The 71255-nt window shown below is 33.2% G+C and overlaps 7 protein-coding genes, 1 long non-coding RNA gene and 1 other non-coding gene across 13 annotated transcripts; 6 read left to right on the top strand and 3 right to left on the bottom strand.

The window, feature by feature from the left end:
• Positions 1-6145: 6145 nt before the first annotated feature.
• On the top strand, positions 6146-7242 carry LOC146941459 (uncharacterized). Its single transcript, XR_015032394.1, has 2 exons — positions 6146-6681; positions 6823-7242. It is a non-coding gene; the product is annotated as an uncharacterized LOC146941459 (long non-coding RNA).
• A 10971-nt stretch (positions 7243-18213) lies between these two features.
• On the bottom strand, positions 18214-19950 carry LOC146941460 (uncharacterized). Its single transcript, XM_085755240.1, has 2 exons — positions 19306-19950; positions 18214-18884 (listed from the first exon to the last, which is right to left on the bottom strand). Exons 1-2 carry the CDS (start codon positions 19526-19528, stop codon positions 18514-18516), a joined length of 594 nt encoding a protein of 197 aa, XP_085611366.1. The 5' UTR covers positions 19529-19950; the 3' UTR covers positions 18214-18513.
• A 6836-nt stretch (positions 19951-26786) lies between these two features.
• On the bottom strand, positions 26787-28055 carry LOC146941461 (uncharacterized). The gene has a single exon (XM_085749959.1). The coding sequence runs from the start codon at positions 28053-28055 to the stop codon at positions 26787-26789; it is 1269 nt and encodes a 422-aa protein (XP_085606085.1).
• A 2893-nt stretch (positions 28056-30948) lies between these two features.
• PTAC15 (plastid transcriptionally active 15) lies at positions 30949-32727 on the top strand. The gene is made up of 2 exons (XM_085755241.1): positions 30949-31265; positions 31344-32727. The coding sequence occupies exons 1-2, from the start codon at positions 31028-31030 to the stop codon at positions 32621-32623; spliced, it is 1518 nt and encodes a 505-aa protein (XP_085611367.1). The 5' UTR covers positions 30949-31027; the 3' UTR covers positions 32624-32727.
• Positions 32728-34194: 1467 nt separating this feature from the next.
• Positions 34195-36119, bottom strand: LOC146941463 (30S ribosomal protein). The gene is made up of 5 exons (XM_085755242.1): positions 35796-36119; positions 35481-35627; positions 35116-35379; positions 34751-34859; positions 34195-34630 (listed from the first exon to the last, which is right to left on the bottom strand). Exons 1-5 carry the CDS (start codon positions 36108-36110, stop codon positions 34500-34502), a joined length of 966 nt encoding a protein of 321 aa, XP_085611368.1. The 5' UTR covers positions 36111-36119; the 3' UTR covers positions 34195-34499.
• A 10042-nt stretch (positions 36120-46161) lies between these two features.
• TRNAL-UAA (transfer RNA leucine (anticodon UAA)) lies at positions 46162-46244 on the top strand. The gene has a single exon. It is a non-coding gene; the product is annotated as a tRNA-Leu (tRNA).
• Positions 46245-46263: 19 nt separating this feature from the next.
• LOC146941465 (transcription elongation factor SPT4 homolog 2-like) lies at positions 46264-50668 on the top strand. 2 transcript variants are annotated; one of them, XM_085755243.1, is made up of 6 exons: positions 46264-46453; positions 46678-46783; positions 47145-47236; positions 47330-47385; positions 49736-49797; positions 50424-50668. In XM_085755243.1, exons 2-6 carry the CDS (start codon positions 46694-46696, stop codon positions 50472-50474), a joined length of 351 nt encoding a protein of 116 aa, XP_085611369.1. In that variant the 5' UTR covers positions 46264-46453; positions 46678-46693; the 3' UTR covers positions 50475-50668. The 2 variants fall into 2 exon arrangements, with proteins under 2 accessions (XP_085611369.1, XP_085611370.1); XM_085755244.1 differs by having other exon boundaries at positions 46311-46453; positions 46669-46783.
• A 6947-nt stretch (positions 50669-57615) lies between these two features.
• Positions 57616-60342, top strand: LOC146941466 (uncharacterized). Its single transcript, XM_085755245.1, has 2 exons — positions 57616-58092; positions 59302-60342. The coding sequence occupies exons 1-2, from the start codon at positions 57626-57628 to the stop codon at positions 60041-60043; spliced, it is 1209 nt and encodes a 402-aa protein (XP_085611371.1). The 5' UTR covers positions 57616-57625; the 3' UTR covers positions 60044-60342.
• Positions 60343-62703: 2361 nt separating this feature from the next.
• On the top strand, positions 62704-66648 carry PRR5 (two-component response regulator-like protein). Of its 4 annotated transcripts, none has more exons than XM_085755249.1 (8): positions 62704-63070; positions 63865-64026; positions 64123-64253; positions 64367-64628; positions 64715-64840; positions 64964-65087; positions 65295-66003; positions 66107-66648. In XM_085755249.1, the coding sequence occupies exons 1-8, from the start codon at positions 62833-62835 to the stop codon at positions 66212-66214; spliced, it is 1860 nt and encodes a 619-aa protein (XP_085611375.1). In that variant the 5' UTR covers positions 62704-62832; the 3' UTR covers positions 66215-66648. The 4 variants fall into 4 exon arrangements, with proteins under 4 accessions (XP_085611375.1, XP_085611376.1, XP_085611372.1 ...); XM_085755250.1 differs by having other exon boundaries at positions 64370-64628; XM_085755246.1 differs by having other exon boundaries at positions 64715-65087.
• The last annotated feature ends 4607 nt before the right edge of the window (positions 66649-71255 follow it).

Raw genomic sequence — 71255 nt, forward strand, 5'->3', positions numbered from 1 at the left:
ACAAAGGTAGGTTTTTATCCTTTCTAATTTTTAGATCTAAGGTTTAAAACATTTTTTTATTGTGTAAAAAAAAAAAAAAAAGAAGAAACAGAAAAAGAAGGAGAAGGAAACGAGAAGAAAAGAAAAAAAAATAAAAAAAAAGGGGTTTCCAGCGGCGGCGCCGCCACCTAGGGTGGCCGGCCACCGCGCCGGAAACCCCCACCACCACCTACCTCGCCGGAAAACTCAAGTGTTCTTGAGTTGGTGAAGAACAAGAAAAGAAAAAGAAAGAGAGGAAGCCGAGAGAAAGAAAGAGAGGAAAGAGAAAGGAATGAAAAAATGAATAAAAAAACCAGCCCATGCCCTTTATACATTAGCTGAACCGGTTCGGTTCTCTTGAACCGAACCGGTCTAACTCAAGCCCATCTGCGCCCCAGCTTCTTTTTAGCCCAACTTCTTTCATTTTAATTCCTGCACCCCCAATATCACTTCTTACACTCCCCCAGCATCTAATTTATTTCTTTTCCATGCATTTTAATTTCTTTTGCATTTTTACTTTCATTCTCATGCATTTTTTTATTTATTTCATGCTCGCATCTCATTTTATTATTTATGAATTATCTCATGCATTTTTCTTTTATTTTTTTGCATTACATTCTATTGTCTACTATTATCATATGCATATTTAAATTTTGTCATTAAATACGCACTTCAATCCAGAGTACTCTGGTCCTAAATTAACTATTAATATTATGTTATTCTCCAGAACGATCTGGTCCTTGTTATTTAAATTAATCCAGAGTGGTCTGGTCCTAATTAACTGTTAATATTATATTTTTGTTTAATTTAATTATTCTCCAGAACGATCTGGTCCTTGTTTAATTAAATTAATCCAGAGTGCTCTGGTCCTAAATCAACTGTTAATATTATATTTCTGTTTATTTAATCATTCTCCAGGGTATTCTGGTCCGTGTTAAAATAACCTCATATTTCAGCGTAACATTATTTTTTCTCATTCTGCTTATATAATTTTCATATCAATATTCAAAACAACAAAAACATGCAAACATATCAAATCACAAAAATATTTTCATAAACAAACCTTGATCTTAAATCAAGTGATCGTTCATTTTATTTTCTTTCTTAATCAAATCATCAATCAATTTAATTCTACTTTAAGTCTATTTTCTTTCAAATATAAAAAATACAAACGAATTCCAATTTGCCATTTGGCTTTGCATTTTAAAACCGTTTCAAAAACTATTAAAAAACACAAAACAAATCAAACGTCAATTTCTACCCCGAACTACGAGGTTTTGATCCCTCACGGGTACGTAGGCAAGGGACACGCGTCCTTCCAAATCAATAAAACGTAGATAATTAGGTCTCTCTTTTCTTTTATCATTGATAATTCCATATTTTTTAAAGCAAGCAAGTTTATAGCACAAAGGTTAAATAAAATCAAGAGGTTCTCGTAGAGTACTACGAATATTTAGGGTGCTTAACACCTTCCCTAAATATAACCAACCCCCGAACCCTTAATCCCTAAAAAATGTGGTATTTGAACCTTTTTCCACTTTCTTTTGAAAAGAATTAAATGTTCAGTCATGAAATCAAAAGTGGTTCGAAAGCCAATCAAAAGGCCTTTGACCAGTCCGAAAAATGACGCGACACATGCCAATTTGAATATTGAATTTTTTATGTTTGGAAGCATATGTTATTAATAAATAATACTCCCTCCGGTCCTTAATATAAGAAAATTTTCAAAAAAAAAAATTTGGTCCGATTTATAAGAAAATGTTACAACTTTTAAGGGTAGTTATTGCTTAAAAGACTTTTGTATCCCTCATTTAACGTTTGTCTTTTTAATATTAGTGGATGTATTTAATGTTTCACAACATTCTATAAGGGTATATTAGTAAAAATGTTTAAAAAGTTACAACAATTAATGCTAGCATTGGTTTTGATGTTTTTTGGTTTTTCTTCTTATAATAAGGACCGGAGGGAGTATTATTTATAATAAGGACCGGAGGGAGTAATTCGGTGGAAGTCTTTGTGGTTAACAGTGATAAATTAGTATTTTTGTATTTCTAATAACCTTTTTTAATTTCCAATAATGCAAGCTTGGAAAACTAACTTCAGTTAATGCCTATTGGGATATCCCATTGAAAACCACACATCTCTCCACTCAGCACACAATCGTGTGTTTCCCATGCAGATGTTATTGTTACACAACCCTTTCTCTTTGCTATATATACATGCAAGATAATAAGGAGTCATATTATCCTGCTTGTTTTTCACTCCATTTTCACTCCCTATACCATGGCTGCTGGACGTAAAGCAGAGACTTTGTTGTCATACCACTGCCTCACCGGTAAATTGTTTCATATATAACCTCTTCACTGAAGTTGGGTTGAGATGTCGCAAGTGTGTTCTATTTTTTTTTTTTTTGTCAGACTATTTTGTATTAGAGCTTTTGTCTCTTTATGTTGAATCAACGTTTCTGGTATTAATCAAATTGCCCTCTATTGTTATGCATCCATATTTGGCCTTGACTATTTAGTTGTTATTATTTTTGTATTGACTCCGTCATTCTAGACAAATACAACAATGTTATTGTAATTAAGAGTTAATGTAAAAACAATCTTTAACCGGTAACGAGGATGATGCATATGAGTCAAATGGCACCGCTGTTTCGGAAACACCGTAATTAAGAGTTAATGTAGCAACTACGAATTTGATACACAACAGTCTATAATGCTTGTGAATAGCTACCAATAGGATGAATAAATAATTTTTCTATAAACTCCACTCTTGGCATCTGCGTGAGATGCATGTGTTATGTTGTCATTGTCTTCTAAAAAAAAGATTATATTCCAGTGTGATTATATTTACATTCTGCTTGAAACTCCCAATACAGATTATGTTCCGCTATTAGGCTCCCAATATGTTTTACATTTTGATTATATTCCATTGCTTATAAAACATCTAGATGTATTAGGGAGCTGCGAACCACATAAGATATACGAATGTGATAGTCATGTTTTATATTGTAATTGACATATTTCATAAAAGGTATAAATCTAATGGTTATATTGTTGATGTCTGTTTTAAAAAAAGAAAGAATTTTAATCAGTATGGTTGATGTCATGTTGTTTGATAAAAAATGAAGTTGAAAGCATTATTGATGTCATGTTCTTTGAAAAAAAAAGGGGGGAATTTGAAAGCCTGCAAAACATTCAGACTTATTAGGGGTTTCGTTTTATGTTTGAAAATGAAGATATATAATAACATGTTTCCCTCTGTTAACCGTGCGTCTATACATATTATAGCCCATAATAATTAAATTGGCTATGTCCCATAAATAAATAAAATCAGGTACATATAATGAAATACGTAACTTTACCATTGCCTTCATTTTGCATTGATAACATAAGCATTTTAAATGTTGTTTGTAAGCTTATGACATTCCCATGCAGTGTTTTTTGTCTAACTATATTTGCTTTAAATGTTGTTTGTTAGATGGCATGTATTAGATGACGATGTTCACACACCCGAATTCCTCAACACAATTATTGCTTCGGGTCTTTGTAATCACAAATTAAGGTTAAAAGTTGGAGTGTCGGTAATGTTGTTAAGGAATTTAGATCTATAGTATGGGTTATGCAATGGAACCAGGTTGGTTATCACTAGAATGGGAAAATATGTTCTTGAGGGGAAGGTATTATCCGAAAGTAATGTTTGTGAGAAAGTATTTATACCCAGATTGTCTCTAACACCTTCAAACATTAGAATTCCTTTCAAGTTTCAAAGTAGACAGTTCTCCTTGGTTGTATCATTTACAATGACTATTAACAATTATTTTCGCATGGCCAATTGTATGTTGTTTTTTTTTAGAGTTACTTCCATAGAAGGGTTGAAGATATTAATCACATGTGAAGACGGTAAATACAGTAAAATGACATCTAACGTCATCTATGAGGAAGTATTTTGAAATGTGTAGTATAAAAAACCCACATTTAGGAGATTGTCAAACTTCATTATTCGCTGGTGTTGCATTTTAATTAACGATACATTACTATCAATTGACGATACATTGATATTAAATTTCCTTTGTATTTTGCTTTGAGTATTCATTTCATATTAAGATTAGCAACTATATTTAGGCTAATAAGACTCGTGCGACGCACGGGTCACCAACCTAGTGTACTTAGATCAAAAGCATGGATAAAGAGCCAAGAAAGAGAAGAAATATCAAGAAAAAGCCATTTTTAAATCACCACGGTCGTGCTCATCATTGCACTAGGTCGTGTTGCCCCCTGCTGAGGTTGTGCCCAGCAATGTCGAACTAAACCGCACGACCGTGCGCCACCTTTTTCCAGTAGAATGTGAAGAGTTTTCAAGGGAGCACGGTTGTGTTCCTCACAAACACGACCGTGCACGTTATGCAGACAGAAAAAAGAGGTTACTAACTCTTCGAATTTGTCCTTTATTGTCTTGTAATCCGAGTTTAATGCCTCATCTAAGGTTCTAGGCTATAAATAGGTCCTTTATCATACTTGTAATACAAAAGCAAATTGATTCAAGGATGACGTCTAATGGTTTAAGTATATGTTTGGTTCAGCTTCTACATCCTTCAAAAGCAATTCTGGCAACTTCAAAAGTGAAAACTAGCAATTCCAACATGTTTGGTTCAGCTTCTCAAAATCAATTCTAAGAAAATGCTTTTTTTAATTGTTAATTTATGATTGATTCACCATCTCAGGTTAACATTGACTTGATAGCATTTTGGTGAACAATAGATTTGAAACTGTTAGTGCAATGTGGGACAATCTTTAGTTTCCTTGCAGTTTATTATGATCACTTTCATCAGAGTGGAATCTCACTATTTTTCTTACGAGGCCTAAGTCTATAACTTTACTTTTTATTGCTGTAAAATGACAATTATTTTCATTACAGATTCATATCTGGTTACTTTAGCTTGTTCATATTCATAACATAATAAATAATTGCTTTCAAGCACTTTGTGTGCTCAGTGTAGATTTTGTATGTTATTAAAGTCTAATAAATCATATTGGTTATGATAACTTTTCTTGTTTTCCACTAAAAGAAATGTCAAGTTTAATTTTATGTAATGCTTAGAAGCATACCTTGTTGTATGTTTCAATAGCTTTTAGTATATTGAGGCATGTGGTGTTGAATAAAATGCTTATAAGGACGGTGTTACCAAATTAAGTTAGTGATTCTTTTAAGGAAGCCATGTTCAGCATTTTATACGAGCTTACATCCTCCTTCGGCTACTTAATTAGTAGCACAAGAAAATACAATAAAGAATACATATCTTACTATAAATGGACTGTGGGTCGAAGTTATTGTGTTGTGGTGCTTTTGGTCTCCAATTCCCTTTTATGTGATAATCCTAATTCTCTTTTGTTGGAGTTAACTTGGAGATATGTTACTATCACTTGCACTGTCCTCTTTCTAGAATATAAGCATGATGTTAAATTCCATTAGTGATATACTACAGCTGTTGGTTAAACACCGTCTGACGGCCAAAAATAACACGAAGGAATGGAAGAATGTGATATCATGATGATTGATTTTACTGCTAGAAGACTGTGTTATAGTGTTATGTACATGTTTCTCACTGCATTTTGAAAATAAACCCCTATGCTTCTCAAAGTAATGATACTCTGAGACACATCTTACTCCTTCTCTACTAGCCATTGTAAATCTGAATGGTACAAGTTATCCACACACGACCATTATGAGGCAATTGATCACTTTTCATAACTTTATCATTATTTGTTCCTTATTGTATTTAGTTCCAGGGAATATTATTCTCTTCATATACTTTTTACATGAGTTTTAACACACACTTAGTTGCGGTTCAGCATGAAATTCCCTTGTGCTTCAAGAGTTATTTCAATTCAATGTGCTACTCTAACGCCAGTATACTGTATACATATGTGAATCTGTTATTGGTGGTCAGCTTGTTTTAATATTACCATTTTACAGCTCCTTCTCATCAAAGACTTTTAGGAAATTTTCATTTGATTCCATATGTTGTTTTGATGTAAATTTGAAAGCAAGCTAGTTTTCTGCCAACTGGTATTGAGTTGTGCACTTGTGCCTAGTGCCTAGTTTTCTCTGCCAGTATGCCAACTGGTATTGAGTTGTGCACTTGTGCCTAGTGCCTAGTTTTCTCTGCCAGTATGTCCTTGATATTCTTTAATTTTTTTTCTGCGGGAGTGACAATTAGAAAGCAGTTATGTTTTTTTTATCCTTTCTCTATCATACAGATGATATGATGGTAGATATATATTATTCTGAACCATGTTTTTTTAAAGCTGTGAAGCAAGTATGCAATACATCAATTTTTAATACTCTAACCTTTGAAATAAGCTGCAATGAACCAACTGATAAGCTTCTTTTATTTCACGGCCACTGCATGAAACTGACATACACATTTCCTGGATGTGCAATTCTTCAAGCACGCATGATTGATTATGGAGTACACATAATTTTTATATTTCTTGTGCTTATGTTCAGGGATAATGCAGTCAACATAGGAGGAGAGAAGCCTGTAAAGAAACTGAAGGTGATCTAATGCCTCATCCCAAAAAGAGGCAAGTGCATTTACTTCGAGCTTCTTGTGGTAACTAACTCTTCATTTGGTGCTTTAATCAGGATGTATATATGGTAAGTATTTGACGAGTAAAGAACATAAGGAGATTGATTTAAGACTACATGGTAGTCTAGATGGATTGGTCTTCTTCCTTTCATTTCTCCTCTGCAAATACTTTTCTGTTTTTGATTTCCTTGCTGCTTCCCTTTGTCCAGGGGTTACACATCATGAAAGGAAAACAAATCTGTCATTTTAATAAAAGCAGTTGTTTAGTAAAAGAGCATAGGAACAAGAACATAGTCTAACAAAAGCCAAGAGAACCAGACAATAGTTCAAGTCTTTACAGGTCATTTTGCCCGAGATTTTAAGTTGGTTGCAGCGAGCAATGATACAGCTTCGCGTTGGTACTACTTGAAAAGAGCTTGGTTTAAGTTTTGTTTAGAGTTCTACGATTGCAATTACAGTGTCAATAAACTTACCTCTGTAAATGTCTCTTCCATTCTCCATAACTTGTAACATTCTTTCCCAATATATTTGCAGCTGTTGCTTTTATGTTGTCATTTGTTACTAGGATCTATTTTCGTGTCATGTGAGGTGGATGGTCATATTTTGGGATAATTCCCATTGACAGTGAATTGGCTCAAGTTCAGCTTTAGCTATTAAGAATGGGTTAGTGGCCAACCTTTCCAAGACCAAATCTCAGGCAAACTCAGTATCTATCCCCGTTACAAATTGATAAACTCTTCACAACTGACCTTGTTTATCAAAATTACCAACCATGATAGACAGAAAAGTGTGTATTATTTTAATAATTTAGCATAATTAGGCCAACACAACTCATTAGCCAACATTTTTCCCCCTATTTCTTCCTTTGCCCATAGACAATTTAAATAAAGTATTTAATTTGTCAATCTTTAATGTTTGATGAATATTGTGTATGTACATGGCTACCAGTTCAAATCTCAGTATCTTTGATTTTTTATATACAGTGTCATTGATAGACTAGAACAAAACATTGAAAAACTACTGATTACTGAACCATTCAAACCTTTTGCTATAAGCAGATGCCTCAGGAGGAATTAATGACATGAACATTTTTTTTTAGGAGAATAACATGAACATAATAATTAGAGATTTCATAGGTAAGAGAGAGATTTAGGACATGTTTTTACTTACACATTGAATTTTTTATTCGTTTCTCTTCTACCCAATATGTTATAACTCTTCTCATTTTATAGCTAAAGTGGTACATTAAAAGACAAAAACACAACTATTCATACATACGTCATTAAGTATTATTCACATGTTCTTGACCTACAAAAAAAAGTATTATATGCATGCTTTACAATTATGCACGACATACTTTCATAATACCCTAAAAGATGAAACACAACTATTCATGCTTATATCATTATTTCAGAACATACTTTTATAATAATTTACTTATTTTACATATACTACACTCATCAATCTAGAACTAGCCTTTTGACTAAACCATAGTGATTGTCATCCACGTTAATGCATGACTGCATGAAGTTAACTTGTTTTCATCCCGTGCGATGCACGCTTAACCATATCTCTAATTGATTGTTTTTGGTGTGATATTAAAAACTCTAAAGTTTGGCAAGGTGTGAAACAAACTCATATCATCGTGATATTCAGGATGCACTACATGACCTTCATTGTGTTGGGGAACCAAGCAGGACATAACTAAGTATTCATCTCCATACACTGCATACCTTTTTAGGTTAAAGTGAGTTGATCACATTGACTTTTGATGACTTTAGTGTGTTTAATTAATAAATGAATGATTAAAATAAAGATTCACGTTAACATGTGCCCGAACAACACATGATAGAGAATTTATAAAGAGTTCTTGTCAAAAAAAAATGATAAAGAGCAAGGTTTTTTAGAGATAAATTGGCACATTTTCAAATACATAATCTCTATTTGTGGATCCTTAACATGCGCTCTGAGAGCACGTGTTAGCATCTCCTTAAAATAAATTATATTGATCAAAGATAATGATTAGGTAGAAAAGAGATAAATACAAAGTGATCAGAGTCACCAAAATCAAAGTCATCAAAGTGTAACCCAACACAAGCTCTTCTAAGAAAAGTGAAAGGTTCTCAATTTTTTATTTTCATATATCATAAACAAACTCTTAATATTTCAATAACACATATTTATCTCGTGTTATATATATGACAAAAGTTTGTCCCATTTCTTTTATATTTACAATTGACAAATTGTTTCCCACATTTTTTTATATATATTTTATCAGTGATAAAATTTCTCCCATGTTTTTTATATTAATCCGTGATAAATATTGCTCTCGTGTTTAGTAGCGATAAATATTTATCCTGTCTTTTTTATATTTATCTGCGACAAAATCTTGTCCTGTGTATTTTTATATATTTTTTAGTGACAAATATTTTGTATTCTATTTATTAGTGAAAAATATGTGTCATATATGTTTTTCTCCTATTTATTAGCGATAAATATTTGTGCCGTGTTTTATTATTATATTTATCATTGACAAATATTTTTCCCATATTTCTTTTATATTTATCGGTGACAAATATTTCCCCATATTTCTTTTACATTTAATAGTAAAAAAAATACTCGTGTTGTGTTTTTTATTTATCAATGACAAATAATTGTCTCATTTTTATATTATATTTGTTAGTCATGAATATTTGTCTTATGTATTTTTATATTTATTGATGACAAATATTAATTCCTCTAATTATATTATATATTTATCATTGATGAATATTCGTCATATTTTGATTTTATATCTATGAGGGACAAATAGTTATATTTTATTTTTTTATATTTATTTGTTACAAAAGTCTAGAACATTTTTTTATTATTTCTCAAGGACAAATATCTGTCACTTCTCTCCAAAAATAAATATCTGTCACTTAGCAATACCAAAATGATATAATCAAAGATTAATACAAACCAAAAGTCACAAGAAATTGTATGAATATGAGGATTGTTTGTAAATATTTTTCACATTGTATCCAACTAAATCAAGTGACGTAAATATATTTTAAAAAAATGCTAATGTGATGCAATTTGATTGGTTGCATATGAAAAACTAGTTTGCACTGAATGTTGATACAAACTAAATGAGTGAATAGGTAAATTGTAACTTTTGTCAACCTCCCCCCTACCCCCAACATTTAAGAAACTTCAAAAACCTCCATGAAATTGTCAAATGTTAGTTAATTACCACCTTCCATTTGGTTTGGCTGTTAAACTCTATGACGTGGCAATTAGTTATACATGTGGCACCTCCACGTAGACTGAAACATTATGCCACGTCACATGGAGGTAATTGACTTTTTTTTGTTGCTTTTTTTTTGGGGTCTAAATATGTGTGATTATAAAAATAGATAAATACTCCTCCTAATATTTAACACTTATATGCAAATATCCCCCTCAAATTTAAAATTTATGTGCAAGTGCAAATATCCCCTCAAATTTAAAACTACTTGACATGAATGGATATGAGATACAAATATGTAAAACTACTTGATAAGAATTTTTAAAACAACTTGTCAAAAAAAAATAATAAGGAATTTTAAAAACAAATTCCCAGGAGGCAGCAAGTTTATAAACTTTGGCAGTTTTCTCATTAACTCCTTCCTGTCAGTTTCAGCTATAGCTAGGGGTGGGAACGGGCCAGGCCGCTCGACAAGGGCCTACGGCCTAGCCTATTTAAAGCCCAGCTCGGCCCAGCTCGTTTAATAAAAAGGTCAGGCTCAAGCTTTATATAAAGTCTATTTACTTAAATAGGCCAGGCTAAGGCTTAGAAAAAAGCCTATTAAGCCTGTCAGGCCGGCCTATTAAGCTTTTTATATATAATATATATTTCATTATTGATATTGTTGAAGATTTTTTCATAAACTCAACCCTTCATATGATTTGGTTATTTAGTACCACATATAGTTGTGTGATTAGACATTCGTAAGATTTCGTTATTTAGTAGCAGACATATTCGTGTGTTTTAGGCCTTCATATGTTTTGGCCTATTTAGTAGTAGCCTTATAGATGTTGCTAGACTTTAGTGTAAAATAGACTTTTAAATAGGCTTTCAGGCTTCATCAGGCCTTTAAAAAGGTCAGGCCAGACCTTAAAAATGAGCCTATGACGGGTAATAGGCCAGGCTCAGGCCTATAATTTTTGAAGCAGGCCAGGCTTAGGCCTTACAAAGCCCGGCCCGGCCTAGCCCATTTCCATCCCTAGCTATAGCATTGCTGATCTATTAAAGAGTGAAAGAGAAAATAATATTCAAGTTTGAGGGTGATTTTAGTTTGGACCACCTAAAGTATTGGTCCAACTTGGACCACTTTTTTTTACCACTAGATTAAATTAGTCTACCAGATTTTATCATGTTCTACCTGCAGAAAATCCCTCTCTTGTTCTTTCTTACTTTCATCTCTTCGTTTCTCTCTCTCTCTCTATAGAAGAACTCAGAAGGCCATGAAAATGTCAGCAACGAGACAAGGGCAATGTTTCTTCCTCCCATAGAGATTATCCATCCAATGACATATAACGAAATAAACCATCTTCAATTTTAATCAAACACTTTTAAAATAAACAATCAAAAACTCCCTACATTGTTCCTCAAATCTTAATTGGTCCCGTCAATTTCAAATTCAATTTCCTCAAATACAACCACCGGTTCATCACCACCAATTAATTTATTTCCTTTTTATAATTTATTATCATCATCATTTTTTTTTATCCATTCAAATATTCTTTATAGTGTACACACCCATCTTTCTCAATCTTAATTAATTATCACCATCCACAAAAAATTTATACACATATTTATTAATTAATCATGTGTATGCATGAATTTAAAAAAAAAAAATTAAGTTAATTTTGTTCTTGGAAAGAATAACTCAATCCTGCAGCTCATTCTTCTGTTTTTTTTTTTTTTGTGGTAACAAATCAATAAGATTAGGAGAGAGATAGTGATTTGCTGTAGTCAGACCATGATAATGCTTGCGAGCTGATTTAATCTAAAGGTAAAAAAAAGTTGGTCCAACTTGCACCCATCTATAAGGTGGTGCAAACTAAATGCACCCCAAGTTTGAACCATGAAAAATTTGTGTGCTGCAGGATTAAATCATTTTAAGCAGTGGGGTTAGAAAAGTATACTTTATAGGGTTAAATATGTTTTTGGTCCCTATAAAATTGGGACCTTTTAAGTTTAGTCCTTACTTAATTTTAATTGTTTTTTTAGTCCCTATGAAAAATTTCTACACTCAGTTTTAGTCCCTTCTAAATCCAAAATTGTTTATATATGCTTAAACTCTTGAATTTTTTAAGAAATTTTTGTAGACGTGTTAAAAACATTATTGAAAATTGCTCCGCAAAAAATTAGTTCAAAGTTTGATTTCTACATCCAAATTTTTGTTACTTTTATCTTGAACTTTTCTCGTTTAAAAAAATTCATATTTAATTCATCTCATGTTAAAAAATTCTAAATTTTAGTTAATGAACCTTTTATAATGTTCTAAAAGTGTGTCCGAAAATTCGTTAAAAAATTTAATAGTTTAAGGATAATTAAACAAATTTAGTTTTAACGGGGACTACAATTACATGTAATTTCTTTTTATAGAGACTAAAAAAACTATTAAAATTAAGTAAGGACTAAACTTAGAAACTACTTTATAAGAATAAGAATATATATTGTTTGAAGATTTGAATGTTGATTTATAGCAAGATATGCATAACTTGAAACGAATGAGTTGGACCATTTTCATCACTCATGCATCAAGCTCGTGTAGGTTTCTCTTGTGGGACATCCCCTATAAAAATTTGGGTTAAATATGTTTTGGGTTCCTATAAAATTGAAACATTTTAAGTTTAGTCCTTACTTAATTTTAATAGTTTTTTTAAAAATTTCCTCTGCAAACAATTGTCACAAAATTTGATTTTTACTTGATTTTGTTAATTTTATATTTAACTTTCGCCGTTTTAAAAAATTCAAATTTAATTCGTTTCATGTTAAAAAAATTCTAAATTTTAGTAAATGAACCTATCATAGTGTTTTAAACTTGTCTCAAAAAAAATCGTTCAAAAATTTAAGAGTTTAAGGATAATTAAACAAACTTTGTTGTAACAAGGACTAAAATTAGAAGTAAGTTTTTTTGTAGGGACTAAAAAAGCTATTAAAATTAAGTAAAGGACTAAACTTAAGAGTTTCCAATTTTATAGGGACCAGAAACATATTTAACTTTAAAAAAGGGGTCATGTTAACTTGTGCCCTTGAGCACAAGTTAAGAAACTAAAAAAAGAATTAAATGATAACTTTTGCATTGAAAAGATAAAACTTTAAAATTTAAATGCATTGAATGCACACTTTTCAAAAAAAAAAGTTTTTATGTATAGTTTCTAAACTTGTGCCCCAATGGCACAAGTTAACATTTCCCTTAAAAAAAATTGTAGAATATTATTATACTCAATTTTAATTGTGGAAGGGAAAATTTGTAGACTTGTATTTCAACTTTTCACCGAGTAGAAAAATTTTGTAGACCGCAAATACAGACCTGCATTGAAAATGACAAAAGAGCTAGCATGGAAATGACATCAATTAATGCAAAAGGACGGATGAGTCTCTCAAGTAAATGTTTCTCTAATACTTACATTAACCAGTGCTCCGGAGCACCGGTTAACATTACCCTTAAACAAAATATAAATAAGCAATGAACAGTAGTTGTGGGTGGAATCTGTCACATCTGCATTAAATGCAACCAAATCTTTATACTAACATTTTAGAGTTTTTAGAAATGCACCATTCCAAGATTTCTCTCCTCTAAAGATGTTCACCTCATCATAATCCTATTTGGCATTTGTTCCAAAAATCTCTCCTAATTTTTAATGCAATCTAAATAATAATAACTATTATTAAAAACCGTTTTTTAATATAATTATTAAATAATTATTGTTTCGATTAAGATTTATATGTTACATTAAAAATTTGGTACGTTACAAACAAATAATTATTAATATAATTAGTGTTTCGATTAAGATTCATACGTTACCTTATTACTTTAAAAATTTGATACGTTACAATCAAATAATTATTAATATAATTAGTATTTTGATTAACATTTATACGTTACATTAAAAAAAATTCTGGTTACAAAATTATAATTAATATAATAACTAATAATTTGTAAGTTACTATTAGATTTTAATTGTTTTTTTTAGGGATATTAAATTTCAATTGTTATATAATTATCGTTTTGTCGGTTACATGAATAAATTATATTTTAAATTTTGGTCCGTTGCACAATTACAATAACATACTAATTAAATTTTTTTGTTGGCAGTGATACTAATTAAAAATTTAATTATAGTATCCTTCAAAAAAAAATTAATTATAGTAATTAGTTTTTGAGGTTGTATAATTAATTTTTATTCGTTACAAAATATATTACTTAAAAATTTGCAAGATATTATTAAATTTCAAATGTTATGAAGTTAATTTTTTGTATGTTACATGAAATATAATACAATCATTTAATGCATATTTTATAAAATTAAAGACGTTGTTAATATTAATTTTAAAACGGTTAAATTAATAACTAATTGATATTAACTGTTATGGTACTATTTTTCTATATAAATAGTAGCGCCTTGGGATACGAGTAAACAACAATCACAAATTATAGCTATTCTTCATTTGTTATCTGCTTCTTTAATATCTATATTCTGGTTGTTTCTGTAATTTTTTCTATTGGAAAGAAAGATGTCTATGAAACACGACTTCATCTTTGATGTTTCGCCAAGAAAACAGTCGTGGACATTGGTTGTGAGGGTTGTTCGTGCTTGGTTTGTTCAAGACTACAAAAATAAAAAAAACTATCATTTTCCTTGGATGTCTATGAAACACGACTTCATCTCTGATGTTTCGCCAAGAAAACAATCGTGGACATTGGTTGTGAGGGTTGTTCGTGCTTGGTTTGTTCAAGACTACAAAAATAAAAAAACTACCATTTTCCTTGGATGTCTATGAAACACGACTTTCATCTCTGATGTTTCGCCAAGAAAACAATCGTGGACATTGGTTGTGAGGGTTGTTCGTGCTTGGTTTGTTCCAGACTACAAAAATAAAAAAACTACCATTTTCCTTGGAATTGGTTCTAATGGATCGAAAGGTTCTTTTTCGTATCGTTTTAGTTTTTTTTTTGTATTTTTTTTTGGTTAAAGTATAGTAGCTCCAAGAGGGAATGGTGTTCACGATTCTCTCATTTGACGTTGCTTGCAACAGTCGTTCGTATAGACCATCATGCGTCGAATACAAACTGAATTTCATAATCAATACAAAAATCAAATTCTCTGCAATATAACATTTTTATATAACATTTGGAAAAGGTATGTTTTTTTTAATATAACATTTTTGCACGATTCATTTATTGAATACATTTTTTTTATTAAATTATAATATTATTGACAAATATTTTTTTTATTACAGCTTTCTTAGTGCAAATACAAATTTTCTTGCATCGAGATTGATCCAGTTACCAGATTCATCTCGCATACCTGTATATGAGGAGTTTCTCAAACTTACTCCTAGGACCAGTATTGAGGAGTTGAAGAATGTTAATAAGGTTTTTTGTTTCATTAGCGATCTATCTTGATAAAGTTTGTACGTCTTTTAGTATAATGTATTTTGTATGGTGATGCAGGGCACCTCTTTTATTGTGTTGGGAAAAATTATTGAGATTATCGACGAGGATGGATGGTGGACACCGCTTGCTCATGCAACAAAAAGGTATATGTTGATTCTAACATGTACTTTTGTGAAAAGTGTGATCGTCATATTGTGCGCGTCACGCCTAGGTATATGCTAACTTAAATTTGTTGATATTTTTAATTAGCGTAAAGCACTATCCTTAAGTTTGTTATTAACACATCAAACCGTTCGATGCAGGTTCAAAATCAAGATTCGAGTAGTTGATGACAGTGTAAGTGCACTTTTTGGTTTATTTGATCGAGATGTTTCTGGATTGCTTAATAAATAATGTTCTGACATTATTGAGTCCAACATCATTGTTGTATGTATTTGTTCAACCTTTTTACAATACAAAGCTCTAATATTATATTTATTTTGGAAATGTATAATTGTACACAAACAATAATAACTAATGTATGATACTTTTATTCTTATGATATTTTGGCAGGGTGATCCATCTCATGATTTACCCAATGAGATTGCACAATTGGTTGGTACCGAGTCATTGACAATGGAATTACTATTTTCAATTGAATAAATTAATATTGTTATATGTATTGACCCTAAAATGAAAAAATATTTTAATTTTCAGATTATCAATTTACAATTTACTTGTGTTTTAAAATTACATAAATTCTAAAATACATATAAAAATTAAAAGGCCGTTTTTTATTTCAAATAATTTTCTTCTATGAAAATGAATTATATAACCTTAAAAACTAATTACTACATTTAAAATTATAATTAGTAGGTGATTGTAATTGTGTAACGAATCAAAATTCAAACTATAATTTATTCAAGTTATTTATTATAATTTTGTAACCTACCAAATTTTTAATGTACCGTATAAATGTTAATCGAAACACCTATTACATTAATAATTATCTGAATGTAACCGACTTAGTATTTTATGAAAAAAATTATTTGAAATTAAAAACGGCTTTTGTATAATAATTACAATTTAGCATGACTTAAAAATTAGGAGAATTTTTTGGAATACATGTGAATCCATCTTATTATTTTAATTATTTGTTAATTAATTTTGAAGAGATATCTATTTGAATGTACTCTTTTTCTATCTTTTGGTGAATTTAAAAGGCTGTCTCTCACAATTTTGTTGGCATAAGTTAAGTCGTTCCTTTCCTAAAAAAAAAAAAAAAGTTAAGTTGTTCTGAGGTAAGTATTTATAACTATCAACTTGATTATTTTTTTACAATTGCATATGAGGAAATTTGAAGTTAGATATTTTTTTATAATTGAAATCCGAGAGAGTATTGTGATTAAATAAAAAAACGTAATAATTTTATTCATAGTGGTAGATTAAAACATAGGTAATCATACCTGTTTAATATATTGACTGACTGAGAAATCAAAGTTAATTTGAACTCTTATTAATTAGATATATTTTTAAGAATATATTAATTATTCATAGTGTTTTTATATTTTAAGCATAGTTTTACTTTTACTCACTATTTTATCGCTCTCACAAAAATAGTTATATCTTTATAAAGTGTAACTTTTTTGTTCTCAATAAACAGTGATTTATTATTTTAATTTTAAATATGAAGATAAAGTACCAAATAATATCAAAAAACAGTGATTTATTATTTTAATTTTAAATATGAAGATAAAGTACCAAATAATATCAAAAATTAGAAAAACTTATTTATTTGTAAACCCCGTTAAAGAATTTTAAATAAAATGTATCCCGTGCTTGGCACGGGTTGTTATACTAGTATAAACAATTCTAACAATTGTGAACAGTACTCAAAAATTTACTCAATATTGAAGATATTGATTTCTTAGACCATGTACAATGGTTAAAACCATTCAACACCCTTCAACACCCACTTTTTCAATTTCCAACACTCCACATCATTTTCTCTCTCTTAATTCAACACTCATTCAATTTTTACTTCTCCAATGGTTTTTCATTCAACACCCTACCCCACCACTTTTTATTTATTTCTTATTCTTATTTAATTTTTGTTTTTATAATTACATAAAATTATAATATAAAATTATAATTATCGATTATAATTAAATTTAAATAACACAATTAACAATTTATTTTTAAGTTTTTTTGAAAAAACAAAATTTTGTAAAATAATTTATTTTTATTTTCTTAACTTAAAATGCAATACAACAAACTAAGCCCGCGACACACAAGAAAAACTAATAATAAGATTAAGAGAGTGAAAAACTTGGTTTTTTTTCTGTGTCCAAATTAAATGATCCAAGTCTCTATTTGTAGAGGAAAAAAAATCACGAATTTTAGTAAAAAAAAAAAATTTAAAAAAATTATTTGCAATGAAATAATTGAATCCAAATTATTAAGAAAATAAAAATCTAAGCAGCCAATCGTGTTGCACCACGTGTCACAGCTTTATTCAAAAGTCATTCTCTCTCCGCGTCCTACTGGTACTCACGCGCCCTGTCGGCGCGTGTATCACACGCGCTCGCCTTAACCAACAGAAACACGCCGCGTGGCATGCCCGGTACAGGATTCAACTTATTGAATGCATTCATCACCTCTTTCCTCCACCTCATCTTCAATACCCTTCCTCCAATGGTTCAATATGTTTAATCTCCCTTTCAATAAGACCATTGCCCTTGTGGCCATGATGATAACAGAACGTATTGTACTAAGAAAAGATTCATGAGCCTGAAAATAAATTTGACAAAGATGGGATTAGTGGTCTAGCTGTTGTCTATGGTTTGAGTAAAAAGTTACATGTTTCATTGACATCTTGGTTCTAATTCAGTGTCAATCCACAGCTTACTATTCTTCAAAGTTTTGTTTGTGTAATCTCTCCATACGAACTGATACCAAAATATTGGATTAAACTATAAAACACCAGTGGAATTTCATTGATGGGAATGCAAAGTTAATTGTTCAAACTCCTAAAATTTCTCATAGAATATTTTTTTTTTTATTAAGCAATGAAGGCAAATGAAATTAACACCAGAGTAAATTTTCTTTTGTTCAAAAAAAAAAAAAACACCAGACTAAATTCTATACAAAGCACTGAAGATATATCAGAAATCTTGAAGATTTCCAAGTATCGATTGGCATTTGAAACTTACAAATGATGACTTCACATGTAGGGCAGTTCTGTAGTAAAGTATTCGTTCATGCCTCTTAGGAAGTTGTTTTCGGGGTGAGCCATTGAACTCCATCGAGATTGTTAATAGCATTCTGAGCATCGTCCCTGGTGGCAAAGCTAACAAAGCCAAAGAACCAAGTAAGGCCAGACTCTTGATCAATAGCAACATCGGCACTGGTCACATTTCCATAAGGACGGCAGAGTTCAGCCAAATCAGAGTTACTTACGACGTCGAAGGAGAGGTCGGTTACCAGAACAGAATTAGCGTTGTCAAGATAGGATCCAATCATCTTATCCACAAAAGCTTCCATAAACTTAGGTACGTGAAAACTCCCAATCTTGACTGTAGGTACATACTCGGGGGGTTGTTGACAAGTACATCGAGGACAATGTATTGCAACCGGACCTGTAGATACAAACAGGGACAGGTATTCAATTAATAACTTTGTTAGTGTTAATAATAGTGATATTAACCCACTAGGGTTGGACCGAAACCTGTAGATACAAATGAGATTAATTGATAGACATGAAATTCAATTCAATTCATTGTAGTCTGTGATACATCGGAACGGATATTCAATTAATAACTTTGTTAGTGTTAATAATAGTGAAATTCAATTCATTATATTGTTGGACTGGTTAGTAAAAGCCAACTAGGATGGTGTTGGCTTAGAACCCTCCCCCTGATGTCAATTTCGGTGGGATCGAAACCATCTTTAACGAGTTTTCAACAATAACAATAACAATATTGAAATTTGCTTAGGAAATTTAAAACGCATATTAAAAATTGAATGTAATAGGAAAAAAGGGGAAAGCGAGATCCTCACGTTCACCGTCGCTGTCGCTGTCGGTGTCGATGCTGTCGAGGTCGCTGTGGAGCGACAACCATTCGTCAAAAAACAATGAGCGTAGTTTGGTAGGAGGAGGAGATTTGGGTTCAGAGGAGACGTCGCCGCCCTTAAACTTCTCGATTGCATTTTCGTCAGGCCGGTCGAGATCACGACCGTCTCCACACCGTGAGTTCACCAGTTCTCTCTCAATCGCAGCCATCTTTCAAAGCTTTTCTTAACTTCCATTCGATCGGAGGATTTATTGGGTTATTTTTGGAACCCTGGTTTTTTGTTATTGTGCGTGCGTTTGTTGTGGAATTGAATTGAATGGAAGGAATAACCTTGTTTTGTTTTGCGAAGGAAGGGTATATATGATTCGGTATTTGGGCTTCTGCCCATATTTTTAGTTATAACCTGATGTTTCAGTTTAGGGAACACCTTCTCTCTACATCCTTGTGCATATTGAAATGCCTTTTTTTTTAAAAAAAAAAAACAAATCTACTACTATCTTTTTATTTGTATAACTTTTTTTATCTCAACTCTACAATATTTAGGGTCTGGTTGTTTCCAGGGAAAGATAGAGGGTGGAAGGTAAAGAGGATGGAAAGTTCTTTGGAATCTGTGTTTCCATCGTTTTGTTCCATGTCAGAGTGGAAAGAATGTGGAAAGAAGGCATATGGTTTCTGTGGGACCTATGGCCAGAAAACTTTCCGCTCATTTAAGCAAGGAAAGCACTATTTGTGCTGAAATGCCTAAAGCACCCATGCTTTGGGTGTTGTGATTTGTCCATTTGTAGCATTTTTTTTATTTGTTTTGCATTTAATATAATATTGTATTTTTATTATATTTTATAGTAAATATATACAATATAAATATAAATAGAAACATATATTTGGGTTAAAATATATATATATATATATATATATATATATATATATATATATATATAATATTGCATTGTAAACATATTTTTATATTTACTTTTAAATAAATTTGTTCACACAAGGGTAGTTAAGTCATTTACTAATCAATCAAGGCTTTCTTTCCTCTCACTATCTCTCAAACCAAACAACTAAAGAATCATCACACTTTCTACCCACTTTCTATCCACTTTCAATCTTTTAACAATCTTTCCTTTTACTTTCTTTCCTTTCACCTTCTCTTCTTGTCCAAACAAAGCCTTAACGAAGACATTTCAACAAACTATATGCAACTAATTTTTCTACCTCAAATTTCTTCATTGTGCAGAAAATATAAGAGTACTGCTCTTCACCCAGCATTTTTTGCTCGCGCCCAGCTGTCTTGCCGAAAATACCACTGCATTAGTTAACTAACGCAAGTGTTAAATGCTGCGCTACTTAACTAACGCCGCGTGAGTTAACTAACGCAGCGTTAGTTAACTCACGCTACGTGCTGTTTTAAACAAGGCAGAACACCTCATTTCCTCATTTCTCATCTAAAATCTCTCTCAAATCACCCAAATTCAAAATTCCTTCAAGTTCAAATCAAACAACACTCCAATAACAAGTAAGTTTTCATAATCAAACACCATTAACCTTTTATGTTTATATGTTAGATTTTTTCTTTTAAATTAGAAATTTTTTAGATTTAGGGTTTGTTTAAATTTTGGTTTTTTTGGCAAGAAAATGACTTGTGTTGCTTAAATGTTTAGATGTTTGCATGTTTATGTTGTAGTTTTGAGTTTTAAGGAATTTTTTTAGAGTTAAGGTTTGTTTAAATTTTTATTTTGCTTGCAAGAGATGATACAATGTTACATGTAATTGACTTATGTTGCTTAATTGTGTTTAGATGTTTCCATGTTAATGTTGTAGTTATGAGTTTTAGGGTTTATGTATAATTTGCACTCCAAGTGTTTGATGAAATGTTTGAATGAGTTTTTCATTGATTGATTTTAATTTCTTATTGTGTAGATTTGAAGCAATGGCCGGGTGGATCGACGTTCGTGCACAATTCAACGGCGAAGAGCCTCAGAGGTTGAAGGTTAGGTGACTTGGTGTAACGTTAAGAGGTCTCAAGGATGAACTGAATGAATTCAACCAAGGAGTCAACCCGGGAGACACAAGGAGGGTGTAATACGTTCGGTATAAACGTCCAACGCTCGACGAGGGGAGAGTATCATTCAGTTGGGTGGAATTAACGAACGATGAAAATGTGATGAGCATGTTTTGGGAGCACAACATGTTCCAGTGGATCGATAAGCGGGTAACGTTGCTGAGATCAATTGAAGATATTATCAATAGTCTGATTCCGCCAGAAGATCGTGATTAGGTAGGGAAATGCACATTCCAACTACAACAATTGTCTTATTCTAAAATGGGGTAATTCAAACTTGTTAAACGGCAGTTCTCAAACATTCACCCGACATTCCTATTGTTCCTTTCAAAATATTCAATTCTTGTTAGGCTTGTTTAGATGAAGGTATTGAAGTGTCAAGGAATGGACCTCATTCTTTTGACACCTGAATACCATCATTTAAACCAAGCCTAACAATAATTTAATCTTTTGAATGGAACAATAGAGATGTCGGATGAATGTTTGAGTCCTGCTGTTTAGCAAGTTTGAATTTACCCCATTTCAGAGGTAAGACAATTGTTGTAGTTTGAAGGTGCAACCCGAATGTAATGTAATGTAATGACTCGTCTATATAATTTAGGAACATGTATTATTGAGAATCAGTCATATAAGTAATGATATCAAATTCCTTCATATAAGATGAGTGTCACGGAATGCACCTCATATGTGATGACTCGTTTTGTATGAAGGAATTTGATGTGATAACATATATAGTTGCTATACATATTATTTATGTAATGTAATGTAACTTTTATTCGAATTTATTCAATATGCAACTTAATTCGAATTCACGTTGAGTTTAATTAGGCCTTTTCGATTTTTTTAATATGTAATTTTATTCGAATTCACGCTGAATTTATTCTAATTCATTTATTTACTTTATTCGAATTTATTAATTCATTACGCAATCATAAATAAATGCAAAAATTAACAAAAATAAAGAAACAAAAATAATAGATATAAAATATCATTTTATTAATATAATTCTTATTACATTTACAATTGGGTAAAACTAAATCTGCGAAAAAAATAAAAACCACCAGAAAACCTAGCTTCCGGTGGTAAAACTAAAAGAAATCCACAAGAAAACCAGCCTTCTTGGGGTAAAACTAAATCTGCACATTTAGTTTTATCCAATATGGTCTTTTTTCCACAAGAAAGCTGCTCTCTACTCATCATTTTATCCCCAGAATTGGCCTCTTTCTCTTTTTACACCAAAATAAAGAAGGAAAAAAAGAGGAAAGGAAGAAGATTCATTGGGGGAGAGAGTGAGGAGGAGAGTGAGAATGTGAGATGGTGTGAGGAAATGGAGAAGTTTAGAGGTGTATTTATATGGGGAGATTGTAACATAGGTTATATCTACCATAAATATAGTCAAAAAACGTGAAAAAACTTAACAAAAACGTGCAAAACCAATTAAAATGCATTGAACAAAGTCCAAAAAACGTATGTTCTTGAGCTCTAACCACCGGCCAACTTGCGTGAGTTGACTCGCGCACAGGACAGTGGTGCGTGACTTAAGTCACGCAGGGCTTACAAGGTGGGTTAGTTAAGTCACGCAGCGTGACTTAACTCACGCAGGGGTATAATTGTCCAAACAGCTGGGCGCGAGCAAAAAGTGCAGGGAGAATAGCAGTATTCAAAATATAATTGTTCAAGACTGACAAAAGACCCAATAAGAACAACCCAAAAAAATGAAGCTCGCATCACTCAGAGGGCAATGTCGTGAAGGTGCACGTGAAGCCCTGTGCAACTTACCGCACATAAGCGCGCCCATGTTGAATCTTGGCCATTAAAACCATCTCAAACGACTCGTGTAACTAACACCGCAAATCTCGGAGGCAGTTATCAAGCTCCTCGTTTATATAAGCGTGACTTAGCATCACGCTCTAGGTACGATTCAATCACCCATTTTTTGACACACAATCCACCTTGTTCACATACTGACTTGAGCGTTACAGTGCTAACGTGCATGCAAGCACCATTCTCCTCCATCGTATAAGTTTGCTCTCCTCCACGCAGGAACGCTGCGCACCACTGGGACAACATCCATCTCTACCGAAGAACCACCATTATATCTCTCTGATATTCGTCGAACAGATCAATAAGTAATTTGTATATTTTTTTATGAAACATTCTTAGATATCTCATTAAAGACATTGTAATTGAAAGTCATTTAACATGGATTCAACTTAATATATAGAATAATATTCAACTTGCTAATGAATAATATCCTTATGAAAATGTATCTTTACAAATATTACAGCTGACAAACTAACAATATGTATAATTTTTATTTGTAGAGATAATATGTTGTTCTAAATCAACTGATATTTGATTATTTCATCATAAATTTTAACTTAATGCCGTTTTATTTATTTATTTATTTATTTGTCAAGTATCATAATGGACACATTTTAAATGTAGAGGAGTAAGATGCTCGGGATTCGAATCAGCTTCTACATGTATTATTATTTTTTTTTTAATAAAACTAGACTTTTTATTGATTAAAAAGATCCCAAAGGACCTCAGTTACAATACAAGGGGGAGTTTCCTCCAGCCAGATTTTATTGGGCTCAATTAAAGCATGATGGGCCAACTTATGTGCTAGTCCATTTCCCTTCCTACCCACATGACTAAATTCCACCTTTCTAAATCTATGTTGTCTAAATTGGATCCCTTTGATGATGTTGCCGACATAAAGGTTTATGTTCTGCTCCTTTGTTGTGAGAATCTTCACAATTGTTTCATTATCAGTTTCGAACATCACCTCTCTGAAGCCACATTGCTCTGCAAATTCCATAGCCATGTACATCCCGTAAGCTTCTGCAGATGCCGGATCCTGGAATCCCTTACGACGCCATGTTGCTGCAGCGAGGACATCTCTGGATTCGTCACGACAAACAGCTGCTAATCCCCAGGTTTGATCTTCAGCTAAACATGCATCTGTGTTGATTTTATAGAAATTTGGCTCAGGTTTCTTCCACTTTGCTTTCCTGTTCTGTTTTGCTTGAGGATGAGATCTAGGGATTTGAGACATTTGTGATCTGGAGATAATAGTATTGCATGCGTTATATTCTTGGATGTTTTTGCTGATATTTGCTATCACTTCTTCCTCGCTGATGTTGCTATCTTCAAAAATGAATTTATTTCGCATATACCATATGTTGTAGAGGAGGGAAGCAGTATAAATGAGAGTGTTATTATCTTGCGTGAGGATAAATTCTAGGAGCCAGTCAGTGAAGTTATATTCTGTGTGATCAGGGAACTTGATGTTGAGAATTGAACCAAACCATACTTTTCTAGCATAAGGGCATTCCATAAAACTGTGGTTCAGAGTTTCAATTTTATTGACACATCTGGAACAAAACATTTCGAGAGTCAATCCTTTGTTGTGTAATTGCTGTCTTATAGGGACAGCTTCATTGAGAACTCTCCATAGAAAGTCCTTGTGTCTAGGTATGGTGTTAAGGGACCAGACTGTTTTCCAAAGCTTTTGCATACTAGCGGTGTTGGAGGATCCTTGTTCCTTGTTCTGATTCCACTCTCTGATGAGATTGTAGCCAGACTTTACTGAGTAGTTGCCATCCTTAGTGTAAAGCCACATAAGATTGTCCTTAATATTTTCCTGAATAAGAGGGATTTGGCTAATTTGTTCACCCTCAAATTCCGGAAAAATACTTGCTATTTTTGTTTGATTCCAATCCTTGCTATGAGTCTCCATTAGATCTTTGACCAAGTAGATTTGAGCTGAGTTGTTTTCTTTAGTATATAGTTTGTACCCATTTTGGAAGGGTAACCAGTTGTCTTCCCATATCTTAACATCATTACCATCCCCAATCTTCCAGCAGCCTCCATTTTGGATTACCCATATTGAATGAAAAATGCTATTCCAGGCATAACTAGAATTATATCCTAATTTGGCATGAAGGATGTCTGTGTGAGGAAAATATTTTGCTTTTAGGCACTGAGCTAAAAATGAAGTTGGGTTTTTTTGAAGCCTCCAGACTTGCTTTGCGAGCAGGGCTTCATTAAAACTTCTTAAGGACCTGAAACCTTGACCCCCCATAGTTTTTGATCTGAATAAGCACTCCTTCCTTTTCCAGTGGGTTTTTCTTTTATCTTCATTTCCTCCCCACCAGAACCTACATATAGCCTGCTCAATCTTGTTACAGATATTGTGGGGAATAAGAAAGACACTCATCACATAGGTAGGTATTGCTTGGATTACAGCTCTGATTAGCACACCCCTGCCAGAAAAAGAGAGATTCCTTTCTTTCCATCCTTTTAACTTGCTTCTAACTCTATCCATTATAAAATTGAATATGGAATTCTTGGATCTGCCTATTTTAGAAGGAAGTCCCAAGTATTTAGTGATGTTCTCAGTTATCTGAATGGGCATAAAAGATTGAAACCCTGTCTTTTGACTCTGGCTGATGTTTGGACTGAAAACCATCTCAGATTTGCTGAGGTTTATCTTTTGGCCAGATACTCTTTGATATTCAGCAAAAATATCCATTAAGTGTTTTGCTTCATCTTTATGAGCCCTGCAAAAAATCATGCTATCATCAGCAAAGAAAAGATGAGATATGGCAGGTGCATTTCTGGCAATGGAAATGCCATGGATCTTGCCCTGCTCATGATACTTGGTGATTAGACCTGACAACACTTCTGCACACAAAATGAACAGATAAGGAGATAAGGGATCTCCCTGTCTGATACCTCTCTTAGGGTGAAACTTGTTAGAGGGAACACCATTGATAAGAACAGAGAAAGAAACACTTCTGACACAAACCATAATAGTTTTGACCAGATTAATGGGGAACCCCATAGTGAGGAGAGTAGATTCTAAGAAGTCCCATTCCACTCTATCATAAGCTTTTTCCATATCAAGCTTAATGCCAACAACACCTTTCTTTATTTTTATGGTTTTTTAAGTAGTGAAAGGCTTCATAGGCTAGAATAGTGTTGTCAGTAATAAGTCTGTTTGAAGAAAAGCACTCTGTTGAGGGCTAACAATATCATTAAGGACTCTTTTAAGTCTATTTGCAATAGTTTTTGTAATGATTTTAAAAATAACATTGCATAAAGCAATAGGTTTGTAATCAGAAGGTAAATTAGGCTTCTTAAGCTTAGGGATAAGACAAAGGAAAGTATGATTGATATTACCCGGGTCACCATTATGGTTCAGGATATTAAGAATAAAGTCAGTGATATCAGAGCCAATAATCTCCCAATAAGCTTGGTAGAAGAGGGCAGGAAGCCCATCAGGACCTGGGGCAGCCAAACTTTTCATCTGTTTGATTGCTTCCATCACCTCAATAGAGCTAAATTCTTGTTGTAGGTAATCATGATTTGTTGGGGAAATCCTGCCTTTTACCACATCAATAGTATCCATCCTGCATCTTATCAGGGTTAGAGGTAGCAAAAATATCCTGAAAGTAATTAGTGAAGATTTTACTGATATCATCAGCCTCACTCCAAATCTGTCCTTCTGAATCCTGAATGTATTTTATAAAATTCTTCTTCTTTCTCTGGGAAGCCTTGATATGGAAGAATTTTGAGTTTTTATCCCCTGCTTGAAGCCAATGGGACTTTGCCCTCTGAGCCCACCAAAGTTCTTCTTCCTTTATGAGGTCATCAAGTTGCTTCTCAAGGTCCCTAATACTTTGTAAGGTTTGAGTAGTAGGAATGAGCCTCTTAAGCTTCTTTAAATTACTGTTTAATTTGTTGATTTTCCTAGGAATATCACCAAACTTCTCCTTTCCCCAGTGATGGAGGTGATTGAGAGTATTCTTGAGTTTTTCAGTAGTCTCTCCTATGCTATGAGTCCAAGAGGATTGAACAATATAGGAGCTGTCTTCATTTTGGAGCCACAACTGTTCAAATCTAGGCATATGATGCTTTTTTGCAGATCTGCATTCATTGTTAGCATAAAATTCTAGCAACAGAGGATTATGATCAGAAGCATATCTTAAAAGGTGATTATTGTAAAAATTAGGATAGTTAGAGATCCAGCTGGGAGTAGCTAAACATCTATCTAACCTTTCATGAATATAGTGATTGTCAGGTTGATTATTGGCCCATGTGAAAATATCTCCTATATACCCCAAATCAGTCAGATTACAATTATCAATAGTGGTATGGAAGTGATCAGAGATATTAATATCAATAGGGTTGCCACCCATTTTTTCTTTATCATGTAAAATCATGTTAAAATCACCAAAAATAAGCCAGTTATCATGTTGATGGCTAGCTTTAATATTATTGATAAGATCACAGGATTTAAGTTTTTCATTGTGGTTTGAAAAACCATAGAAACCAGTAGCATACCATTCAAAATTAGTAATAGGGCAAACAATGTAGCAATCAATGAATCTATTATTATGATTTAGAATATTTAGATGTACATCTTTATTCCACAACATAATAAGACCCCCAGACCTTTTTCCCTTGTTTTTTGCACAATTTACAAGAAAGTAATTAGGCAAATTATCAGAGCAAAGCTTAGATTTTAAGTTTGGATCAGACTCACACATTTTAGTTTCACTGAGAAACACAACATCAGGACAGTTAACTTTTAAGAGCTGTCTTAAGGCTCTTACTGCAGAGGGTTTTCCTAACCCTCTGCAGTTCCACGCTAGGATTTTCATGGCTGCTGGCCAGCCTTGCCACCAAGGCTTGCCATTATAAGATCTTGTGTAGTAGTTTGGTGAGCTTGGATAGTGTGAGAAGCTGGGAGAGATTTCCTTTTGAGGGGATTGGGTTTCTGCATACTTTGATCTTTCCATCCATGAGTGCTAGAAGTGGTAGTTGATGCTCCATTAGTGTTTCCCTGTCCAGATTGAGCCTTCCTAATTCTCAGATTTTCCATCATGTCTAGCATTGCTTTGGGTATTGGACTGTATTGTTTTGCACTAACAGATTTCATAGGGTTGCTATGAATTTTATGATCCCTGGTGTCATGGATCCTCCTACCATACACATTGGACCTAAGCCATGGTCCCCTTGGGTTTACTGCTCCTTCAGGTAGCTCAGCAGAGGAATCTTCACAGTTTTCATTACTATGGCCAATCAAACCACACTTAAAACAAACGAGGGGCAGATTTTCATATCTAAAGTCTACCCAATTAATCCCATCATTCTGGTTGCCAATGTACATTCCTGCAAGAACAGGGTTGGAGAGGTTGAATTGGATCTTGACTTTAATGATTTTTGCGTTGTTTGGGTATTCATAGATTGCTGCTTCCTCAACCTTTCCAATCTGTGCTCCAAGTTGATGCCCCATTTCTACAGTCTTGCAATGTAGAGGTAATCCCCAGACTTTAATCCATAGGGGAGCATGGCTAAAATCTAGCTCTTGGATGTTTGTGTTTCTGTTCCATAGGTAAAGTTTTAACCAAACATTCCTTATGATCCATGGTTCTCCTTTGAGAATCCTGTTTATATCAGATTCTTTCTCAAAAGTAAATTGATACAAGTTGTTTTCCAATTCTGTGATTTTAAATCCAGCAGGACTGCACCAAATTCCACTTAAAGAACTGAACAGGACTTGTTTTGAAATTTGTTTTTGTGCAAGTAATTTACCTATAATGTTGTTTTTGCATTGTTTGAGACCTTCACCCAATACTTCTTCCTCATACATGAAAAAGGGGCCTTCAGAATTCATGTTGTCTCCCCCAATCTCTTGGTTGCCATATGTCTGATAATCTTCTGGAATTTCATATGCAGGTGAATTGTTGCATTCTGGCACATAGTGTTGGTCATGATATGATGATGAACCTGGTTCTTGATTTCTGCCATTGAGTAGAGAAGGAATATCAAGATTCTGGTAAGATGATGAATCTGGTTCTTGATTCTTGCCATAGGATAGAGAAGGAACATCAAGTTTCTGGATTTTGTATGGTCTTAGAATGTTGTTGTGGCTGAGATCAATTTGATCATCAGATTTTTGAATTTCTTTTCCTTTTGGTGTTTCCATGTTGACAGGATATAGATTGAGACAACTTATGATAAGGGAAGGATGAGAACCAAGAAGGTTATTGGTAATGAAATTCAAGAATCGTACAACAAAGAGGGAGGAAGTAATTCAAGAAGCGTACACCACAGAGGGAGGAAGAAATCAACAGGGAAGAAGAAGATTGGACAGAAAGGTTTGCAAACCAAGAAGGTTCAGAAAGCGCAAGGAAAAACACACATCATTGATAAAGGAGACCAAGCCACAAGAAAAGAAATCAAAAGGATCACCAAAGAAGAGAAAGAGAGGAAAGAACGCACAAAGTGCAAACTAAAAGAAACCAGAGAAACGCACAAAGTGCAAACTAAGAAAAACAACTATCCAGAATCAGTATTCAACTAATTAAGGAAGGATAACATATAAGGTTTAAAGAAGATGGACAGAGCGATGAAAAAACTAACGAGAAACGATAAGGGTTAGGGAGCGGTTTACGATTTCAATTTCTCGCGCTTTCGTTGTATTTTCAAAATCAAATCCCTAACGATTGTTATTAAAACAAAATCCGCTTCTACATGTATTATGGAATGTCATTACCTATTAAGATACATTCACGGGGGCATTTTATTTATTTTCACCATAATTTGAAGGGATAATTACGCTCACTTCCCTTGAGGTTTCTTTAAAGGGACACCCCCTCTATTTTCATATTCAACATTGACCTCCCCTACCTTTAACACTGTTTAACTTCCGTCAAGTTATTTAGAAAAACAAAAATATTAAAAACTCATGTTGCCTGGGTTTTCATTCCATCCAAGCAATTATCGCCCTAAACTTACATTTCTCCATGGAAACAACACAAGCTGCGTGAAGCTTAGGTGAGTCTATTTCCATTCTAAGCAACAAATGGGCAAATAACTCGTGAGACTGCTCATCGACGGGTTTGAAGAAGAGGGAAACCTTGAATTTCAATTCCTGAGATTCTTCTATTGTTTATGTTGATGCAATGATTTTTGGAGATAATTTAACTTACAATTTTAGGGATTTAATGTACATGTAGAATTTCATTACCAATTTGGTATTAAGCTCATTTGTTATGACAATTTGGTGGAAAAAATAAAAGAAAAATATGCAAAAAGCTTCAATCAACGGCAAAATCTTCAATGTTGGTGGATGAAGATGGTCTTCTTCAATCGGAAAGCGGTGCTTTTATTTTAACAGAATAATAAAGGGCGTTAAATTGAAAAGGGAGGTATCTATCTATTTTGAAAATCTTGAGGGAGGTTAATGTCTATTATAAAACTAGAGGAGATGTCAGTGTCATTTAAAGAAACTTTAGGAGAGGTCATTGTAATTATCCTATATGAATATACATATTTCATAGTTATCATCTAATGAATTATTTCATATAGGAATCGAATTCAGGTTCAATAATTCATCCTTGATATTAACCATTTGAGTCAAATTGCTTATCTAGTTTATTTGATATATTTTTTTTTTGGATATATTATTATAACAAATAAATAAGAAATGGACCGTTTTTTTAGAGCAAAAAAATTAAAGAAAAAGACCCAACATGGTTTTCTTTTCATATCCATAGCATTATTTTACTCATGGCCAGGATTGCACAGCGCTTTGCAGTTTGACTAGAGAAGGTGCTACTTTGCAGAAATGGCGCTAGCAGCACTTGCTTCTTGTCCTTTTTCTATAACAACGTTTCATCCCTATCCATCAAATTATCCACATTCCCGTTCACCCTCATCCCTTTCCCCTCATCTTCAAACTCAACCCTCCTTTTCCTTCCTCGCCAAATCACCACCACCAAACAACCACTTTTTCCGTTTTCATTTTCGACCCTCCATCCGTTGCCGCTGTAGTAGTTACTCCCCCAATGTCAATGTGTCATTCGGTAATTAAACTTCTCTCACACATTTTCTCAAACACCTTACATGCATTCGCTAATGTATTTTATTTTTTCATGTTGCAGGTACACTTGTCTCTTTATTTGAAGAATTCGGTATTAGTTTCAAGCAAACAGAATTGCTTTTACTCAATGCCCCTGAACTTAACTCTATTCCATTGGATTCATTGCGTGATCGCGTTTTTTCATTATACTCTCTCGGGTTAGATCGTGTTTCCATCAATCACTTAGTCACTGAACGTTTAACTGTGCTGACTGCTAATGAAATTGATCCATTGTTGAGTTTTTTGAGAAATGAATTACAAGGACAACTTGAGAAATCAAAGCTGAAGCGGCTTTTATTAGCTAATGAACCGAAAAATTTATCTGGGTTTCCTCAGAAGGTTCGATTGCTTGTTGATAGTGGAATTCCTGTTGATAAGATTGTACATGTGCTTAACAAAGTAAATTTGTCGAAGGCGATTTGTCATAGGTCAATAGATGAAATTGAAAGAATTATAGATTTCTTAAAACCCTTTGGTGGTATTCATTTGATTGTGAAGCACCCTGTGATTCTCAATTGTGATTTGCATAATCAGCTTATTCCTAGAATTAGAGTTCTTACTGAGTTAAGTGGTGGAGATGAGGATAGTATTGGGAAAGTGCTGAATAGGTTTCCTATTATCTTGAATTATAGTGTGGAACATCTTGAGGAACATATAAAGTTTCTGAGGTGTTTTGCAGACCTTGATGATCAACAAATATTTAAGATTGTGTTGGTGTTTCCGGCTATCTTTACCAGTAGCAGAGAGAGGAAACTGCGTCCTAGAATACAATTTCTCAAGGAATGTGGGTTAGACGCTGACGAAATCTTCAAGTTCTTGACCAAAGCAGCGTTGTTTTTGAGCATTTCGTTCCGTGCGAACCTTGCGTATAAGCTTGGGTTTTTGATCAAGATTGGGTATAAATATAGGACTAAGGAGTTAGCAGTGGTGATTGCAGCTTCTACGAGAATAAGCTGTGAGAATATGCAGAAGATGGTGAGCCTATTCTTGAACTATGGGTTTTCATTAGAAGACATATTTGTTATGAGCAAGAAGCATCCTCAGATACTGCAGTATAATCATGCCTCTCTAGAGAAGAAGATGGAGTACTTGATAGAGGAGATGAATCGTGACATTCAAGAGTTACTGGATTTTCCTGCATTTCTTGGATACAAGCTTGATGACAGAATTAAGCATAGGTATGAAATAAAGAAGGGTTTAAGGTGGGAACAAATGTCTATCAATAAGCTTTTAACTGTTTCAAGTGAGAACTTCACTGGCAAACGAAAAAAAGCTTCTTCTGTAAAATATGAATTGAAATAAAGGTGAACAGCTTAACCTGTTTCCCTTTTCCTTGTACATTAGTTTTGCTGCCCCTAGTTATTTTGTTTATTCATTATGTTTCAGGGACTTTAATCCCAAGAAAAGTTAGTGCAAAGAGTAATACTTCCTCATTATTTGATTATATCCCCACTCCTAAATTGTTGACAGAAGAATTTAAAAAAAAAAAAAAAAAAGTGCTGAGACTAGCTACTACAATAAACTGCTAAAACTTGTAAACGTTGCCTTAAAGACAGTGTTTTAGAAGTAGTAATTTTCTAATGCAAAATACTTTATTTAAGCAACAACTCCTGAGAATATTTGCTGCTTAGCTATGGATATGTCGACCATAAATCCCTATATCAACATTTTTATACTTGAAATTGTAATGATTTAGACCATTTAGTCCCTTAAATTTGTGCAACAATAATTTAGCCATTTAAATTAAAGAACGTTAAGGCAATAAGTCTTTTTTTTTTATTTTTAAATTAGAACAATTTTAGAGGTTCTATGTTTGTCTTGATGCAATAAGCGACTATTCAAAGCAATTTATAAGTTTGCACGAATGTCTTCTGAAACAATATTTTGATCCAGGAGCTATAATTGACTGAGGTTCTTTCATTTAAGGGAGTAAATTACTATTTCAAAAAATTTAAAAATTAAATTCTTCTGCACAAGTAACAGAATCAATAGAATTGACCAATTAAACGAGGTTGTGGCTTTGAATAAAGGTATCTGTTGTTGAAAAACTCCTAGCCTTACATGTTTGTAAATTGTAAGAATACATCTCGGTCATCAGAATTTTGGATATCCTTCGTATTTAATTGGTCATATTTGGCTAGAACATGGTGTTTTACTGCCTCTATTAGAGAAGGACCTCAAAATCCTTATGTAGGTGTCCAAAAAGAAAGAGTGATATTTCAAGGGAGCTTCTTCACCTATGTTTCTTAAAAACCGACTATGTCCAAAAGTGATTCGGATACGTGTATTTGAAGCTAAAATCATATCGTTCAGATGTGTTCATCCCGACAAATTTGGTTTTTAAGAAATCGTTGGAAAGGCAGTTCTCTAATTTCGAAGTTAGACATATGTTTTAGGGAAAACAAAACAGACAATTTTTTCAAAACAAAACCAACAGACTAATACGTCCTCTTTTAATGGAAGTGGGGGAGCCATAAAGCCGGTGAGGTTTGCCGGCAAGGCAGAAAATTCAGAAAGAAAATTGCAATGTCTAGTAAAGTTCAGAAAGAAAATTCACAAAACCAGTCCACTAATATTGATCCTCCACTTCGGCATCGTTACAAGCATCACAACCAGATTCATTAGTTTCAAGTCCACATTTAAGAAGAAAGCTGTGGCAGTCAAACCATATACATTAAATACAAGTCCCATACACTTCAACAGGACTTTCTAACTATAAATCTCTTGCTTGATTGTATATTTGTATACCTGTCACTTTGATTTCTCTTGGCAGCCAACATCTACCTAATAAACTCAACGCAGTAAAATTTGCTAGACAAGTAAAGGAATAAAGTGAAAAATTATTTAAAATTTTGAGTAATCTGGGAAAGTAATAACACAAAGCAGAACAAAATCAATGATGAAAGAAAGCAGACAACATTGTCAGAGGAAAAGATGTATTGTAGAAGTTATGTGCAGCACACTCAATGGTGCATCTCTTTCATTTTACAATCACTGGCTATCCAAGTGTACATTATTAAAAACTTTAAAACTTGGTTTGCACTTGAAAGTTGAAACCCCAGAGTCTCCATTAGAATTTCATATGCAACTTCTTGCTCCAAAGAAATTGCTATTACTATCCGCTAATCATGTACAATCTCTTGTGGTCTTAGAAAATGAGTTTCACTTGAAATTCCTTTCATTCTTGTAGAGAGGGTTCTTTAGCCGGTTCAACCACTATAGGCTCCAATTTATCTGCTTCACCGTTTCCTTTGGGAATAATGAGTCCATAACCTCCTTCTTTTCTTTTGTATACAATATTAACCTCCCCTGAAACAAAGGAAGTACACTTTGTTACCCCTAAGATAGCATAAAATTGAGCAGAGACAATAAAATGTAGTGAGAAACATGGTCAAACCAAAGATAGCTAAAACAGTAGTATTTACTGACCAGATTCTTCATTTCGAAAAGCATAGAAGTCATGAGCAACCATTTCCAACTGGTCAATTGCTTCAAACACGGTTAAAGGAGGCATGTCAAAGTATTTTGTCCGAACAACCTGTAAAACAGCCTCGCAACTGGAGTTAGTGCAATGTAAGGAAAATAAACAATAAATAACAAAAGAACATAAGTAATGATATATCATCAATCAACATAAATAGTGTAAGAGCAAACTGCAGATCTACTTCCAAACCAGAAATTGAAGTTTTTCTAATCAATTTGCAGAACATTTTCAGTTATATTTCTAGAATGACACAGCCTGATATGATATTTCTAGCTACATAATGATTAATATCAACAACGAAGGTACCAACCTCCTCAATAAGTTCTTCTTCTTCCTCCTTTTGTGGGGAGATTTCAGTTTCATCCTCCTCATCCTGTGTGGGTAATGGCAATACCGCCTCTCTAAATTTCAACCTATTAGATCCCTTCATGTGGCGACCATGATCAGTTTCTTTTTCCTTAATCTTTCTCAGCTTTCTTTGAATGACCGAGGACACCAAATCTATACTCGCATAGGTAGTTTCCGCATGTTCCTCAGCCCGCACCACCCCATGCCTCTTTGTAAACAAAGTAACCTAATGCAAATCATAGAAATCAACTAATTAATTCAAGACCCTGAATCCATCCTAGGTTTACAACAAAAGCAAAATTAGAAAATGCAAAAGAGATCTACTACCTCGCATCTACGTGTTCTAGGTCCTCGACCAAATTCTCCTCCACCACGAGTAGATAGTCTCACATCAACTTCTCTTACTAAGTAGCTGTGCTTCTGAACTGCTCTCCCCACTTTCTCCTCTACGTGCTGTTTCACCGCATCATTCAGCTGAACTCAACCACAGCTAGTAGATTAGTTATAGAATTACACTAACCGTTTCTTCTCATTGTGAATATAATTTCAATAATATTTATTTTTCTCTACTTTACTTTTATCAATAATTTCTATCTAGAATAGTAATGATGATAATAAAATGGAAATGGGAATAGATTATACCTGCATATTTTTACCCTGGATGATTAATTTGACGGAAGAGAGTGGACCGTCCCATGACATACAAACAACGGAGACTGAACCGCCGCTGCTGCCGCCGCGGCGTTTGGTTGTTGTTGTTGTGGCGGCATACTTCAATTTCAGCAACTGTGATGTGCCTCCTTCTCCTGTCAAGAATGTTGTGGAGGGTGACTTGGTCTTTATGGAGGAAGGTAGAGGAGGAAGAGAGAGTACAGAAAGGCACCGCGTAGAGGAAGAAGAAGAGGAGGAGGATGGAAAAAGGTTTGTGTGGAAGTTGAAGGGAGTCGCCATTGACATATTATGAATGAAGATTTTTCTGCTACTGTTTAGTCTGTATATATGGAAGAAAGAAGGAAGAGGAAATAATGATGATGATGGTGAAAGCGTTTAATAACGATTGTCTCTTTCCATTTTGGATGACGATGAACATGAACATTCAACTGTGTCTCACACGCGGGCCATTTCCCAGCCTACTCATAGATTATCCATAACTTTTTCATATTTTTATTTATTTATTTCAAATTTCAAATACAACTATAACTATTTATTTAAAAAATAAGGGAAATGTTAACTTGTGCCCTTGAGGCACAAGTTTAGAAACTAAACATGAAAATGTTTTCTTGAGAATTATGCATCCAATGTATTAAAGTTTTAAAATTTTATCTTTTCAATACAAAAGTTATATTTTAATTCCCCTTTTAGCTTCTTAACTTGTGCCCTTAGGGCACAAGTTAACATGACCTAAAAAATAAATAGCATTCTTATGACACGTGGCACCATAAAATCCCCCTGGAAGTATGATTGTGACACATGGCACCATAAACTAAACCAAGCATTCTTTTTTTTTGAAGGATAAACCAAGCATTCTTATGCATTTGATATTTATTGCTATTATTTTATGTTTATTTTTTTATGAAATATTTTATGTTAATTTAGCATTTTAGTTTATGATGCCACATGTCATAACCAAAAGAAGAGAAAATAATTTCCATAATGAGACATGAAATAGGTCCTAAATTTATATTATATAGATATATAGATATAGATAGATAGGGCAATGGAACAATTATGATAAAAATGGAGTTTGCTACAATTGAATTAATCTAAAAGTACTAGATATAATAAATTTGTTCCCGATGTAAACATTATGTTAAGGTATAAATAATAAATCCAACAGATTTAAGCGAAAAAAAAATTCTAAGAAAATCAACCACATGATTCGACCATTGATACTTCAAATTTCTTTTAGTGAACGACATATATCAGGAACGAATTCAATGAGCATCATACTCGATTGAATTTTTGTGAACGACATATATCAGGAACGAATTCAATGAGCATCATATTCGATTGAATCAAAAAAATAATAAAACAAACAAAAAGATGAACAACGAAAAAACAAAGGAAAAAACTAAACAAACAGAAAAAGAGGCAAGGTTGTGATGTGAAAATTGGTGAAGCCATACGTCTAATTTATAGTAATTTTTAGTGGGTAATTTGGTAAACTAAATGGATCTAATTTGGCATGAGAGTAATTACACGCGGTCGTTTTTAACTTTTGGTTACATTTATTTTCTAACATAAGTCTTACTATTTTTTTTTGCTTCCCTTTTTAATCAGTTTTATTTCATCGATTTGCTATTTTTTCGGTTGACTTCTATATGCATCCCTTACATATGGTATTTCTTTCTTTTCTTTTTTTTGAGGGAAGGTTTTTCCTTATTATTAAGGAAAATCAAATCATATTGTGTTTAATTGTTTTAATGTCACTTTGAATAAAATATCGTTGACATAATTACAATCAAATCAATTGTTTCATGTCATTTGTAGATCTCTTTTTCCTTTCTCTCCTGTGAGCAGTCACAAAAACCATAGTTTCTTCTCCATCATCCACCAAGGAGGGGTGATTTAGGGTCAATTTTTGACCCAAAATCACCCCTCTAACTCGTTTTTCCATTTCCCTTTTATTGAAATAAGTGATTTTCACATCTATTTCGTTTTATTTTGTGATTTCATCGTCTTCGTGCGACATTGGTTGTTCGTCGTCTTTGTGCGACGTTGTTTGTTTTTCTTGTTTCTCTCAGGTATTTGATCCCTTCAGATTGTCGGATCAGCTTCGATCCTGTGCAGATCCAATCAATGACTTTGGCGTCATCCACGTTGCAGATCCGAAAACATGGTTATTCCGGAGATTTAAATATAGTCATATGTGTAGGCATTTGTACTTTGCCGTTTTATGCTATTAACATGGATGTTGTGAGCCTGTTCACATATTCATCCATTTTATTTTTAGCGAATTTGCATTATATCGATGTACTCTTTCAATTTGAATGAATGAATATCTTTTATTTTGTCAAAAAAAAATCATTTGTAAAAAAAAAAAAAATGTCCAACATCATGATTATTATTATCATGAAAATAAAAATTAAGAAATGTATAACATTATTTTTGTTTTGTTTTGAACAAACACTATTATACGGTATTATTACTATACAATATACATATGAAAATAGAAACAAAAGTATATTACCTTAAAAAAGAACATATTAATTCAAATTATATAAAAAATTAATGGTTATTACGAAAATCTAATTAGAATTATTTTAAAAAGATACACTCATATCAAATCATATTTTTATTATTTGACATATATCAATTGTTTATTCTCTTTGACATTTAAATAATTATTCCATTATTTGTTTTATTTTAATCTTTGCATTCAAATATTTTAATTTAAATTATTTGTTTATTAAAAAAAATTAAATTATTTGATTAAAATTTGTATTTTTTGAATTCGAAATGATTGATTTCTAAAATTTAATCTCAAATTTATAAATTGAAATTGTAAAACTTCGTCTTATACATAAATATAAATATTGAATACAAATTTGTGAGAATGAATGTGGTGAGAGTATTTTGTGAGGATGAATGTGGTGACTTGTAAAAAACTTCCATTATGTTATTGTGCCACATGTCAATATCATAAGAATAGAAAAACACTTCCATATTGGGTCTTGGAAAAAGGTCATAAATTTATATAATATAGATTTCAAACAGACGCTTATAAGAAACCAAGGCGCGAAATTCAAAAATAACATAAAGGGTCAAAAATGTAACTAGCCAAAATATTTCATATAGATCTATTTTTACACACCCATTATATACTTTTGTTTTACACACACCCATGATGTATTTATTAATCACAAATAAAAAGATAGTTAAATCGATCCATATGTATGTTAAGTTGTTGGCAAATTCATGAATCTTAATTATTAGGATTGATTAACCATAAATCCCAAAAAGTAGGAATTAAGGAAAAAATGTGTACAAGATCAAGTATGTAACATTAACATAAGGAACATAATGGTGTACATATCATAATGACTAAGTCAGAAGAATTAATTAAATTAATAATAATTAATATATATAATAATATTTTAAAATAAATATTTAACCAAATAAAATTTCCAACAGATTATGCATCTCAAGTGGGATGTCAAAACAAAGTTTGGAACATGTATTTCGATTTTATGATTTATGTTTAGGAGACATCGTGTTGCGAAAATGGATATGGTATATTCATGATATAACATCAAATTTTTGGATTGTTCTCTTTGCATGTGTCTTAATCTAAACATATTCATGATATAACATCAAAAAACAATCTCCTCATTATCATCACCCCCTTACATCATCGTTGACTTCAATTGTTCTCTCTATTGTATGCATGGGCGGAGCCAGCAACATCCCAGGGGGTGCAGCTGAACCCCCTCATCTCTATGATTTTATATCAATTATCCTATATATTTCTCTATTTGAACCCCCTCAAATACTAGTTTTGCACCAACTCTCTTTTGTTTCTAGATAGACAAACAACTATTTTGATCCTCGGATGCGTGGGACACTAATACTATAAGTTTTAAATATATCTAAATTTAAAACATATTTCCAATGACCCTATTATTGTAATTTTATGGACTAAATTGAACAACAAAAACACTTTTAAAGACTAAATTAACTATTTAAAAACAAATTTAAGGACTAAAACGACTAATAAAATAGACACATGTAAATTTACTCATAATTTCGATACATCCGTAAATTAATATAACAACGAAGTAAACATTCAATGATCAAAACTTTGATCGTTCAAAAGTTTGAACCCCCTGACCTAGGGTCCTGGCAACACCACTGTATGTATGTTCATATTTTTGTTGGATTTAAACAAAGTTGACTTTGTATGGTTAATTGTTTCAAAGTGGTTAAGTTATAACTTTTAAATATATCACAAGCCTCAAAATTTTTGAGTGCAAGCTTTAAATTTTTTAGGAGCCCATAATCAACAATAAGTTTTTCAACTATTCCTCCTTTATTTGTTTCTCCTTCTCCTTCTATTACTTTGTATGATTTCTTTCTGCTTCTATGTCATATGAGTTTATGAATATTTCATTGTTCTTGGTATTTCATTATTAATTGCAACAAGACCAATGACAATGAAATTTTATTTTCGTAAGAGGCTAGAAAGTTTACAACACTTACATTGAAAACAAACCATCAACCTTTTCAATTTTTTTCAATAGCCAAACACAAAAAAGTGTTCATAGTACAAACATGAAGTATAAAACTAAAGATTTTCTCGTAGCATAATTACGAGATATCTTTGTTTTTTTACCATCGTTAAATTCGTTCAGAGAACAATTTTCATTAGAAAAAGACCGTTGAAAACATTATCATGAATGGGAAGACATGTGATGCAGATTTCAAAGGCTACAAACAGGATAAAAATGACACCCGCCATCTGATCAAATAGTAGCAGCTTGTGGGTTACTTAAAGAATAACCACCTATTGCAATCTTTGCATCCATAATGACCTCTAACAATTGGTTTTGCAAAAGCACTGAAATCATCAACTTCAAGTTCCATAGGGTTGCATCGAAAGCTAATCTATGTTGAGTTTCCATTAATAGACTCCTAACAAGGAGTGGAGGCAAAAACCCAGCGAAGTCAATATTGATACTGTTCAAAATTATTCTCGAACTCTCGGTTTTCATTTTTTAGCTAAGTTTTATGTTTTGATTTTCAAGTTTCTACTATAAAGTCATCACATTTGCTATATGGTATTGTTACTGCTCTTATGATTGTGATTACCTAGGCTTCACGTGAGATTTGTTAGTACCATAATCAGTTTACTGAGAAAAAGTACTGTTGGACATGTATTTTTTTTCCACAAAGCAACTAAAAATTAAATGATACTGAAAACAGCAAACAAAACACAATATAAACATTACACAAAACAGAAGAAGAAGAAGAAGAAACTGACCAAAAAGGATCTTGACTAAAATCAACTAAGAAATACGAAAATAACTTAGAATAAACCACTTAACAATCCCCGACAACAACGCCAAAAACTGAATGTTCGAAAAATAGTTACATATTTTCCAATGCATACAAAGTGTAAGTATACACAATTGCAACAAGTAATAAAGAGTAAGTAGAGTATCGACCCCCCGAGGATTGTTGCGAATAAGTTTGAAGTACTTTAAAATAGTAAGTTTAATTGTATAAGATAGAAAAGATAATAGCAAAGACAGGGTTTTAAGATATTAAAGTATCAAAATGAAAAAATAATTAAGGAATAAGATATTCAAGTGAAAAATTGTGGTTAAATAATTAACTTGGTAAAGATAGAGGTTTGCAAAATTAGTTTAGAAAGCTACAACTATGATATGGAAGTTATAGCTTCGTAAAACTTCTCGAGGAAAGGTGTAAAAAATATATATACACACACGTTTCTTTTCAATTATCTTTAAAAGGTGCTTTAAAGTCTAAACGGCGGTTTAGTTTAAAACAGTATGAAACAAGGTGAGATGAAACAGGGTTTTACTCTGTAGCATAAGTCATCGATTCAGGAAAAAAAAAGGGTTTTGCTGACAATCAGAGTGTTCCTTCTATGTATTGCCTCGCTTTCTTCGAAACCAAAACTCGCTCCTAAAAAAAATGTAAAAAGAGTGACAAAATGTTGAAGGAAGTTTATGGTGTTCGCGAAGCAAACATTGAAGTGATGCTTGATTCAATTGCAAACTTGACCAAAACCGAAACCCAATGTGAGAACTTACGATTTCAACATAAAGAAAAGCGACGTTTTTGAACTTGCAACTATCTGTAAACCGAAACATAGATTTGAATGTAATCGACGGGAATGGTGTAAATCTTAAACACCATTACGCAGTTAATTTTGACAAAGTGGTGTAATCATACCACAAAAAGTCAATGTCATTGTTGTGAAGAAGCTTCAAGAAATGGCTTGTGCTTCAGGACCAGAAGACACCCTCATGCTCTACTTTAGTCGGCATGGGGAAGGGGTACATGGTTCTTGCAGATGGTGATCAACTCTTATATACATAGTTTCTACTGCTACTTCTACTTTTATAACTAAATAATACTAAAAACAACAAACAAAACACATAACATCTCATTTTTTGTATGTTATTAGAATTATCATTTTTTTCTTTAGTAAGTGTTTGTTTTCATGTAAAGAATGCTAGACATATGCAAATAATATTTTAAACTGTGTATATGAGTAGTCAGCATTCAACAATGAAATGGCCACAAAGGAATAAACATAATTATTAAATTTTTGCAATAGGTTGCAACTGATTAAAAAGATGTTGTCATGATTTGTAATTAACCACGTCAATCAAGTGTAAAGGAAGAAGTTTGGTTGATGAATTTAATCAAACAACTCGTATTGTGCAAACTACTATTGTGCATTGTGTTCATATGCACGAGATAATTTTTTAATAACATTTATTTATTTTATAAGTATTGTATAATATATTTTGTTACAATTATATGATGAATGTTAAAATGATTTTCATTTTCAATATATTTTTATATAAAGTATATAGTACTTATCCGAAATTATGATTTTTGTATGTATAATTTTAGGAAACAAATTCCTTCAAATACCACATGCGCATATGCTAGAAAATATGTGAAATAAGTGACTTTCAATAATAAATTGAAATTGTTTTGTTTAACGGAACAAACGCGGGTTCGGTCCTCGCTCCTTGTCCCAACCCTTCAAAATACTCTTTATCAAGATATTTTCTCTTTTGTTTCCACCCGCACATCTAGACCTTTTATATATGGGAAATATATTAGCATAAAAAACACAGATTCTATAAATAACATAAAATTTTGCTTATTAAAACATACATATAGTTTAAATATTTAGATTTGCACCGGTTGTTTTTAATATTGTATGTCAAATAATTAGAGATTAACTATCTTTTGTTTTCGTGTGTTTGTAAAATGGTATTTATTTTATGCATTTGAGGAAAAAGAAGAAAAAATAAATATAAGACAATAGATGAAAACTGTTATGAATACATCTATTAGTGGATGTCCATCCATTACCCTTCCACATGCTTGTAACTCCCACTATCCATTACCCTTCCATTTGCTTGTAACTCCCACTAGTAAGTGGGTTATAATGTGATTATTCGTGCACCTATATGTGTCCTATAAATAGGACCTACATTACAGTGTAATGACACACTTGTGAAGAGAATAATACAAAGTGTTTTCATCTTCTTCCTCCTCTTCTTCTTCTTTGATCTTATGTTTTTGTTTATTTCTTAACACGTTATCAGCAAGAAGCTCTACCGGAGTGATGACTTAATTACAAGCTTGGAGATAGATTTTCTTTTTCTCATTTTCTTACATTGATCCTTTCACAAAAGTGTCTTCTAAATTTCTCACCAAAGTCTCTTCCCTATCATTCTTTAGTCTCTTTCTTCATATTCTTTTCTTTCAGATCTCTGTTTCAGATTTTGGTTTCATTTAGAATGTTGTTTCTATGTCAAAATATTGATTTTCATGGAGGTTTTAGTGTTGTTCAAATAATAATAACTTATTGACACTGATGTGCTCTTGATTTTTTTTATTAGCGACGTTGCCGCATGTGCCTTCCATATTTTGGGTGAAAATGTTTGTATAAAAATGTCATTACGTTGAAGAAATAGATTCAACCAATGTAATATTTGTTACAAGCCTGTTGAAGCACATGATTATTACGTCACGAAGCTCTATCAATCGGAGGATGCTTGTTGACGTTGGAAATCATGGTAGTGGTGGTGGTGAACCTTTGATTTAAAGTGAAAATCAAATAAGTTGCAAAACTTATACCATATATATATATATATATGCTTCATGCAGGTTATCTATTCCACCTTACTTCTTGGTTATATATTTGGGTGAAATTTATGCCTGTAGTTTGTGCAAATGGTATATTGATATTTAATTTGTTTAACATTATTGCATCACAATTTTTAGATTTTACTATGAATTTTATTTAACTTGTTTATAGGTTTCATACCATATTTATAAAATATTTTTCTACTTGCGTCTTGTGACTAAAAATTAATAGATTTATTTTTCTCAAATTTCAAAAAGAATTCTTCAAAATGCCATAGGTATGAAGAAAATATATATTTTTTTATTCATTTTAAATTCCGGAAGATTTTAACGTTGAAACATCCCTGAAGGATTGTACAAACAATGAAGATCTTATGATATAGTTCTTGAAGAACTACGTTTTCTCTTAATATTAATGCATCTTGGAAGGATTGATCAAAAAATGAATATTATTTATTTTTTTATCATTGTTTATGAAGATTTGAGACATGGTTCTAGAAGAACTAATAAGTCAACATCAAACATTTTTGAAAGATTGCAAAATAAAAATATTGTGATTTTCTTTTATGCCGATAGAGGTTTGTGGTTGAGTTCTTGAAGAACTAGATATTTGTTCATAAATTAAATATATAAGGTCTATTTGATCTTGGTATAAGTTTAACAAAATAAAATTTGAATATGCTCCTGAAGTAGCAAAATCGAGAAAATAATATCAAGAATTGATATAGTAGATATTATCATTTACATGATACATGCGAAGATGGTAAAAGTTTATTATGACTTTTGATGATTATGATTTTTGCTACTAATGAGTTCTTAGAAGGCATATAAATTAGAGGTATTGTCATCTATGTCATCTCTTTGCACATTCAACACTTATAATTTGTGCTTCACATAATTTCTTTTCTAATGAAATAGTAAATATTATAGTTGTGAATTTGCCAATATTTTTCTTTTTGAAAGATTAAGATTCAAGAACAATATTGTGTTGAATTAAAAGAGTTCCCGAAGAACAACACATTTAAAGAGAACATATGAGACAATATATTTTTATGTCATTCGAAATGCTCCTGAAGTAGCAAAAAAAGCGAGTATCTTCAAGAATATTTTTGAAAGATTAGTCACATTTGTAATTGAACAAAGAGCGGCTCTTGACCAAAATGGTGAAATTGAACGTCATTCCCATAAGTGAATGATTCATACTATTAGTTTCATATAACCATTATTGTGGTTATGGCAATTATTTTAGTAGAGTCTACTATTCATACAATACATGTCAATATCATTAAATTCAATTAGTATGAACTTAGATCGTTTGGGAAATTAGTGTTTGATCAATGATTTTCTTGATACAATCATATTTCTATTAAATGGATTGAAACGTGCAATACTGTTTCCTTATTTTACGATCAAAGTTTGGTTATGATTTTCTTCTTTCTTATTGCATAAGGCTTCTAGAAGGCCTGAATTACAAGGTAAGCAAGAACAAAATCTTTCCTACATAACTCTTGAAAACATCTTCTATGAATTGACGTTCTCTTATTGCTTCTAAATGCTTCAAGATTATTATATGGTAGATATGTATATTTTCTCATGAAATAAAGTTATTCGATTTTGATCTTACATATAATATGAAATTTGGAGATGTCAAACTTGAAAATATGTCTTACTCACACTATGTGATGTCTAAATTACTCACCTAATAAATGCGTATGATTTATAAATTTTTATTTGTTGGAAAAATTGTGTTTAGTTCTTTTTATATTTGATATATCTATGATAATGCAAAAGATGATTCAAGGTTATTTTAATATATATTTATTATATAATTTGAACATAATTATTTTGTTGTTCGTTATTGTTTCAAATGGATTACAACAAATTAATCATATATTATTGTAAACCAGATGTTTACAAATCATGTTTCAAAATGTCCACTTTGAGTGTATTAAACATTCCATGAAGGATTTCTTAAATAATGATTCGTTTTGATCATTTGTGGTATATTTCCTGAAGAACTACAAGATCAATGAAAGCATGGATATTTTTGATCATTTGTGGTATATTTCCCGAAGAACTACAAGATTAATGAAAGCATGGGCTCCTAACCTAGTTTGTTATACAAGTACAAGGGTATCGTCAACAACATGCAGGCTTGCCCGAGTGGTCTAAGGGGGTAGACTTAAGACCTACTGCACTGAGTGCGCGTGGGTTCGAACCCCACAGCCTGCATTATTTTTTTTATTTTTATATGTAACCAAACAAGTACTTTTTTTTGTTAAAACGTAAGACAAAAAAACGACGTCGTTACGAGAAAACCAAAAGATCTATAAAAGACTCTCACAAATCACAATTCACCTTCTCGAAAGCCCTAGAGTTGGAGCAATTCTCGCGAACCTGAGAATCGTGCATCTCGTCTTCTCAATCGTCGTACTTCTCAGGTATTAATTCACGTTTCTTGTAACATTTGTCGATTTGTTTGCTGTTTTTTGTTGTGATTTTTTGTCGTTCCTTTTAATTTTTCTTTGCGATAATGATGGCATTGGGTTAATGACGAAGGGTTAATCGTTGCATGAACCATAAAATTGCTTAAAGATAATTTAGTGGAAGTTTGCTCATTATAACAATTTTAGTTATTTTTATATCTAACAATCAGTTCAAACAGTGTGTGCTGAAAAACAATGGCAAGTGCACCTGCTCAAATTCCTACAAGCTTTGGACATGAATTGAGGGCTTGTCTTCGCTGCCGCCTTGTCAAAACCTACGATCAGGTCTTACTGACCTTCCCTTTCTCTCACTATTCTTAGTATATGTTTGTTTCTCCTTTTAGGGGACATTATTGATTCTGGAGGTTTAGAATTGATTATGACATTATTGGTTGCTTTCAAGTAGTATTGATTGTCTCCGGAATTGATTCACTTGAAGCTAAAAGTGTAGCTTTTGATCACAGAATTGATTTTTACACTTGTTCAATTGAACCTATCCAAACACAAATCACTTCACCTTAACCCACTTTTAACCAGAATCAAAATTTTACAGAATCAATTCACTTGAACTCAATTCGTGCATAGCCAAACATACACAGATTTTGTTTTACATAAATATAAATAATCCCCGTGTTCTGGTTTGCAGTTTAGGGAGTCAGGTTGTGAGAACTGCCCATTTTTACAGATGGAAGAAGATCAAGAGCGTGCTGTTGAATGCACCACCCCCAATTTTAACGGGTTTGTCCTTGTCATATCTATTTACATCAAAACCCTAATCACCTTTGAAGCTTCTGAATGTCATGTTTTTTTCTTCATCAATTTGATTTTCAGGATCATTTCTGTAATGGATCCAACTCGAAGCTGGGCCGCCCGTTGGTTGCGCGTTGGTATGTACATTTATCTTCTGTAATACTTATTATAATTTGTCTTGCCCATTGCCTTTCAGTTTTCTTTCCCTTTACATTATTATAATGATAGCATTACTTTGTAATATACAACTAGTCATACACATGTAATCCATAACTTCGACTATGGTTGAATTGCAATTTGATATCCATAGTAGATGCACTACTTTAGAATCAGATACAAATGGGAGACAACATTATGTGGAATGCCGTTGTACGAATTGGTAATCACAAAGTCATTATTCAAAAACATTCTACATACCGCTGTCTCTCATTCACATCTACTATGGATACCAAATTGCAACTCAACCACAACCAAATTTATGGATTACATGTGTTGAGTTGTGGTAATCCCTTGCAGTTTCAACCTTTTGGTTAAAAGGGTTCAAGTAAGGTCCTAGAAAGAGGAATGCAAAATTTAATTATGAATTTTTTTTGTAACTAACAAAAATTAAGTTATGTGGAATGTTTAAGTGAATTGAATGTTCTTTAACTCTTTTTAAACACCATGAGTGTAAACAACATACTATTCACCTAAACATTGAATAATACTTATATTTTGTCTATGGTAATAAGTTTCCTAATTAAATTTTGTACTCTTCCTCCTTCTTGGACCTTACTTGACCATTTAACCAAAAGGTAGAAACTACAGAACATTACCATAACTCCAACACATGTAATCCATAACTTCGATTGTGGTTGAGTTGCAATTTGATATCCTTATAAGAAGCATATACGAATGAGAAACAACATTATGTCAAATGCTGTTGAACGAATTGGTAATCGCAAAGTGATTATTCAAAAGCATTCCACATACTGTTGTCTCGCATTCACATCTTCTTGTTATGGTTCATATACTATGAGTATCAAATTGCAACTCAACCACAACCAAATCTATGTATTACATGTGTTGAGTTATGGTAATGCTTTGCAGTTTCAACCTTTTGGTTAGAGGGTTCAAGTAAGGTCCTAGAAAGAGGAATACAAAATTTAATTATGAAATTTATTGGAGCTGACGAAGATTATAGTACTGTTTAATGTTTAGGTGAATAGTACATTCTATACTCTCGCGGTGTTAATTTATGAGATTTGTGATACTCATAAGCAATTCATTCAAGATCGTATTCAGAGCTTGGTCACGCTAGTTATACTTTTTATTTTCTTTTAAAGTCTGGTCTGCCACCCTCTACAGTAGACATGTGTGGCGGCTTCGTCACCATAAGGCTCTGATCTGCCACCCTCTGAAGTTTCGTCGCCGGAGAATTTCCCACTCACCATAACAATCCGTCAGACTTTTCGGCACGTATAGGCCACTTGCCGTCGTAAATCGTTTTGATCAAGAAGCCGTCGGTTCAGGTCATCTTGTGGGCGCCTCTTCAACCTGTTTTTGAGGTCGTTTGTCTGATGCAGTCTTTATCAACACTATCCAGCAAACCCTTGCTCTTCACTCATCGTCTGAAGCTACCGTCTCTGTTTTTCTATTTGTGCACCCTTGCAGTCTTAAGATTGTCTGGTATTTAAGTCCAGTAATTTTCCATATTGTTCTCATCGTCCTTAATGGCAGAAATCTCTAGTACTTATTATGGTATTAGAGCCTATCTTAGATCATTAGTTTATAGAGAGTGACACCCCTCACCTTACAGGCTAGTTTTGTAAGGTTGAGTTAGGCTCTACCCAAATTCTAACATGAAATCACATTCAAAGATTTTGCCAATAATGTCTAATAAGGAAGGAGTATATAACCATTTAGTGGTTGTATCTGACAAACTCCTTAAACATTTTAGATGTAGGTTATACAATGTTTTGATTATGGAAGATGGGCATAAAGGGTGGCGAGAGAAATAATATAAAGCCTGTGATAGTAAGTTCAGATTGTTGGGCACTGAGCAGAGGAGTGAGAGATGGGCAGAGAGCAAAGAGATGGATAGAAGAGGAATGTGATATAAATTGTACCAGTTAAATTTGAATTTTGAAAAGAAAAAAAATGAGCGAGTGAGAGAGAAGCTTTTCCTTTTTTGTTATAAAGAAAGGTGCCTGTATTAGTACCTCTGAATTAAAAAAACTGGTAATGTAATTTAGTGAGTGGCTACTGACTATTGTGTGATTGACACCTGGAGAGAATTTTCATTTGTGTGAGCTAAATGTGAATATTATTATAGAGAAATTGTTGTGCTGTTTTTTTCTTTTGAAGTTTATCTTGTTTGTTTATTTTTTTCTTTCAACTGTGAAGTGCCGTCTAGTTTTTCTATTTTAGAATCTCTATCTAGCTTGAAGTTTGAAATCTTGCACACAACTGAGATGTGGAAATTTAAGTTTTTCTTATATGTTGCAGGAAAATTTGTTCCTGGTGTTTACACTCTTGCTGTCTCAGAGGCTCTTCCAGACGATATGCAGGTTTGTATTTTTCTATTTGTGTAATATAGATTCAGCATACATTACTATTATTTTTGAAAAGAGACTTTGTTTTTGTTATTAAATAGTTGTCTCTTTTCAAGTATAAGATTGTGCACCTCTTTTTTTATGCCACTCTCTCAAAAACAATAATTTGACTTTAGTTTTTTTTGGGGGGGATTTTCCCCTAGGCTGTGCTTTTATCCATTAATTTAACTGGTCGGATATAAAATATTTGGCAGTTTATTCTTTTTCTTTTGCAAAGGTGTTAAAAATTTAGGGAAGCTCTAAACACACAGGCTGTGTTATGTGAAACACCGTTGCCTTGTGAGTTGAGATTTTCAATAAATGCCCAAGTGGTTATACTGTTTGGCAATGGCAACTAAGATTAGGTTATTTTTGCAATCAGTTGTTTATTCTATTACGAAGTATGAAGAAGTTAGTGTTGCTCAACTTGTATAACAAAATAAAAGATTTTCTAACATTCGTGCAAGCTGCCTAATACACAAAAAGTAATTTTTTTTTTTATTGCCTTTCTCTTGTATCATCTTATCGAACAGTTTACACTGAATTACAGTTACATGTTGAACTTTGTTTATTTATTTTATTGCGTATATGCCCATTTTCAGGCTATTTGTGAGGATAAGCATGTGCCATATACGCTTCCCAAACGTTCGTGAAACAAGTAAATATAGGCTTTGTGACATCTCTAACATGGTTGGAACCGAGTATGTATTGATGTGGACTATAGTGCTAGTTATGTTTGAATGCATTCTTGAAATGCTTTGTCAAAATTATCTAAACAGAAATTAGTTAGTGTGTACGTGAGAAGAACTCATGAAACTAAATGTAATATAGGCTTCTTTTTGACTGATATGTTGTTGGCCATAGTAATTTATCAAACTAGTATCATGCAAGCGAATTACCAATTTGCGTTCTTTTGGTCATGCTGGAAATTTTCACTTTGGTTTATACGTGATAGCACTGGCAAGTTTTTTTATTTTTATTTTACATTAATTACGATACTAGCAATGAGTTTGAACTCATAATCATAATATTTCTTATGTATTAATGTCAATGGTGCAAGTGGTGTCACCGTTCTCGTCCCAGTTTCTGGTTGAAATTTTTCGTCAAATTTGTTTCTATCTTCTAGCTCTTATTGAAATTGTTTGAGAAAATAAAACAGAACAATAGGTGTGAAACATGGCATCATATCAATTGAAAAAATGTTGTCACATACATGATAAGAAAAAGTAATGATGATGTGTACAAGTCTATTTTATAAGGGATTATTAGCAGTAACACAAAGTTCGGGTCTATGTAATCCATTTGTATACACTGAGAGATCGTTTCACTTAGGGTGTGTTTGGTTGACAAAGAAAGTGACAAGAGAGAATAAGGTGAGAGAGAGTATAAGAAGAGAGAAGTATGTGAGAAATAGAGTAGATTTGATGTATAGTTTGGTTGAAGAGAAAGATAAGAGAAATAGGAGAGAGAGAAATGGATTTATTTTTGAAATGACATAAATACCCTTTTAAAAGATTACTATGAGAAAAAAAAATGAATTCTTTGTTGGTCTATAAAATATTTCAATTTTTTTAGGTGTTCTACTTATTTAATAAAAGTTCCTAGATTATTGTATTTTGTTTCGACCGAAAGACCCAGAGCCTTTTTCTTCATAATTAACAATTTAGCATTTCATAGTATATGCAACAAAAATCATCTGCCTTTGTCCACTGCAAATTGAAGGAAGACTCGGCACTAGTGTTCCACACTCTCCACCGCATCTTTCTTTTCACGGTGTGATGCAAGTTCATCAGATCTGGCTTGAGGACTGTGGTGGGATCGATTGTTAGCAAAGTATGATCGTGATTATTTTTAGTGAAAAACATAGCAATTATCGTTTTCCTTTGTTGATATTGAAAGGGTACAAGTGGAAAATATACTTTCTCTGCTCTTTCTTCCCACTTTGGAGAGAAGCTAAAAATGTGTGGGGTCCACAAGGTTTTATTCTCTCTGCACTAACTCTCTTTTGTTCCAAACTGAAGAAATTCCCCATCTCTCGGCTATTTCTCTCTCAGCTATTTCTCTCGCACCTATTTCTCTTATTCCAAACAGACCGTTAGGCCCGTTTGGATTTAGCTTATTCTGTGCTTATGAAAAATAGCTTATGTAAATATACAAGTTTTTATTTTAATTTATATGCTCTCACCAACGAAAATTTTATCTTCATAAACAGTTTTATCACAAAATACCTTAACAAAATATCTTCATAAACTGTTTTTTCACAAAATACCTTAACAAACTTATAAATAATATATAAAAGCTTATTTATTTTCATAAACTGTATAAGCTCTAAAATAAGCTGATTCAAATAGGCTCCTCCACTTGTATTGAGCATCTTTTTTATGGTATCCATAAATTGATGCTGTCACAAAAATATGTATGAGTCTGAACAGATTAACCTTATGAAACTTCATGCGTGATGTACCAATTGTGTTCATTTGAGTACTCAATTTATTTCAATTTGAATCTGAATTAAATCAAATGGCTTGTTCTCAAATTTATATCTTTTCAATTTGAACTTATTTGATCGCCGAATCTTCTTTTAAGCTTTTGTAGTCAATTATACGTTTCAATCATCTTATACATTCTTGCAAACTCCGCAGTCCACATTACTATTATAATTTATAATAATTGAAAGGAGTAGCACTTGTATAAGAAAAGCCGTTACTAACTGTTGATGAACTTCTTCTTTGAGATCCTTCATCATTTAATTAATTTGTTTATTAAACCTCAACAGAACAACTAACTTTTCCCTTTGATAGCGTAGCATCGACATAAAAACTTGCCTTTCTTTGAGAAGTATACATTTCTATCTCTTGAGTTTCCTCATCATGTTTCTCAATGTCATTAATTGTTTTTTTTTTTCCCTTTCACATACAGTATGCTTCTATAACTTTGGCAACAATCTTAAATATTTCACTGCGTTTGGGACAAAAGCACAAGGTTCAAAATTTTCTCTGCTACCAACCAAGTGATGTTTTTTTTTTTTTTTTGAAACGGACCAAGTGATGTTTGAATCTGAATACTCTTTCATTAATAATCTTGGAGCCCTATGTTTCCATTTCGAGTTAAAGTTTGATTTCCAATAACATTATTTGTGGTAAGATTTCCAATAACATTATTTGTAGTAAGTAGTAAAGAAAGCAGGAGTGGCTGCGTTGCTTGAAAACATCTTGAGACACACGCATACGATAAGCATTTCTTCAAATAAAAGCAAACAATAAAGAAACAAAATAAACGAGGATCAATATATCTATGCAAACAACAGTAGGCGCAAACAAACACAACAAAGCACTGTTACCAAACACAATGAAACAAAATATGACATTGAGGAGGATCGCAGAACAAAATACAAAAAAAAAAGATGAAACAAAATCAAAACACAACATCACGTAATAGAACAAAGCATTGCACAACACAGCAAAATAGAAAAGAGGAAAGTAAGAGAAGAGGAGAGCATAACACAACACACATTGAACAGAGAAACTACAAAACAAGCAAACACATGAGAAGAGCGAAGAAACTCGTCGGAGATGACAAAACGGCGTCACACAGATGGAAGATATGCTAAAACGGGAAGAGAATTATGAACTGCGTAAGGATTCACAACGCTTGAATTTCAAGAAACGGTACACTGTTTTTTTTTTTTAATCTTTTCGCAGACTCCTGAACTCACAATAGAATTACTACTGAACCAAATTTTACGTGTAAGTTTATACGAGTAAACTTGGCCAAGTCCACGAGTTGACTTGCAAGTTTGATCACCATGATTAAAAATATAAATCAAACACTTGTGAATGTAATAAATCACATCTTAGTATTCTTTTTTTTTAAGGTCACCTTTGTATTCCTTAATCAATAGCATTCCCAAGTTTATTGACCGTTGAATCATGCTACAAATTATGTTTGAGTTGATCTAGTTTATTCTCAGTTCTACTACCAAGCCCGCCTTGTATAATCTCAAAAGCGGCAAATTATTGATGGTCGTTAAGGTGGTTAAATCGTTTATTTTGATTGGAGGTTGTAAACATAGGATTTTTTTTTCCACGCGAGGTTGCCAACATAGTTAAAATGCTAGTTTCTTTCTATAGTGATTACTTTTTTTTTTTTGTTGAGGTTCTATAGTGATTACATCAAAATTCAATTCAATCCATCACAATATTTCAGTAATTCAGTTTAGTCATCGAGGAAAAATAATATTTAAATTAGTCTATAACCTTTTTTTGTACAAAAGACAAATTAATCTCTTACTATAATGAACCAATGACTTACTTATTCTTTTTATGAAAATGTTACAGACTAATTTGAGTCTGATTAAATTGGATTGTGAGAAATTAAATTGGTTCTTTATTAGTATTACTATTTTGGTCACACTAGCACGTACTTTTAAGGTACATGTGAATGATTATATAATTAATAAAAAAAATTGTGAAAAAAACTAAGTTTCAAATTTTTAAAAAAATAAGTAGACACTATTTTCAAGATGAAATTTCCACATTAAATTTTTTATCAAAGTTTTTTTTAACAAGTGGTATAATAGCTGGAAATTAACATTTAAAAATGAATAAATAAGGTGCCCTTGGGGCGTAGGTGGGTCGGTTTGGGTTGAGTTTGACCAAACATAAAACCCAAAGAAAATTGTTGTTGACACATATGATAGGGCTGAAAAACACATGTAAAAGACGAAAATGCCCCTGCAGCAGTTAACTACCGAAATTTAGAACCGGCTGCAGTTAACTACCGAAGTTCCTTCGACAGTTAACTGCCGACGAAAAAAGGAAAAAAAAAAAAAAACACGGCACTTAAGTGCCGAAGAACACATATAATTTATTTTTGAAAATATCATGGTTCCATGAACACCTATTAGATAGGCTTAATTCAATAATTGGTCCCCTAACTTAATTGTTGTTTTCATTTTGGTCCCATAAGTTCTAAAATGAACGATTTGGTCCCTTTGCTTTTGCTCCGTCTGTCAATATGGTCCCATCCGTCAAATGCTACTCTTTCCCGTTAGTTTTGCACACGTGGACGATCCTATGTGGGTACAACGTGGCACATATATAAGGCGTTTTTGGACATAGAGAGAGAAACGAATGCTGGTTTTAGAAAGTTGAAAAGTTTTAGAGAGAGAGAGCGCGAAGAAGAAGAAGAAGAAACGCTTGGCTGAAGAATCAAAGAGGAAGAAGAAGTTCGTTTTCGATAGCTGAAGACGAAAATGGCTGCAGAAGATCCCGATATTGTGGATCCGATTGTCCAGGTATGTATTCTGTTTCGTTTTGCTTTAGGGTTTAGGGTTTGTTCATATTTCCGGTTTAGGGTTATGGTTTCTGGTTTTTCATGCTGGTTTCTGGGTTTGGGATCTGGTTTAGGGTTAGGGTTTTCGAAAAATAATAATTTTTTAATCAACTGATTATCCTTTTAGGGTTTCGAAATTAAATGAACTGCAAGTCGTTATAATGTTGTTGTTCCTGGGTTGAGTTGTTTGTTTTGATTTTGTAACAGTTAGAAGGTAGGTTTATGCTTGTGGTTCATCATGGGGGGGTGTTTGTTCAATTTCACCATACGAAGTATATTGGAAAAGAAACTGTGTTAGAAGCTGAGCCAGATTACTGGAGTTACTTTTCTTTGCTAGCAACTATTAAGACACTAGGGGAACCCATGATTTCGAGCCTTTGGTACTATGACCCTTATCTAGAGGAAAACTTGATTAGGTTGAGGGATGACCAAGGTTGTAGAAGGATGCAACATATAGCAGAAATGAATAAGATGGTTCATGTTTATGTTATACACTCTGTAGACCCACGAAATTTTGGAAACCTGAACCCTTTAGATGAAACCAATGACTTTGCTGTAACCAATGTTGGAGTTGTTTTGGAGGAAATTGTAGATGATGTGGAAAATGGGGGTGTTCTTATGATTGAGTACCCTGTAGTGGTGGAAGAAAACGAAGGAAATGTTGTGGATGAAGGAAATGCTGTTGACATGGTGGGAAATGAGGGAAATGCTGATAATATGCATGAAAATGAGTTGAATGAGGGTAATGTGGTAATTGAAGGTGATATGGATGGTGGGGCCAACAATGGGGCACATGGTGGAGTAACTGAGGGGAATATTATAACTGATGTGGGTCCTACTGGTGTGAATGAAACAGAAAAGGATAGGTCCACTGAGTTTGGTGAGGGATTAAATAATGACATAAGTGTTGATGGCCCTTCTGTGGTTGAGAAAATTGGTGAGGAGGGAACTGCAGCTGGTCTAGATGAAGAGTTGAGGGATGGGCTTGATCTTAACTTAGAAGATTATGATGATGAAGGTTTCTGGGTAGGTGTGGAAAAGGAAGATAGTGCTCTGCAACTGTCCTTTGGAGACTCAGAGGAAGAGGTTGGGGATGAAGATAACTTTGGTGAGGCAGAAGTTGAGGAAGCAGATAAAGCAGGTGGCGTTTTAGGTGAGAAAGAAGATGAGGTTTTAGCAGGTCCATCAACTGTTACTGTTTGTGAATCAACTGAGGGAGAAACTGGTCCATCCTCTGCAACTGTTGGTGAATCTAGTGGTAGTAAGGCCAAGAAGAAAAGGGGAAGACCAAAGAAACAAAAACAAAAAAGCAATGAGCCTGTGTTTGAGGATGAGGTCTTAGCTCATCAAGTTAGCAGAAATGAAAATGGTGAGGCAGTTCCTGGTCAATCAATAGTGAGGGATAGAGGTTTAAGTGATGATGAGGAGTACAATAGTGATGAGTTGGATAGTGGTGCTGAAACTGAAGATGAGGAAGAAAATATAGGCAGGAAGCATAAGTTTCCAACCTTCAAGCAACCTGAGAACATGAGAGACTATGAATGGGAGGCAGGGACAAATTTTGTGTCTAAGAAGCAGTTTCAAGATGCTGTGAGAACTTATGCAGTCCATTCTGGTAGGGCCATGAAGTTCAGGAAGAGTGATAAAAGGAGAGTGAGGGTTACATGTAAACCTGGTTGTGCAAGGGAGCTATATTTAGCAAAGATACCAAATGAAGAAACATGGCAATTGAGGAAGATAAAGGGGGGGGGGGGAAGCACACCTGCAGTAGGGATTTTAAAATAAGGTTGATGAATTCAGAATGGTTGGGTAACAAACTACATAATAGGGTGAAGGAGAATCCAGATCTAAAGTTGGCTAAAATTGTGGATAGAGCTAATGAAAAATGGGGTATTGGGGTGAACTTCAGTAAGGCATACAGAGCTAGAAGCAAAGCATTTGATCTGGTGGATGGTTCTTTCAGGGAGCAGTACACTAGGCTTCATGACTATGCACAGTTGTTGAGGTCTAACAGAGAATCTAGTGTTTTTATTACCACTCAACCTTACCATGGAGGTGAAGAAGACCTTGAGAATCCTAATGCTGTTTTCTCTCCCCATTTCCAAAGGATGTATGTTTGTTTCAAAGCCTGCAAGGAAAGTTTTTTCAAGTGTAGGCCAATAATAGGACTAGATGGATGTTTTTTAAAGGGGTACTATGGTGGCCAACTTCTGTCTGCTATTGGAAGGGACCCAAATGATCAAATGCTTCCAATAGCTTATGAATTGGTTGAAGGGGAGACAAAAGAATCTTGGAAATGGTTTTTGGAGCAGCTCATTGCTGACTTGGGTGGACCAGGATTGTGCTTGACTTACACTTTTATTAGTGACCAACAAAAGGTAAATAATTTTAATTTATTTATTTTCTGTTTTAACCTTATTGTCTTATTAATTTAACCATCCCTAATATTGTGTAGGGTCTTCTGCCTGCTATGGATGAGTTACTTCCTGGAGTGGATCAAAGATTTTGTGTGAGGCATCTTTACAACAACTTCAGGAAGAAATATCCTGGTAAGAAATTAAAAGAGCTAATGTGGAAGGCAACAAAGGCAACATATGATAATGCATTTAATGATGTTATGGATGAGATTAAAGCCATAAGTGAAGGAGCATATGAGTATCTGAAGAAAATTCCAGCTAGGCATTGGAGCAAGTCAAGATTTACAAGTGGACCACTATGTGATGCTCTGGTGAACAACATGTCAGAGGCCTTCAATTCCACCATTATCATTGCTAGAGGAAAACCAGTGGTCACTATGTTTGAAGAAATTAGAGTGTACCTGATGGAGAGATGGGAAGCAAATAGGCAGAAAATTGCTAGATATGAGGATGAAGTCTTGCCTAACATCAAAAAAAGGATTGCAAGAGAATCTTCATACACCAATAACTGGATGGTTAGGTATAGCGCTGGACAAGAAAAGCCCAAACCGCCCAAATCCGTCCGGTCCGCTATACCCGCTCACATTCGGTCGGGTAATTCGGGTCATTCGGTTGAAACGGGCCCTTTTCAATGGGTTATGTTGGTTAGTAACAGTCGGTTTCGGTTGGGCTTATCAAGCCCAACGAAATCCGAACCCGCCCGCATAAGTGGTCCAATTTTAAAAAGCCCATATTTCACCTAACATCTAACAAAGAAAACCTAGCCGTCGTGAGTAATTTTTCTTCCACACTCTCTCTCTGCTTTGTTTTTCCTCTATGCTCTCAAGAACTTGAGTTTCTTCATCCATTATCTTCAACCTTCATCCATTTTCTTCATCCAAGATCTTGTTTTGCTTCTGAATCTACACTAAAACTATTCCCAACCGACTCTTCATTCACCCTTTTCTTGTATCAGAGTCTAAACCCAAACAAATACAAATCAATATATACCCAAATCTCCATCTTTCGTCCATTATCTTCATCATTCTTTTGATTTGCATATGAAGATGGAGGATTGAATTTGATAACTAGTAGAATGAAAACATAAGCCTGTAGATCTTCTCCACATGATGGTAAACCGTGAATGAACAATTTTTTTTGTTGGCAAACTGTGAATCTTTTGTATATAGATTTTGTTGTTGTCAATTCATAGCAGTTCTTCTCCAATATTTTGCTTCTTCTCAGTTCTTCTCCATCTCTATTTCTTCATTTCTGAATGTTGATTCCATCTTTATTCCTTCATTTCTGTTCTCTGAATGTTGAATCAAAGAGACAAAAGACCGTCTCTATTTCATATCAATGTTCCATTGTGTTTCATCTGGGTTTTTTTTTTCTTCTTCTGTGTTTCAAATCTTAAGTTTCATCTTTCTTTTCCGAGGCTTTGAAGGATCCGAACAAACCGCCCGTATAAACCGCCACCCGAAACAACCGACACCGAAAATAACCGCGTGCTTGAACGGACGGAGATGGTTGCTGGAATCTCACCCACGGTTGCCTTCGGATTGGGGTTTTTCACCCGAAATCCGACTGTGGCCGACCGATGTCCAGCCCTACTTAGGTATGTGATCTCATATAGCTACTGTCATTTATATCTTTCTGCCATTATGATTAATTTGTACCCTGAAATTGCTTGTTGCTTGTTGTCTAATTTGTACCCTGTTTATGCTTGTCAATTTGTTAAATTGTTTAGGCGTTCAAGTGAATATGATTATGAAGTCAGACGCATTGCTTCATTAACTGAGAAGTACTCTGTCAATCTACTTAGGAGGGAATGTGATTGTAGGAAATGGTTGTTGACAGGTTTACCATGTTGTCATGCCATTTCCTGCATGAAGAGCCAGGACATTAACATCAATGATTTTGTTCCAGACTGTTTCAAGAAAGAAAGGTATGCAGCATGCTACAGCAGTGTGATCTATCCAGCTAATGGGCAGTGTTTATGGGAAAAAACACCATATGCTGATCTTCAGCCACCACCAATCAAAAGGCAAGCAGGCAGGCCAAAGAAGAAAAGAACCAGGGATGCTAATGAAATGCTTGATGCTAATCAGATGAAGAGGGCTAAGTGGGGTATAAAGTGCAGTAGATGTAAACAGAGTGGACATAACAAGTCCACCTGCAAGCTGCCAGCACCTCCACCAGCATCTGAAGGCACAACAGGGCAGAATCCAACACCTGCAACTGCACCATCTTCAAGCCAGACAAGATCAGTGCATCCTCCACAACCTGCCACTGCACCATCTTCAAGCCAAAGAAGATCAGTGCAGCCTCCACAACCTGCAGCTGCACCTGCACCTGCACCTGCAACTGTACCATCTTCAAATATCAGGAGAAGGAAGGGCAAGCAACATGTTTCAGCAACACAGGCAGGGCAGCCAAAAAAGAAGAAGGGAACTGCTAGAGGCAAGGGTTCAACTTCAAGCCAGCCATAGCTACTTGTTATGTTATGCTTAAGTTTAGTAATGGTAGCTTATTTTGATGCCTAAGTGCATATATTTTGATGTACTCACTGATATGGTTTAAGCTTAGTAATGGTAGCTTATTTTGATGCCTAAGTGCATATATTTTGACGTACTCATGTCACTGATATGGTTTAAGACTGATATGGTTTAAGCTTAGTAATGGTAGCTTATTTTGATGTAATGGTAGCTTATTTTGATGCCTAAGTGCATATATTTTGATGTACTCATGTCACTGATATGGTTTAGTAATGACAAAGTGGTTTATGAAATATTGCAATCTGATTTACATCTGTTCCTGCTACTGATTTACATCTGTTCCTGCAATTTGATGTCTAAGGCTTACCAATTTCATCTGAATTATTAGTGCATAATTTGGTATTCTTTGACAGTCCAAAACATCTTTCATTTTCATTATTTCATATCAAATTACAGAACATTTGAAGCAACAACTTCAATTCAAAACACATTTCAAAACAACAATTTAAAGGCAAATCAACATAATTCATTCATTTCAAACTTGTTCATGTTACACAACCAACCAATAGTACATACCATCATATTACAACTTTCTAACAATCTTCCTATTTCAAATAAACATTACTGAAGTTTCCATTAGGTTTGCATAATTGCATTGTTCCTAACACTAGGCAAACTCCAAAACATAATAATCCTAAAATAATTGACATCTTAAGCCAAGATCTGGTCTTCCCCAATTGATTCTTCAATTTTTGATTCTTTTTCTCCAACTTTGTAATCTTCAAATCCTTCTCATCACAGAACTCTTCATCAACTAACTTGAAGAAACTACAACCCTTGTCAAATTGATTTTTGTAGTTTCTGCAACCCAAGAACTTTTTTCCACAATTTGGATTGTAGGTATCTGTAACAGTTCTAACAACTGTTTCTTCTCCACACCTGCATTCCGTAATTGCTCTCTTTCTCAAATTCGAACCTACAGACATGGCTGATTGACCCAGATGATTTGACATACCTCAGATTCTGCTTCGACCCAGATGTATTGCAACAGGATTGCTTCTGCTTCGACTTTGGGGTTTGAATTCAAATTTGACTTGATTCAGAATTGAAGGATTGAAGGAAGAAAGCAGACACAACAGGGCCACAGGATTGATTCAAATTCGAATTTGCCTTTCAGAGAGAGAGATTGAATTAGAGAGAGAGAGAGAGAGAGAGAGAGAGAGAGAGGCGTGATTGAAGATGAAGAGGGAAGGAAGAACCCTAATTTTGGGTTTTCAGATGGAATGAAAGCCTTATATATGTGCCACGTTGTAACCACATAGGATCGTCCACGTGTGCAAAACTAACGGGAAAGAGTAGCATTTGACGGATGGGACCATATTGACAGACGGAGCAAAAGCAAAGGGACCAAATCGTTCATTTTAGAACTTATGGGACCAAAATGAAAACAACAATTAAGTTAGGGGACCAATTATTGAATTAAGCCTATTAGATATGGCTTCTTGAATTTATCTCGCATACTAGAAAACAAAAAAACCAGTATATATGGTGTATTTGGGTCTATTAGCCCGGCAAAGTAGAGTAATACTAGTATATTTGAATTGTTCTCATGATATATTAAAATTTTAAGGGTAGTGTTAACTTGTGCCTTTAGGGCACATGTTAAGAAACCTAAAAGAAGAAATAATGTCTAAAATTTTGTGCATTTAAATGATTAAAAAGTTAAATATTAAATACAATGCACACATTTCAATAAGTTTTTACTATATTTGAATCATTAACTTGTGCCTTGAGGGCACAAGTTATCATTTCCCAAATTTTAAATTCACAACATGCAATATGGCATTAATTTTGTCCACTGAAACCAAAATATTTTCAGTGCCATGATATTTAACAAAAAATATGGTTCTCATATGGTCCTATCAGTGCCATCAATATGCAATATATCATTTAGGTAACATGGACCATAATATTTTCAACAAAAAAAAATATATTTAACCCATTCTTTTACTATTTTGCAAGTCAAATTTTGATAGATATATATTGACCTATAAAAGAGCGAGTAGCCAACATCTTCCCGCAGCATGTGATTTGTGAAGACATAGATAGCGTTCGACGACTTCAAAGCCACAAAACAAGACATCCTCAACCAAATTGCCACGTGTATCACTATTGTCCATGGGATTCTTGGACAGCCTCAAAGCACTCAAAAATATCTTCATTTTTTTGGATTAAAAAAATTAATATCTTTCTCCAAATGGGTCCATGTGCATTCCCAATTGTCCTTCGCACAAAAATATCCCCTTGATATTTTCCATTTGGACACAACTTGGAATTAAAGAGAAAGTTATAACCAAACAAATAAAGCACAAAAATTGTTTGAATAAATGAGTGATTGAAATCATATCCACCACTAATACAGCAGCACCAACCACGGGTTATTTCTTTATAGATCTAGTTGATGACGTGGACCATGTGGGCCAGTGTCTGCATGGTTTCTAGATATTTTGTGCTAAAAGAATAAAAATTTTAACCGTTGGATTAGAACCTAGTTAAGTTTGGTGTCACAATCTATACCATTGGATCAAACTCTATTACCTTAAAAAATCTTGTACAATATCCATATATAAATATTGCTTTTTTTCTTTCTTCTTACTTTCTTTTATTTTTCACCTTCCAAATTGGATATTTTTTTTGTTGTGTGCTAAGGTTTTGGTTTCTTGAACAACCAAGATTCTGATGCTATACGCTGATTCTTGTCTTTGGATCCAATAAACAACAACATGGGTGAGGTTGTAATGAGTGGTGAGAAAATAGTGAGAGTGGAAGAAGAAGAAGAGAAGGTGAGGGAAGAAGAAGGGAGTGGAACTGAGAGTAGAGGAGGAGGTGGTGGTGAAATGAAAGGGCTTATGAGGTGGGAGAAATTCTTGCCAAAAATGGTTTTGAGGGTGCTTTTGGTTGAAGCTGATGATTGTACAAGACAGATTATTACAGCACTTCTTAGAAAATGCAACTATAAAGGTACTATTTGTATAATTATTATTTTTTCTCTGATTTCATTGTTTTTGTTTTGTAATATTGCTGTGTGTTTAATTGGTTATTCAATTTTTTGTAAGTATTCTCAATTTTCAATTTTATGTGCTCAATTGCTTACTGTCATATGAGCATGTTGCTCTGATTATTCATATTTTTTCATATGTACAATTTTTTTTTTTTGGTGTTAAATTTGATTTAATTAATTGTAAATATTAGGTTATATTGAGGCTGAGTTGTTAATTAAGAGTATATATTTGACATGACAAAAATAAAAAAAAATAAAATAAAAGCTACTAGTAATTAGAAATTTAGAAGTCTTTGGACTGCAAATTTTGGAAAGGATCAAGGCTCAAGGGTGTACTGATAGATTTGTAGATTTTGATGATTTAATAATTACAAAAATTAAGGGGATGGAAAACAAAATTTGTGTACAAATTAATTGAAGACATTTTGTTTTTAATATAGTTTGATAAATTTTTAACTCATGAGAAAAAATGTAAAAAATTATGTATGTTTTTTAAAGAGAAGTGACATGGATTTTGTTAGCTGAGAATCTTAGGAATTTATGACACCTTGAAATAGAGTCTTATAGCAGTATGGAAATTACTAGGTTAAGCCATAAACTTGGTGCAATTATTCAATTTATATCTGCGATAAAGATTTTATATTATTGAGTTTTATTATCTTGGTTGTATTGTAATTTGAAAAACAAAATTAGTGTACCTGAAAGTAAATCTAAGTTCTAGAACTTCAAAATAACTTTGATCTGTTTTGAGCAGTTGCTGCTGTTGCTGATGGCTTGAAGGCATGGGAAATACTCAAAGGAAGACCGCGCAGTATTGATCTGATACTTACAGAAGTCGATTTGCCAGCCATATCCGGCTACGCACTTCTCACATTAATTATGGAGCATGATATTTGCAAGAGCATCCCTGTCATAAGTATGATATTGAAGATAAATTTTCTTTCTGCTTGTCAATTTTTTTCCTTATTAATACTTAAATTAATTTTTCTGTAATTTTTTCATGCTTTTCCAGTGATGTCGTCGCAAGATTCAGTTAGCACAGTATACAAATGCATGTTGAGAGGTGCAGCTGACTATCTTGTTAAGCCGATTCGAATAAATGAACTAAGGAATTTGTGGCAGCATGTTTGGAGAAGACAATCAGTAGGACTTCTGCTCTCTCAATTTTCAGTTCGTTTTCAGTTTCTCTCTAAAATACTAAGAATTTATTAACAAAATTGGGTGAACTTATGTTTATTATTTGTTTACTCTATCAGCAGTCAGCCGCAACCGCTGGCATAAATGGCCCTCAAGATGAAAGTGATACACAACAGAAGTTTGAAGCCACTGCTGAAAACAACGCTGCTAGTAATCGTTCCGGCGGTGATGCTGCTTGCATTCAAAGAAATAAGGACTTAATTGAGAAAGGAAGTGATGCACAGAGCTCTTGTGCTGAAGCATATCCAAGTGAAATAAAGACACAAGAACTTGACATTCATTTAGGCCAGGCAGTGATTGCGCAGGACAGTCACGCCGGAGGTAAATTTCTTTCTTTCACAGCAATATCATTTTGTTCGACTCGCAAGGAAGAATTGTCAAAAATTTGAACAAACTTTTATTTTTAGGATTAAGCGTGGCTAACTGCAAAAATGGAGTGGCAAGCACAAATAACTGTAAAAATGGAGAGACAAGCGCAAATAATTGCAAGGACGGCGATGATCAAGAGCATTTTAGGAATGCTAGCATCAGTGGTGAGGTTCATGACAATCACTATGTTCAAATTTACTCTACTACTAAGGAAGCTATTGACTTGATTGGAGCATTTCGTACTGATCCGAATTGCAGTCTCAAAAATTCATCAATTGATTGCACAGGCAAGTTTGACCATTCTCCACAGTTGGATCTTTCTCTCAGAAGCTCTCATCCCAGCAACTTTGAGAAGGATCTCACCGAAGAAAGGCACACCCTTATGCATTCCAATGCTTCAGCTTTCAAACGGTAATTGCTAAATCCCTTTTTATTCTAATTTTTTCGTTTCTGTGTAATTAAAAATTGTTGTACTCTTAGTGATGAGTTTGAAGAACTTCAAAACATGATACGGATGAAGCTAGCAAGTGTATGATTTTTATGCTTGTGGTCTCTATAACTTCTCCGCTTTGTTGAATTCTGCATGCTTATCACTGAAATGGTGTTCCATTCATGCAGGTATACAAACAGGCAATTGCAAGCGTCACCTGCAGTAGTAATTAACTTCTCTGATCAACAAAGAGAACAAAAAACAAATAATGAGAACCATAACTCAGATAGTTCAATACCAAGCATGCAAAAAGAATCTGAACTTGCAACTTCACATTCTCAGCAAGGGCATTCTCTTCCGATTCCTGTAAAAGGTGTAAGGTTAAATGATCTTTGTATGGCCTATGGTTCAACACTTCCACCAGGGTTTCGTACACAATCAGGTCCACCATCAATGCCCGGTTCAGTTGTGTTCCTCGAACAAAACTTTCAAGCAGATGCATTTTATCAGTCAAATGTTAAAGAAAATAATTCAGAGCAGCTTTACGAACCTCGCGGTCTAAATGGAAACAGCACTCCAAACCAAATTGTGTATACACAGGAACACAAGTCAGAACATCCGGAGGATCAAAGACTTATCTCCCCTACAACTGATCAAAGTGTATCCAGTAGTATTTGTAATAATGGAAATGCCAGCAATTTTACCAGCATTGGTTATGGAAGTAATTGCGGAAGTAGCGGCAATGTTGAACAAGTTGCAACTTTCAGAACAGCAGCAGTTTCAGAGGGAAAGAATGAAGAACTCACAAACAGTGGATATTCACATCGAGCTATGCTACGGGAAGCAGCTCTAAACAAGTTCCGTTTGAAACGAAAAGAGAGATGTTATGAAAAGAAGGTATATCAATATCAATATGAGCTTGTAATTATACTAGCATGATCATTGATCAATGATCATCATTGTTTTCATATTATGCTAACTTATTTATACTTTTTAACAGGTTCGATATGAGAGCAGAAAGAAACTAGCAGAGCAGCGTCCTCGAGTTAAAGGACAATTTGTTCGCCAACCGAATCCCGATTCTCTTTCTGGAGAAAAAGATTGCTAAGAATACTGATTATTACATTAGCAAATATGTGACTTAGTGGAGAGGATAGTGTGCTTTGTTATCATTAGTTGCTTCAAAATTTTGTTTCCTTGACTTCTTAAATATCAGAACCACTTGATCTGTATATGCTGTGTAAAACCATTTTTCTTTTTTGCCTTTCCTCTAGATCCTGATATATATTTAATAACAACCTGATATACAGTTGTAATTTTATATAGTTTTATAGAGATTGTCGTGTCTCATTATTTAATTTTTTTTTTTTATGGATGTGTACTTATTAGGTCTCACTGATTTATCATGTAATGTTGGAGCTTCCTGTACAATATCATGTCAGTATGACTCTATTTGTGTTTACAACAACCGGTTAATTGTATTTTGTTTGTTGGTGACAAAATATTATACAACATCAATTATCCAATGAGTTTCTTACAAAATGCTTCAACACAATATATTCTCATTCAAAGTTTTGTACAACTATTCTACCAATTTTTTGTTTTATCTTGTACAACAAGTTCCAAATTATGCTAGTTAAGTTTCAAATTCTCCAGTATCTCAAATCTCAGTTTTTATTTTTTTTATTTTTTTTTTTATTTTTAAAATAAGTCTCAAATACTTGTTAGGTTTATTTAATGAAAGTTGATCTATGCGCCCCTGGTAGCCGATCTGTGCTCATAACTATTAAAATCTAGACTAGATATTCTAATTTACTATCTGAATGCCATACTCGTTCGTTCATCAATTTATCCGATATTTTGATTATGGAACAATGGTGCTGCGTTTCAAAACAACTAGATATTCAAAGTACCGGATAGATTGATGTACAAACAAGTTGGGAGGTCTTAGTAAGTTCACCATGAAATACTTAATTTAAGCAATTATGGACTCGTATAAACATTTGACTAATATGTTTGCATGAAGAAGAGGCTAGGTTTCTGATCGACATTAAAACATACCTTTTTGAAACATAATTTGGTGCATATTCAAAATTTTGTTTTATATACAGAGAAGCATGCCATGCACTACTTGATGAGAGGAAACAATTATGAAAAAGAGTTATACTCTTTCATAAATGAATTCAAACAAAGTCAATAGAGGTTGATTTAGTTAGTAAGAAGTAAATTCATGACTAGTGTGAGACTCGATATCATGGAAACATGAGTTTAACTTCCACTGATCATTGAAACTTGATATCATGTGTGAGACTCGATTCACCTAAATTTTTATCGACAAAAAATTAATTCAAATGAAAAGTTGCAGTAATTCATGACTAAACACATCTAATCATGTAACAACACACTCTATCAACTTGAATTTCAAATTCAGGAAGGAAAAAATATTTTGGAACAAGTCATTCCTCTATTCTTTTAGGACTTCAATTATTTTTAAAAATTCGTGTATGTCTTTTTAAGGCTTTGTCTAGTTATTTTAAAGTTCCCCTAAAAAAAGAAGTCATTTTGAAGTTCCTGATGAAGATGTCACACTAGTATTATTTAAAGAGTAAATTCAGTTTAATCTTATGAGTATCACTCTTAAGTTAGTTTAAAGAAGATGTATCTTTTCAAATGAAAGATTTTTTTTAATGTAAAAGGATATTTGCATTGATCAGTATTCTGGAAGTCTTTGGAATGCACTATTGCTTGATTAATTATTTGATATACATTAATATAATAGTATGGAAAATATGAAAAGTTTTTTTTTCATTAAAAAATAAACCAAAATCCTCGCCTGCAGAAAGTAATTTTCATATATTTTTTTTCTTCAAAAAATTTAGAATATGTAACTTTGTGAATTTAAAACAATTATTGAGCCACCCCATTTTTATATAGGGTGCTAGCATAAGAAAAGAAAGGAGATAAAAAACAATCCCTTTTTCGTAAAAATAAAAAAATTCTCCTTCACTTGCTAATATCTTGAATGATCTTATCCCCTGAAATTTTGAAATGCGCAGTTCAAAATTATGGACTCAATCTCACTTTCAAAGAATTGCTACACTTTAAGTTTGTGGATAAAATTTAAGAAGAAATTAGAAAGAATACGTACTTTAGAAAATGGACAAATGCAAAGAGCCAAATATTACATACACTCAATCAGGGGACCCCTTGGAAAAAACAGTGCCAAAAGTTGTTTGAAGTGGTAAGTAAATGAGTACCTTTTTCATTTCATTGCTTGTACTTAACAACCTTATTTCAAGTTTGTTTACTTTGCTTGTGTTTTCACAATACACTTAATCTATTTTATTGATCTCTATATTATGTTTGATTACTAGGAACCTTAACCAAATGTACATATTGAAAGAACCCCTTATATATAATTTGAGCAAATTGAGAGTCTTAAGATAACAAAGGTGAGAAGAGGAGAAAGAAACCACATAAGTTATGGGGTCTTCAACTTTCTCTTAATTGAATTGAAGGGCTTGATACTCAATAATAACTGACAAAAAAAGGAACTTTTAATGTCAAACGTCTCTACCACAAGTGCTATTTGAAGTTAACTACTCACTAGAAGGGTCCAAACTTAAAGCAATTAAATGGTCCACCATCACCATGTGTTGATATATATATGCATATGATGAACATCCCATGCTAATCTCTTACTAATTATTTATTTATTTTGCTATTAAACTATTTAAAGACTTTGATGATTAATCATATCGATTAAAACCATGGAAACTGACTCTGGCCCCGCAAGCTGAAAAATCATGTTGAAAGTGGACAATTATCTCAACTCAAAAAGCTAAACTAAAACACATTTAAGGTCAAGAAATCATCAAATAACAATAATTTCGTTTGTTTGCAAAAAGTCATTTCATTTTTATTTTTTGACTCATCAAAAAGTCATTTCATAGATTCTACATGTTCCCTCCTTTTCATGCTCACCCCGTTGTCTTATTATTATGAAAGAAAATTGCACAAGAAACTAACAAACACAAGTTTCTGTAATTTTCTTTGAATGAAGGTAAAAGATTGATTTGAGCTAAGGAAATTGTAGGAGTTAAAAAATTAGAGTTTAAATATCAATTAAGGAGAAAATTCTACCCTAACATTTAATCTTATTCTAACATTTACGTATTAAAAAATAATTAAAATGACAATATGGGATCGGGCATGCATGCATGCCACTAGGCCATTTCCAATTCCAATCATGAAGAAAGGCTATTTACGCTACCTCCTCTAACTCTCTTTTAAAAAGCGTTACTTTTGCTTTTCTTTCTTAATCACCCTTTCTTATTATAGTTTAAAGACTTATCACCCCATCCTCTTCCTTCAATAATCGTGGCAGGATCATAATGTATGTATATACTAGTATAGTATCATTTTAAATTTAGCAAAATCGTTATCTTAAGGTATCACAAGACATCCGATATATACTGTGACATTGTTTTGTTTTTGTGGGGAGTCCTAGGGTAGGGCCCACTTATTATGGGAGAACCTTCTTCACTTCTTGTGTACCATGCCATGTGTAATTTTACTACTATGATGACAACTTACAAGGGCATCTCCAGCGCTAGTTGCTTATTGTGTACGTGGATGTATAAGTTCTGTCTCTTAACATTTTCAGCGTTGGAGCAAATACAGATGGCTGTTTCATTGCTTAATTTTTTCTGTCCGTTGCTTATTTAAGCAATGTAAAAAGTGGATTGCTTCTCAATAAAAAACAATAAAACATGGTTGAAATCTCAACAGAAAATCACATATTAGGAGGGAATAAACAGATTAACCTATTGCAATGGAATTCAGATTAATTCTCATGAAAAAGTCTCAAATAAAAACTTTTCCACAAATAAAAATTCACAAACCGCTCAAAAAAAAGGTAGTAGATCTTAAAAAAATGGAATAAGGGAATTATAGATCCAGAAAAAAATGAAGCTATGGCTTGGGTCATGCTTGAGCGGAACAAAAAAATTATGAGTGTTTTGGAGAAAGAAATGGATTGGATTTAGAGTGGATGGATAGTGATTGTTTTAGAGAAACAAAATGGTGATTGTTGTATTGCTGGATTTGAGTGAGGAAAGAAAAACAGAGTGGAGAGTCTAGATACAAGAAGAAAGTGTGGGTGGGTTGAAAGTCAACCGAACCATTAATTCACAATGACTATTTTTTTTAATTATTTATTTATTACAAAATTGTGTCAAATGTTTTCATTAATTCTTAATGAATTTTTATTACTATTTATTTATTAACAGAATTGGTTTCATCAACTCTTTTAGCTATTTAATAAAAATATGTAAATTTAAATTTAAATTTGAATCAAATTTAAGTGAAGATTAAAAAATACAAAATTGTGGGGTCATGTATAGGGTTGCTTATTGTTAATCACCATTGAAGTAAAATTGATTGAGATTGCTTAAAAGTTGCTTAGTTGCAATGTGGCAATTTGGATCCACAAAAATCAACTTAAGCAACCTAAATTTAGTTCTCCCATTGGAGATGCTCTAATTACCACTAGTGACATGCACTTGTTGCGGCTGATTAATTTGGTTTGTTCCTTAGTCTTAATGCAAACATTTTAATTGACAGTGTTACACTAAGTAACACCATTTTATTGAATACATGAAAGAAAGTTATTAAATACATGAAAGTTTGCATGTATATTGTGTTTCAATTCGTTTTGTACACACTTATGTTTTGTTTGGTTATTCTCCATTCAAATTTTTCTTAAAATACTCAAACAAAGTTGTCTGAAGTAGATTTTGTTTTTCATTTTGAGAAAGCTTTAGCGCACCCATTTGTGCACCAAAAAGAAAAAGTTGTATTGGGGACAATTATGGCCCCAACTTTGGTTGCTTGTGTTACATGGAAGTCTCAATCAACCTAATTAACCAAACATTTGAAAACGACCAAAGCTATTTACGACCTAAGGAAAAGAAAGGATGTACTGTGAAAACAACAAGAAATACATGTAACATATATTATTAACATTAACATAGCTAACTTATATCCTAGATTTTCTACAGTTCATCTCTGGGAACTTTTTGTTGTTGTTAGCTTTTGAAATGTATGAACGTGCCATTTTATTTTTCAGGTGAAGAGTTGAAAGCTTT

Source organism: Medicago sativa, chromosome 3 (assembly GCF_051527215.1).
Source record: "Medicago sativa cultivar Bolivia chromosome 3, Bolivia_mono, whole genome shotgun sequence".
Classification (NCBI taxonomy): domain Eukaryota; kingdom Viridiplantae; phylum Streptophyta; class Magnoliopsida; order Fabales; family Fabaceae; genus Medicago; species Medicago sativa.

Coding starts and splice junctions, on each gene's coding strand:
- LOC146941466 (XM_085755245.1), top strand. CDS start 57,626: ATGGATGAGTTACTTCCTGGAGTGGATCAAAGATTTTGTGTGAGGCAT. Junction 58,093..59,301: donor ACCAATAACTGGATGGTTAG/GTATAGCGCTGG, acceptor TAAATTGTTTAG/GCGTTCAAGTGAATATGATT.
- LOC146941460 (XM_085755240.1), bottom strand. CDS start 19,528: ATGGCTGCGATTGAGAGAGAACTGGTGAACTCACGGTGTGGAGACGGT. Junction 18,885..19,305: donor CAGCGACAGCGACGGTGAAC/GTGAGGATCTCG, acceptor TTGTATCTACAG/GTCCGGTTGCAATACATTGT.
- LOC146941463 (XM_085755242.1), bottom strand. CDS start 36,110: ATGTCAATGGCGACTCCCTTCAACTTCCACACAAACCTTTTTCCATCC. Junction 34,860..35,115: donor AAGAAGAACTTATTGAGGAG/GTTGGTACCTTC, acceptor GCTGTTTTACAG/GTTGTTCGGACAAAATACTT. Junction 34,631..34,750: donor TTTTCGAAATGAAGAATCTG/GTCAGTAAATAC, acceptor CCTTTGTTTCAG/GGGAGGTTAATATTGTATAC.
- PTAC15 (XM_085755241.1), top strand. CDS start 31,028: ATGGCGCTAGCAGCACTTGCTTCTTGTCCTTTTTCTATAACAACGTTT. Junction 31,266..31,343: donor CAATGTCAATGTGTCATTCG/GTAATTAAACTT, acceptor TTCATGTTGCAG/GTACACTTGTCTCTTTATTT.
- LOC146941465 (XM_085755243.1), top strand. CDS start 46,694: ATGGCAAGTGCACCTGCTCAAATTCCTACAAGCTTTGGACATGAATTG. Junction 47,237..47,329: donor ACCACCCCCAATTTTAACGG/GTTTGTCCTTGT, acceptor TTTGATTTTCAG/GATCATTTCTGTAATGGATC. Junction 47,386..49,735: donor CGCCCGTTGGTTGCGCGTTG/GTATGTACATTT, acceptor TATATGTTGCAG/GAAAATTTGTTCCTGGTGTT.
- LOC146941461 (XM_085749959.1), bottom strand. CDS start 28,055: ATGAAAATCCTAGCGTGGAACTGCAGAGGGTTAGGAAAACCCTCTGCA.
- PRR5 (XM_085755246.1), top strand. CDS start 62,833: ATGGGTGAGGTTGTAATGAGTGGTGAGAAAATAGTGAGAGTGGAAGAA. Junction 63,071..63,864: donor TAGAAAATGCAACTATAAAG/GTACTATTTGTA, acceptor TGTTTTGAGCAG/TTGCTGCTGTTGCTGATGGC. Junction 64,254..64,366: donor ATGTTTGGAGAAGACAATCA/GTAGGACTTCTG, acceptor TTACTCTATCAG/CAGTCAGCCGCAACCGCTGG.